General features: G+C 33.8%; 2 protein-coding genes and 1 long non-coding RNA gene across 3 annotated transcripts; 1 reads left to right on the plus strand and 2 right to left on the minus strand.

The window, feature by feature from the left end:
* Window positions 1-15506: 15506 nt before the first annotated feature.
* On the plus strand, window positions 15507-46944 carry scra (anillin, actin binding protein). Its single transcript, XM_074184514.1, has 17 exons — window positions 15507-15736; window positions 15791-16256; window positions 17019-17203; window positions 17255-17479; window positions 24012-24836; window positions 24894-25035; window positions 25089-25257; window positions 33374-33467; window positions 33549-33689; window positions 33742-33948; window positions 34014-34254; window positions 37529-37696; window positions 42570-42808; window positions 43368-43541; window positions 43593-43787; window positions 45406-45578; window positions 46712-46944. The coding sequence occupies exons 1-17, from the start codon at window positions 15719-15721 to the stop codon at window positions 46812-46814; spliced, it is 3765 nt and encodes a 1254-aa protein (XP_074040615.1). The 5' UTR covers window positions 15507-15718; the 3' UTR covers window positions 46815-46944.
* Window positions 18457-20470, minus strand: LOC141486472 (uncharacterized). Its single transcript, XR_012467863.1, has 2 exons — window positions 19043-20470; window positions 18457-18823 (listed from the first exon to the last, which is right to left on the minus strand). It is a non-coding gene; the product is annotated as an uncharacterized lncRNA (long non-coding RNA).
* On the minus strand, window positions 46881-55813 carry LOC111518277 (probable ATP-dependent RNA helicase DDX55 homolog). The gene is made up of 10 exons (XM_023174687.2): window positions 55306-55813; window positions 55073-55242; window positions 54047-54208; window positions 53746-53992; window positions 53433-53692; window positions 53178-53375; window positions 52990-53124; window positions 47321-47507; window positions 47104-47265; window positions 46881-47047 (listed from the first exon to the last, which is right to left on the minus strand). The coding sequence occupies exons 1-10, from the start codon at window positions 55457-55459 to the stop codon at window positions 46935-46937; spliced, it is 1788 nt and encodes a 595-aa protein (XP_023030455.1). The 5' UTR covers window positions 55460-55813; the 3' UTR covers window positions 46881-46934.
* Between the last annotated feature and the right edge of the window lie 1067 nt (window positions 55814-56880).

The raw sequence follows: 56880 nt of genomic DNA on the forward strand, positions 1-56880 counted from the left end.
TCCATACGTACGCCAAATGTTCCATCATATGCTGGATTTCTAGATTTTTTATATTATTCAAATGTTTCATCAAAACATCTTCACCACTTTCATTCATAACAGGTGAGATGTCAGGATCCGAGGAATCGATGTGGGACGATGATGGTGTTTCGAATAGAGTTGTTCTCATATCGTCTTGAAGTGTGCTCGTGTCACTATTCACAGATGATACACTACCAAAAGATTGTTTTCTTCCTATTGGAGTACTCATGGGATAATTTGAAGTAGATTGAACAGTTTCCATGATTTGGTGATAACACTGGTGATTTAGAAGTAGCGTTTGATGATAAAACATTCAATGGTTTCATTATGGGCTCATACAATCTTTCAAGTGTCGTACGATTTCAATATTATCATTCTTGATAGAGTTGAATTTCTGCCTGACAGCTTCTGTTGTCTCTACTAGTTGACGTTTCAAATTTATTTCATTGTTTTTATTTTCAGGATCTTTTTTTGTATTCATAATGCCCTTTTTTTTGAATTAAAGCTTAATTCGTTGGTGAAGTGACCACTACAATATTCAGTGATCGAATAAGTTCCAAAAACAAGATCATGGGTATATAAAACTATCGAATCCTTTGCGATATCTACCTTCATCTATTTTTCTATCCTTATCAATGACTAGAAATCCATATTGGTCCTCCCAGCATTTAACACACATCAATTGGAATTGTTTGAATGTTACATCGGGTGAAACATGATCTGAATAAATGTGATGTAAATTCGTCTCATCTTGTTTGAACATTATAATGAAATTGGTATTGTCACGCACTAACTGTTTGGGTACCCGTGAATATGTCTGTGCTAGATAAAAACAATCAACATCCTTATGACGTCCCATACAGAAATATGATCTAATAATATCTTGCTTTCACATATTACATCATCGAAAATGAAAACAGAATTAGGCTTAGCGTCGGAGGGTTCCACTATTTCTGCATTATTGCTGAATGTATAAAAACCTAATCCTTTTATAGGTTCCAAAACACTTCGCAAGTACTGATATTTAGGTTGATTGAGTGATTTCGAATAGAGATACACATTTCTAAATCTCAGTCCTTGTGGATGTGTTAATAGTGATATCATTGCATTCGTCTTTCCACAATTTGAAGGTCCTATAATGAGTCCTCGAACTGATGATGGAAGTAGTGGACCATGTCTGAATACCCTTTGTCCATTCAATCCACAACCAAATTTCTCATCTAGATTATCTACAGCAAACTTTCTTTCTGTTTTACAATGCGCATCGTGCCGTGGTTGGAGACTATATAAATGTTATTAGCTTATTCATTTCAATGTGTACCATCAAACGATATACGGACGTATTGAAAGTGATCGTAAAATTAAAAGAGGTTGTGGTTTTGTTAATGATTTAATAAACAAACTTCCTTTCGAATTACATCTACCGGAGGTTATCAATACTGTGGACCGGGTACAAAATTGAAACAACGTTTAGCTCGTAACGACCCTGGAATCAATAAATTAGATATTGAATGCAAAAAACACGATATTCAATATTCTAAGCATCCATCCGATCTTGCAGCAAGACATTTAGCCGACAAAGAACTTGAATACAGCGCTTGGGATAGGGTTAAATCGAAGGACGCGAGTATTGGGGAAAGAGCAGCTGCATTACTTGTCACCAACATTATGAAAGCGAAAAGACATATGGGCATGGGTTGTAGTACCAATAAGAAAAAATGTAAGAGGAAACAAACGAAGAAAAATAAAATTAAAAAAGTTGCATTTGGTGCTGGGATAGTCCATAAAGTGCGAAATGTATTGAAGAAAGCTGGTGGGAATCAATTTGTGACGAATAATAGCAAAAAAGCTATCACTGTGGCATTGCAGGCGGCACGTAAATACCTTAAAGCTGCCGGTGGAAAGAAGAAAATCCGCACACCACGCATAATTCCTGTTCCCAAGATCGGTGGACTTTTACCATTGATACCAATTTTTGCTGGACTATCCGCACTAGGAAGTTTGGCGGGAGCTGCTGCTGGTATTACCAAGGCCGTGAATTCGGCAAAAGCCAGCAGAGCGGCTTTAATGGAAGCCAATCGTCACAATAAAACCATGGAGGCTGTAGCATTAGGCAAACGCGGAAGTGGAATATATCTCAAACCATACCGTAAAGGTTTAGGACTATATTTAAAACCATACAAAGCCACAAACAAAACAAAAAACTAATTGAACCCCTACCTCAGAGGCCTCTTACTGATCTCGATCTCAGTTATTATGCACAAAAAATGAAAATTCCACATTTTCGTGGTGTTTTTATGCGTGATAGATTACCATCTTCAGGTCCAAAACAAAACGAGACAGCTATTGTTAATTAGATGGAATAAGTGGACCAGGAACACATTGGGTGGCATATAAAAAATGTGGGAAAGAAGTCACATATTTCGATAGTTTTGGAGATCTACCCCCACCATTGGAATTGACTCGATTCTTTCGAAAATGTTCGAATGTAAAAATCAAATATAACTATGATCGACAACAGAAATTTAATACAGTTCTCTGTGGTCACTTGTGCTTGCAGTTTCTCTCTAAATAATTTTCAAATAAAAATGGATTCAACACCAAAACTGGATCGGGAGGCTATCAAGGGAATGGGGTTTTCACTTAGAATGTTTTCAAAATATGGTACCTTGAAAAAAATGGATAAAGTGATGCTTGCAAATATGCCTAAGGAAGTGATACTTGCATGTGTTGCACATGAGATTGCATATGTTTGGGAAAAGTTGCCTAAGCATCTGCAAGATGACATCGATATAATGAAACATAGATATTGTTATGAGCACCACCACCACGATCAAAATTCAGAATCGGATGTTAATGACGGTCCTATACCTCGGAAATCTATGTGTTGTATTTGTAATAGAGGATGTGAATATTGGTATCAATAAAAATGATACTTATTACAATACAACACCTTCCAAAAAGTGTAAATTGTCTCAAATGTGCTGTTGCTGTGTACAATAATAAATTGAAATGTGTTTCAAAATATTCATCAGTCATGTCACGAAAGTTCGAGCTACAAGCTGTCGGGACAAGTGTCTTGAGTGCGGATTTTTTTCCACCAATTGAATTGGATAGGAACAGTCGTTATGGATTAGGACTTTTGGGATTCTATGGATGCAATACAATCAATAATATAACTGAAGCTAATAACTTAGTTAGTTTTAGAATCAGTAATGACAACTCATCGATACCCCAAAATTGACAATTGAAATTCCATGTGGTGCTTATGAAATAGAAGAGATCAATGCCGTCATACAGAAACATATCATGTTCAGATTGTTTCATGATAAAAAACCAAATGATGTCGTTGCAGATGATATTTTCTATCTACACGCCAATAATAATACATTCAAATGTGAAATGCGATCCAAATATGAAATTGATCTGACACATCCAAATTCAATAGCAGAAATGATGGGGTTCGCTCATGAAATATTTCCACCAAATCAGATACATGAATCATCATTACCAATAAACATTACAACTGTGAGACTTATCCGCTTAGATTGCAATATAATATCTGGTTCATATATAAATGGTGAAGAATCCCACATTCTTTCTCATTCGATATTGATGTTGAACCTGGCTACAATCTTACTAAAGAACCACACAGTATTATATATATGCCTGTCAGTCCAGAAGGTCGTCAATTGATTCACAACATTACAGTGCGTATTTTGGATGAAAAAAATAACCTTATCGATTTTGGAAGTGAAGAAGAGATTTTCATTATTTTGGAATTGAAGAAAATCGAATAACTGTTGTTATGGGTTTCATTTATAATAGACAAAATCGCATTGAACAATCCCAAACGAGTTGCACTATCAAAAAGAAAGGTGTGCATAAAAAGAAGCTCATTCCACAAGTGTATGCTAAACAGTTAGCACATAACGCTCTGTCTGTGAGTGATCTTAAATTTTTTGAAATCGATTGGATTGAAAGTGAGAAAATAACAATGGTGCTCGAAACAAACAATGAAAAGTTGAATATTTCAATGAACCAGTGCTCGATCATTCTCTCATAAGTTTACATGAGCACACATATAAGCCCTATGGATCACCGCTATTCAGGAATTCGGATGAAATCAGAATTGCAATCAATAATCAAGATGTTATACTAGATATTGCCGAGAGCTTCATTTACATAGAAGGTAAATCACCCCCAAAGATGTAGCGAAAACATGCTATCTCTCGAATAATGCAATTGCATTTCTCTTTGACGAAATTCGTTATGAAATGGGAGGTGAACAAGTGGCTGTTGTTAGAAAACCTGGGATAACATCTACAATGAAAACCATGATATCATTTGGACAATCTCATGCTAACACATTATTGACATCTGGTTGGGGACTTTCACAATTGAAGCAAGATATCTTGGATACAAACAGTCATGTTTTTAGTGGAAAACTACCACTGAAATATTTGATGGGTTTTGCTGAAGATTACAACAAAAGTATCTTGAATGCCAAACAGGAATTGATTTTGATTATCGCTCGATCATTCAAAAACTCATATATAGGTGAGGTTGATGCTGATTTGGAAATAAATAAAATCGAATGGAAAATAAGGCATATTGTACCAGATGATAAACACAAGCTCAAACTTTTGAGTAGAATAAACAAAAGCGGTCTGAATGCCAAAATCAAGTTGGCGTATCGTATGTGGGACCTCTATGAACTACCATCATTACGTGGGACTTCTTCAGACATATGGGCCATCAAAACAACTAACGCATTGGAAACTCCTCGTTTTGTCATCATCGCATTCCAAAGTACTACCACATCTGAAGATAGAACACAAGATATTACAAAATTCACAACTGCTGATATCAATAGTATTCGAGTATACTTGAATTCTGAAGTTTATCCATATGAGCGTTGGAATTTGAATTTCGATAAAAAACTTGATGCTCCTGCTTATTATGCTTTTGAGAGTTTCCAGCGAAGTTATTATGATAAAGATATGAGTGAACCTCTGATGGACATTGGACAATTTAGAGAGAATCCACTATTCGTCATCGATTGTTCCCATCAACCGAATGCAACAAAATCATCAACTATTGATATAAAGATTGAGTTTGAGACGAGGAAGACCAAGTTTCCAGACAACACTAAAGTATATGCATTAATTTTGCATGATACAGTTTTAACATACAATGCATTGGATGGTTCAGTTCATAGCAGATATTGACACTTTTTTTTCACTCTATCATGTACTGTTTTATGATCTTTTTTTTTTTTTATTTGTAACTGACTTATATCATGTATTGTATTTTATATCATATTTATTGTTTTGTAATCATTTTCTATTGTATTTCATCAGATTTAAATAAATAAAACATGAAAATAATACAAAGTTTTTTATTTGACATTATTTATGATTCACAGGAACATACAGACTATCTAAAATAACTTCTTCCTCATAATCATCATTTTCGCGACCATCTTCAATTTCCTCTCGATTTTCATCATTCAATTCAAAGTGATGAATAATCCATTCTGGCAAGTATGGTTGGAGGCTATACAGGAATCTTCTTAGGTTCAGTTCAATCATAACCTCACAAAGTTGCCACATTCCAATTCATTATCCAAAAATTTGTTGCAAACTTCTGCACCACTCCAATAGTTCTCAGCATCACGAAGGCATAATTCGATTTGTTTTTCATCATAGCATACACTCATATCATAAACGCTTGCATGTTCGGCTCCATCACCCAACACCTTCAATTTAGACGACAAATGTTGAACCGATGATTTGAGATCTACAATATCGACCCAATCTTGACTTGCGTACTGCATCCACATCTTTAAATGGTGGAACTGAAATCGAACAAAAAAAAAAAAACAATAAGCAACCTCCAATTTTTCAGTGATATAATACTCACATTCCCATTTTACTTGTAGTTACAAAGTGAGTGTATTCAACTAAGTTAGTAATGTTTATATTTCCATATAATTATCATCTAATATATGAATATTAATAAAACAATAAGAAATTCATTATAATTACTATTATTATTCAATCATATTGAATTTGACTAGAGTTATCGTTTTCACACCAAAAAAAACTTTGTAAGCTATGACCTAAAGAAATTCACTATAAATTATTACTATTATTCAATCATATTGAATTTGACTAGAGATCGCGTTTTCATGCCAGCAAAACTTTGTTGGCTCTGTCCTAAATACATCATCGTATATTTACCACCTGATGAGTTGATACAAGATATATCGTCATCACTGAATTGCAACGAAATACGTTTTGGTAGCCATGTTTTAAATAATTTATCATTGCTCACATCTTGCAAAGTTAATAAAATTGATTTACCAAATCGTGTAGAATAAGTTGACATATTTTTAATTATGTACACTTCATCAATTGGCAATGATGATAAGGCCTTTTGCTCTAGTATTTCAACCTCCTGTACAATCAAATTATTAATTTTATTCAAGTCTACTTTTGAAACGGACATGATGAAAATATATATGAAAATATAAACAATTTCCAACAGACAAATACACTCACCGTCTTCCTTCTATTACGAACTGAATAACACTCTACCAATTGCTAACTGCTGCAGATATATTCGTCTACTGATTTCATAGTGTGCCAGGCATTTCTTTTATATTAAACAGTGTGAGTCACCCCCACCATGAAACCGTGAAAGATTCACATTGCTAGTTGCTATCCACTAGAGATGCCTGACGTCACAGCCAAGCCCATCTCCCAACTTGATGCGATAACAGTTGCCGGTACGAGCAAGCAGTGGTCGTTGCGGTCTCGGAGAGGGTAGACGCTAGGCAAACAGTCCTCGGCTGCCGTTGTGTCACCATGGATAGCGGGGCTAGAGCGAACCTTCATCGCTTCAGGAGAGGTGAGGGCAGACCGATGAATACGCATTACTCTGCCACACGTCGTGGAGTGAACATGTCGCTCTCTAGCCGTTGAACGGTTATTGCTGTGACGTCACTCCACTACTAACTTGGTGCCCTAACACCGATGGAGCATTTATTACTTGGAGGATCTTCGAAGTATGCAGACGTATGTTTGTACATAGACAAACAAGCACATGATGAAACCCTGTACCGTGCATTCTCCTACACACACACATAAACACACAAAATCTCATATGAAAAAAAAATCTGAACGATCCATGCACCAGACACTTCAAGGTCACAACGCCTTGACTTCACTGCACAACAAAAAAACTTCACCAAACAACAACCAATAAAAAAAGCAATTAATACGTCATAGTGGTGGGGGGAGGCCGAGAATCAGCTGTAAACAACTACTGATATTCATGCGAGACATCCGGTATAACAAATAACGTCGTAACAAATAACGTCGTAAGCTCCTCGGAGCCATAAAGGAAAGGCTATTTGAATAATTTCTAGAAATAATTTTAAATGAATCTTTACTACGTAAGAAATCCCCTCACCGTTCAAAGTATGCACATCTCGTTACACTTCACCCTTTAAGATTCAACCATATGTTGAAACAACATTCGGTGATAACTCACAACACACTTTGTGTACTAGATCATGTCATTCTTATTACATGTGCTCTAATTAATTCACTGGATTCTATTATTAAATGATGTATCAAGTATCTGTTGAACAAGAGAATCCTGTAAATTTATCACAGCACATGCAATAATGATATAATCCTGCAGTATGTTATGATCTATGATCACTGAAGAAAAAATGAAATTTCCAGAAGACCTGCCTGTCTTATTTTTTGATTACAAAAAAAAGGTACAGTTTTTCTTGTCCTCTATTTATGTAATCGTTCTCTATTTATTACTATGCACAAAATAATGTTACTTATATATTAAATAAAACAAGAAATACACATTTAAGAGTGTATATTTTAACTGAAGAAACAATAAAATACTTTTGACAAACTGATACCCATAAATTCAATATTAAAAACAAGAATAAGATTGTCGTACCAAGATATAGGCTAGAAAAAATCAATGTCAATTCAATAGCACTTATTCTAAGTTTATATGAATAATGTATATTTGATTTTGAATTTAGTTTTTTATTTAATCTTTGTAGTTTCACAAGCTAGTACTATGCTTCAAAATAGGATATACTTATGTTATATTTCAAAAAAACTGCTAACTTTGTGTCACTTTTAGTCCTTTTTTAAATTGACAATCTAGAATAATCTTGGAATTATGCCGACGATATATATATATATATATATATATATATATATATATATATATATATATATATATATATATATATATATATATATATATATATATATATATATATATATATTATATATATACACAATGTAGGTTTTCACGGATGGTAGAATATGATGTGTTGTTTTTCCGGGTGTTCATCCGTTGTGTACTATTCGATAGTCGACGTTTCGCCATCATCTCAGATGGCATTATCAAGACGAGTTACTGCTTCGCTTCGAGAGGTGTATATATATATATATATATATATATATATATATTATAATATATATATATAAATATATATATATATATATATATATATATATATATATACAGTGTATCTCACTTCTCATGGAAACACCCCCGTCCCGTATCTTCCGTAATATTCGAGATAGAACGATGAAACTCTCAGGAATGATGGAAATGACCCACTACCTGAATGGGGTTGGCCAAAATAGGCTGAAAATTCCTTCAGATTCGTGATCAGGACTACCAACTTACTACGAATACATTTTTTTCCTGAAAATATTTCAGTCCTGAAAAATCCGAATTTGTCTCACTTCTTATGGAAACACCCCCGCCGAATCTCCGTAATATTCAAAGTGGAACGATGAAACTCTCAGTACTGATGGAAATGCTTAAAATGCACCTATCACCTGAATGGAGTTGGCCAAAGTGATATACTGTCCGCCACTCGCGATGGAACACCCCATTTTTACGGTAAAACATATTACGGCGCAAAATAGTTCGCTTCCAATACCTGAACCCCTTCATTCTATCTGGAGAGTACTCTCAGGTATGAAAGATACAGATGCTGTGAGATGCTATCATCCATTTTGAGCCTATCTGAGGAAAATGTCACAGCACCACATTCTCAGATTATCGAAATAGTGTGAAGCAGTGTATGAACAATTATCGATGGCGGCATCTATTATAACTGAAGATTATTCGTAAAACTAATTCTGGTTGCTGAACATCCAAATTCTATCCCAACCAGAAGTGAGAGCTCTCGATTGATGAGCAAAAACTGCTAAAAATGGAAAAAATCTATATTCAAAGGTTCACATCTCGAAAACTGTACAATTCTGAGCTTTGGCTGTGGACACTTTCAATCAGCACATCAAAAACTACAACATATCAAAATTTCGGCAAAATTCAAGGCAAGTCATTTCTCATAAGAAATGTGTGGGGTCCTTTATCAAAATATTGAGGAAACATTTTACCATCCGAAACAAAATTAATCTTCATACTCATTGCAACATCGAAACAACTGTTAATTTTTAAAGAAAAAATCGCACTCGGTGAACGGGTAGAATTTAGATTATTTTACCTACTTGCTGAATTGTTGTCTGAAATAATTTGAAGGGATTGAATTACATCAGTTTCATTGAATCATGCGGTGCCCTGAAATCACCATGGAAAACAGTTGCTCATTGATATTTACTGTCATTCTGACAATATTGTTGAAAGATTTTGTTGTATTAAACCCCAGACCAGTTTTCATTGCATTTGTTGTTTCTAGTATTGTTATTTGAATCACCGTTATTCCTGTTGTTTCTGCCGTGTTTTTGTTCCCATTGTGTTTATTGTTCCTGTATTTGTGTTGGATATTGTTCCTGTGTTCCAGTTGTTTTCTGTTCATATTTTAATATTTCTGAAGTTCCCATTTTAACTAATATCAGCTCATTTTGATTGACAAATTTCAACATGGCACGTCTGTCACTTCAAGCAAAAATTGAAATTGTTTTAATTGTTAGTGAAGGGGTGAGGTCTTATCGTGAAGCGGCCGCTGAATTTAATAGAAGACACCCGCTAGAGGTAGCTGTACACCCTGGAACTGTACATAAAATATATAATCTATTCGTGAGCACCGGCCAAGTAACAAAGAACAGAAAAATTGTAAAACATCATATTGATGATGATACGATATTGGCGGCTCATCAAGCTGATCCTAGAATTAGTTTGAGAAACTTATTGCTTCAACTCAATATGAGCCGCAGTAAAATATGGAGGTGTTTAAAGAGGCATAACATGCATGCGTTCAAACCCAAATTTTTACATACTTTGCACGAAGGAGATGAAATCCGCCGTATGGAGTATTGTTTATGGATGCAGGGAAATTATCTCAATGACAGGAATTTTTCAAAGTATATCTTATATAGTGATGACCTTTACCACGAATGGTGTTGTATCTTCTCAGAACATGAGGTTTTGGGCTGAACAAAATCCAAATTGGGTTGAGAATTGTAGAGACCAAATATTTCAGAAAGTTAATGTGTGGTGTAGTATCCTGAACGAAAATATTATCGGCCGTTTTTTTTCGATCAAAATTTAAACGGACGACTATTCGTTGATTTTCTCGAAAATGCATTTTCCGATGTGTTGGAAGAACTACCTTTGGATGTGAGACACAGCATGATTTTTCAGTTAGATGGTTCACCAGTTCACAATAGTGGCATAACAAGGGTTTGGTTGAATAGGAATCTAACTATGAAATGGATAGGACCCAATAGCCCTCTCGTAGTATGGCCACCCTGATCCCCAGATTTAACTCCACTGGATTTTTATTTATGGGGAAACTTGAAAAATAAATTTTATAAGGATAGGCCAACAAATAAGGAAGATCTCCGTTCAAGAATTATACAAGCGTGTAGAGAAATCACACCTAGAGAACTGAGAAGAGTTGGAGGAAAAAATAGAAGGCGCATAGAAAAATGTGTTCGATTGGAGGGAAATTTCATAGAAGGCACGAAAATATAAAATTGTCAACAGTTAAATAATTTGAAATTGATTGTTTTGTTTTTTAATTGAAAATGTGATTTTGAAAGTAGTACTTCGAAAGAATTTTGAACTACATAACATTTTTCGCTACAAAATATCCTTGTTTTTTTTTAAATAATAGGAAAATGAGAATATTAACTAACATTAACCATCCTTAAACCTCACTGATTACATGTTTCCGTTCCTCTTACAAAATTATCATTTTCTCTCTTATTGAGAAGGAATAACTTTCCTGACAACAAAATAAAAAATAAATTGTTTATGTGAAAACAAAAGTCGAGTTTCTCTTGAACAATTTTGTTTATGTTTTGATATCAAAACCAAAAAAAAATCTACTTCAATTATTACGGAAGATACGGGGTGTTTCCATGAGAAGTGAAACAAATTCGGATTTTTCAGGACTGAAATTTTTTCAGGAAAAAAGTGTAATCGTAGTAAGTTGGTAGTCCTGATCACGAATCTGAAGGAATTTTGAGCCTATTTTGCCCCCCTAATATGTTTTACCGTAAAAATGGGGTGTTCCATCGCGAGTGGCGGACAGTATATATCACTTTGGCCAAGCTCATTCACGTGGTAGGTGCATTTTGAGTATTTCCAACAGTCCTGAGAGTTTCATCGTTCCAACTCGAATATTACGGAAGATATGGAGGTGTTTCCATAAGAAGTGAGACAAATTCGCATTTTTCAGGACTGAATTTTTTTTTCAGGAAAAAAGTGTAAACGTGGTAAGTTGGTAGTCCTGATCATGAATCTGAAGGAATTTTGAGCCTATTTTGCCCCCTAATATGTTTTACCGTAAAAATGGGGTGTTCCATCGCGAGTGGCGGACAGTATATATCACTTTGGCTAACCCCATTCAGGTGGTAGGTGCATTTTGAGCATTTCCATCAGTCCTGAAAGTTTCATCGTTCCACCTCAAATATTACGGAAGATACGGGGGTGTTTCCATAAGAAGTGAGACAAATTCGGATTTTTCAGGACTGAAATTTTTTCAGGAAAAAAGTGTAATCGTAGTAAGTTGGTAGTCCTGATCACGAATCTGAACGAATTTTGAGCCTATTTTGCCCCCTAATATGTTTTACCGTAAAAATGGGGTGTTCCATCGCGAGTGGCGGACACTGTATATCACTTTGGCCAACCCTATTCAGGTGGTAGGTGCATTTTGAGCTTTTCCCCAAAGTATGCACCATATGGGAAACTTTTTTATTAAGGGTTTTTTCGACAAAAAGTCATTCTTGATATAAGTTTGTGCATCAACTAAAACTGAATATGCCCCAACGAAATACAGCAAAACACACGTAATTTACGAGGAGCCTTCAAATGTTTGATTTTGAGACAAGAGTAAAGTACTCTTATTTTGGAAAATCTCGGGAAATGTTATTTAGAAAAGTTGTTCAGCATTAAACAATACATCTAGATTTGAAGTCATGGCCATCTAAGTGAAGTTTTATTTTTTTACTCATTTTTTTTAATGGGGCTACGAAAAATGCAAATTTGCTAAAACGATAAATAGACATAATCCTGCTATACGACGATTTATTTTAAAAGCCTGTAATATTACGAATTACACAACTATGGTGTTGACTACGGTCAATTTTTTTGAAAAGTAAAATAATTTTCAAAGTTTTTGGTGCAATGTTATTTTTATTTTTCGTTAACACCGAAAATTATTCAGAATTGTGCAGTATTAACAAGAACTTAATATTCAATAATATCAAATCACAAAACATAAAAGTAAAATATATATTTTGGAAAAAACTTATTGATTTGCTGAAGATTATTTTGAAGATTATTATCTCCAGAAAATCAATGAGTTTGTTCCAAAATACCTATTTTATTTTGATGTTGTGTGATTTGATATTATTGAATAATAACTTCTTGTTACAATACAGTATAATTTTGAGTAATTTTCGGTGTTAATAAAAAATAAAAATAACTGCACCAAAAACTTTGAAAATTATTTTACTCTTCAAAACAATTGAGCGTGGTTAACACCATAGTTGTGTAATTCGTAATATCACAGGCTTTCAAAATAAACTTACGTATACAGGATATTGTCTATTTATCATTTTAGCTAATTTTCATTTTTCGTAGTTCCTATTTAAAAAAAATGGGCAAAAAAATAATACTTCGCTTAGATGACCATGACTTCAAATCTAGATGTATTTTTTAATGCTGAACAACTTTTTTGAATAACATTTCCCGAGATTTTTCAAAAAATGAGTACTTCACTCCTGACAAAACGGTTTAGACTTTCACGGCTGAGGTTTTCAGTGTCGTTGCTTTTCGAGTATGAAAGCCGTGGGTTTTTGGAATTTCTTCCTGACGTTTCGCTGGCATGAGTGGCTAGCTTCTTCAGAGGTTTAACCATCATGGCTTGCTGTCCGATGACTACCCTTTTAGGCTTCGTAAAGCGTATTTATGCCTTGTCAGGTAATCAGTTGTATTTGTACCTGTATTCGTACCTGCACTTGAACCTGGAACATTAACAATCTTGCTGTCTGTTGTCCTGTTCGTTATTCTCGAATTATTTAAAATGGGGTTCCATATTTGATTGAGGTTCACCGCTACTTCTTTTCTGTTAAAATTATCCGTGTGTTTGTGGATCTCTATTGCCTCCCGTACCAGTCGGCTATGGTATCCCTGGTTGGGGGCAATTAGTTCTGTGTTCTCAAACAAAATTCTGTGCTCTCCTTCACTCAGTGCGTGTTCTGCCACAGCTGACTACTTTGTTTGACATAATCTGCAGTTCCTTTTATACTCTTTTAGTCTTGTTCCCATGGATCGTTGGGTGGTTCCGATATATAACTTTCCACAAGTGCACGGAATGCGATAGACCCCTGCTGCTGATAATGAGTCTCTTTTGTCTTTGGCCGACCTGAGGCTTTGTTGTATCTTCCTCGTGGGTTTGAAGACTGTTTCGATATCGGAACCACCAAACGATCCATGGGAACAAGACTAAAAGAGCATAAAAGGAACTGCAGACTAGGCCAAACAGACAAGTCAGCCGTGGCAGAACACGCACTGAGTGAAGGAGAGCACAGAATTTTGTTTGAGAACACAGAACTAATTGCCCCCAACCAGGGATACCATAGCCGACTGGTACGGGAGGCAATAGAGATCCACAAACACACGGATAATTTTAACAGTAAATAAAAAAAAGAGGTGAACCTCAATCAAATATGAAACCCCATTTTAAAGAATTCGAGAATAACGAACAGGACAACAGGCAGCAAGATTGTTAATGTTCCAGGTTCAAGTACAGGTACGAATACAGGTACAAATTCAGGTACAAATACAACTGAAGAAGCTAGCCACTCGCGCCAGCGAAACGTCAGGAAGAAATTCTAAAAACCCATGGCTTTCAAACTCGAAAAGCAACGACACTTCACTCCTGTCCCAAAATCAAATATTTGAAGTATATTACGTGTATTTTACTTTATTTTGTTGGTGCATGTTCAGTTTTAGAGGATGCACAAACTTTTATCAAGAGTAAAATTTTGTCGAAAAACCCTTAATAAATAAGCTTCCCATATGGTGCATACTTTGGTGATGACATTGTATATTATAATACTCAAAACTCGAGTTGAAAGATATAGGGGTTCTCGATTGACGTTTGGTATCATTAGCGTTTGATGAAGAGCTTACAGTAATATGTGAAATGTTGTTTTTGGCACAGTTATTGCGATGTCCAACAGTACGATAGGGAACGCGTATGTCCCAGTTTTGAAATATTTAGATTTCACTCCCAATAAAGCTGTGAAAACTTCTTGGAATGACAAAAAAACAATACAAAATTGAAAATGTCGAATTTTCAAACCCTCCATAAAATGTGCTCCTAAAGGTGTCTGCTGGGCAAATGAATTATTACTTCCTTTAGTTCAAATTTTTCACAGAGAGGGCCTTTTGTTGTCAAAATTTAAATATTCGATACTATCGATCAATCATGCTTATCCGAATCTTCATATTATTGTTGAAAATCGCAAAATAACCAATAAACAAAAAATAAAAAATGAAAACTCCTTATTTTGACAATATTGCTCCTCACTGTGAAGCTTCATAAGGGTCTAAAATGTATTTAGTTTTGTTTTTATTTTCATTAAATAAAATTGCATTATTATATTTTCAGTAAAAATGAGTATGAAACTATAAATAATCATATAAATCAGTAAAAATGTGTGAAAATATGATATAGATTTTTTTTGACAAAAGTTGTGTATTTTTCAATGATATGATATAAGATGATGATTTGATAGGATAATCATTTAATATAATATTGTACAAAAATATTTGACTACATATCCTAAAACAGCCCAGCGATATATAGTGGCGTCTTTTCAGAAAAAAGAAAGGTTTTCGAAAAAGAGATCTTTGGTGCTGATTGAAAGTCTGTTCAGTTGTCCTGTGTTCTATGTAAAAAATTGTAAACCGTTCCACCACAGAATATTAAAACGTTTAACCGTCGCTCTGTGTTTGAATCCAAATATGTTTTGTTAGATTTCACTTAAAAAAAAACGGTTTTATTGAAGGTTACGCTTGCGAGGGTATCCGTTATTGTTATTATTTTACAAAAAGACTTGAAGTGAAAAGTTTCACTTTAGTAAATGAAAGTATAGGCAGTAGTGAAAAAAAGAAAGAAGTTTTCTGTTGTTCCATTCATTTGTGTTTTCTGAAAATGGATGCATTTACCGAGGTAAAAATTGTGATTTTAGATACTTTATATTTAGAATTATAAACTGTTTTTTAGAACATTCTCGTAAGAGCTAGGGAAAGGCAGAAAATGCTTGAAGGGTTTACAGGTGCTGAAAAAGTGCCATCAGTTGAAATTTCCTCAAACATATCACAAAGTAAGGTGTTAGAAATTCCCCAGGTTCACAAAGAATCTTTGTCAGAATCGAATCACCTTAGAAGTTATGATTCCTCACTAAGGGAAAGCCAATCTGAAAATAACTCTACAAGGTTTTCACGACAAAATTCGAAAACTAGAGTATCATCTGACATGCCGGGTTCCCCTAGGAGCCAACTAAAGACATTAAATATACAACAGGATAACTTCAATATGGAAATAAAAGTTTCCTCAACAGAAAATGTTAGAGTGGAAGTTGAAATAGCTGAAGCGGGAGATACAATAGATAATGTTGACCATAAAAGTGAAAGTGGATTGAGAGATGAATCAAAAAGTAAACTGAAGCGTTTAGGAAAGCTGTATTCAGGTATTAACTGTGTAGAACACTTTCCATTCATTTTTGTAGGAGAATAAATATATTTTCTTTTCAAACCTAAACATGTATTAATTTTTATATTTTTAGTTGCTGTACCTTATTTGTTTTGTAATATTTTTTCAGAGGATCCTACGTTCTAAATATTTTTTTCAGTTTCTAGCCCTTGACGGTATTAAGCGGCATTCAAGTTGATGCCTTGAAAACTCTCGATGTGCACCGAATGTAGAATTTCTGTTGAAACTTAGTCTGAGATCTTTCGAATTCATTTCAATATTAGTTTGCTTTCTAGACTAACCCAGTTACTCTTTTTTTTTATTTGACTACTGTGTTGAAAACATGGCATGTTATATTGAAGTTCTATTGTGATTTTTCTCCAAATTATTTCACTTTATATAGGTCTTCTTTCAAATAACATAACCTTACAACACACCAACTTATAAATATTAAATTGACAAGCTTATATCCAATTTTATAATGACATTTTGCTTCATTACTTCAACGTTTTAAGATAGTTTATCTTGTAAACTCTAAAGACTATTGATCTACTCACATACCATCTAGGTCTAGAAATGGAGCCTGTTTGCTATATTTTATCTCTCGGACCAGGATGCCATTCTGGTAGTGCTTGTCATTTATATGGGTCAGCTTTATTTGCTTTAAAGATGTTAATAGCACCAACAAGTGTTTATTATAGACTTGCATTCTACATCAGTCGAATTTTTGAAAATTTAAGAATGTGTATGTGCATTATAGGTGGAGATGAAATAGATATATCTTCCCCTATTCATAAAACAGAAGCTAAGTTCAGTGTTACTGAAGACTCAAATCTTGGGGAAGACGAAGAGAGTAAAAACAACCCCCGAAAATTCAGAAAGGGACTGAGTAAGTTGGCCAGTTTAGCAGAGACAATAAATCAGTGGGAGGACGAGATCAGTCCTGTAAGTTACAGTGAAATTATTTCACAGAAAACTATATATTACTTTTTTAAGGTTCATAAAGTTAAAAATAAAAGTGCATCTCCCAAAAAAACTTGGAAACCTCCTGCTCCACAACCTCCCCCACCTATCAAAACAGATAATTGTTTAATTATAAATAAATCAGAGGAAACAAAAAAAATAAATTCAAGACAAAATATTGACAACAATGGTACCATTCATGTAGCTGAAGCTATTCCCAAAAAACTGAAGTGGGATCCAAAAGTCCTGGATACATTGGTAAGTGGGTTATGGATGAATTGGACATTCGTGTATTTATATTTTGGCGCAAAAAAATTCAACTTGACTGTACAAGCTGAGCTCTGGTTAGAGTTGGATGTACTTTTATAAGCGAGTAGGGGAAAATTTGGGGTTTCGTTTTTGTAACGTTTCAAGATGAGTGGAACACTTTTTGAAATAGTAAAAAATTCAAAACCCAATAAAAATTTTGTATTCTAAAATTTAAATGTACTTTTTTAGTTTCATGAATCAAGTCTTTTTAAAAAAGATGTTCACATCATTCCATAATAACAAATTGAAATAATGTACTTCAGGATACATAAATTGAGACGATTCTGTTACAACATATTATTATGTAAAATGAGTTTTCATCACTTAGTTTAGAGATACCTGTTTGAAATGACTTGCACTAGTTAACTCGGAAAAAATATTTACATGAAAGTTGATATTAAAAATAATCATTTGAATAAAGTGATTATTTTTTAATTAATTCTTTATATCATTTTACTCTACAAATATTCTAAATTGAAGTTGAAAGCTCAAAAGTTGAAAATGTCATAATAGTTGTAAAGACAGATACTGCAGAATTTTTTCCGTGCTTCCTAATGATCCAGCACTGTATTTCACAATAAATTTTGTATACATTAGCCTAAAACAAATGAAAATGTTTTAAATTTCTATTACTTCTCTATAAATATATAGAGAATCCAAAGAAAGGAGAAAACAATTAAAAAATATCAGAAAAATCTTTATCTAAAATTGTTCAGGTCATACTCAATTGTTTTCTTAAAATCAAAATTGGTGGTATAAACTCATCTGAATCCATTCCTTTCTTTCACGCTTTGTACACTGATAATAAAAGTCATAGATATCGAAACAAATCTCTGGAAATGCTTTTCAACATTATAAATGAAAGAGTATTGATATTGTAATTGCTTCTATAGCTTTCTTTCAATAAAAATCGAGTAACTTCCCTCTTTGTCAACATTTAATCAATTGTCAAAATCTGATATCATACCATTTCAACTATTTTCTATAGCTTAACATTGAAAAATATTAAAACTCATATCCCCCCCTTGAAGTGGATTTTTTTAATTTATTCTTAACAACTGCTTCAACCAGTATTTGCCTACTGATAGTCTTCTCAACTAAATACAGTCTTTTTAAATTCCTTGCTTGAAGTCTTTTCTTTGGACTCTTCAGCCACATTTTTTCTGCTTGTTGCATTTTGGCTACTGACAAACTTGCGGGTTGAAGAACAGTTTCTTTTTTCACCTTTTCTGGGTTTTCCATAAATCTTGTCATCCTTCAGTCCTTCTCATTAGTCACAGCCACTCAGAATATCTGGGAAATGATTAATTTTTTCAGAAATATTTCAATTAACATTTTATTTGTTGATAATTAGAATTTGGAGCCTATGACGTGAAATGAATCTATTGAAAACACTTTTCCTTCACCAGAAAAAAATGCTGCCTCTCAACGCGCTTTCTGTTACCATCATAAGGAGATGATGGTAACAGCTATGCTCTTTTTCATACCTATCTATATGAATCATTGCCTTACATAATGAGTGTTGGTTTTGAAAAGTCCTTCAATGTTCTTGAAACTTTTTTTTCGAAAACTACCTCTCACTGCCTCAATCGCAATGAATCTGGTAATTTGTTTGTTCGGTCACACTGCAATTTAGGATTCGACATGTGTCCAATGTTCCAAATTATGTCATTATCATTTTAAGTTAGTTTGTCTTATCATAATTCTGGAAACTGCTCGTTATGCGTCACCTTCCACAGATTTTCACAATTTCACTATGTTTTCTTCATTGTAACCAGACTATTCTATTTATTTAAATTGCTCACGGAAGAGGGTCCGAAAGCGTCTAATTTTGAACTTCATTTTACTTTAGTTATTTCTGTAATCATTTCGGAAACTGCATTCATATTTTGCTTAATTTTTTTTTGACATTTTCTCAATTTTACTATAATTTTTTCTTCATTGTTACCAAACAGTTTGTCTCGTTAGAAATTTCTCATACTGTAATTCATTTATATGACCACTTCACATTTGAAATGATATCACATAACAGTTGGTCATTTTTCTCTTCTAATTGAGCAGTTTTCATATTGGAATAACCAACATTATCAAGGTTATCAAATCAGTTATTATTTTCAGTATTTTCGTTCTGTATTTGTGTATTATTTTAGGTGTCGCAATTTTTTGGAGCTAGTATTTTTGCTTTTTGTAATTCATGCTCAATATTCAGAAGTTTTCTGGTCCATGTTGCTGTTATTCAAGTTTATGTCTTATCTTCTCAATTGAAAATTTTCAATTTTCTTCTTTGCGCATTGATATTCACCTGAGTCTGCTTCAAACTTATTTGTGAAGCAGTATCTTCACAGGTTTTTTCCAGTAGAGTTAGTTGCACAAACTCTGCTCTGGTTTATAGGTGTTTTTAATGTTCTTCCCAATCCTTGGGGCCATATGTAGCCTGCCGATAAACTTCTTAATATTAGCTCGAGTTCTGCCACTTGTCCCAGTCATATTTTGGTTCACATTTGCTAGTCAGAATTACATGTTATTGCTACTACAGCTTTCCTTTAATAAAAATCGTTTTGTCAACTTCAATAAACTCAATATCTGACATGAAACAAATTCTACTATTTTCTATGGCATTTAAAAATGAAATATAATAAATAAAACTCAACAGATATTGAATTTCAGGTCTCAATCTCAAGAAAAGATAGTTTTCAATTTTATCTCCTCATCAACACTGTTTTGGATATATTGATTTTCCAAAAACTAATCTTTTCCAAAAATATTTTTTTATCAAAGCATTTCCTATTGCTGGGATTGAAGTTACTAGATTCAAAAATATTGTTGAATGTTTTTTCATATTGTCATTTTGACGGAAATGATTTCTTTCCACCAGTGTCAAAAATTCAAAAAGTATTCAAGATTTTAAACAGATTGAAGTGTATCTATAAAACTATCCGAAATAGTGCTGGTAGGAAGTTGAAAATAAGTGTTTTTTTTTTCTGAAGATAAATACTGATCTTATACTCGTAAGTATAGCCGACGGTTTTTTGTTCCAGTCCACGTACATAAGGAAGGCAAGAGACTGATGTTAAAGAAATATCCATGCATTTTTTCATTGCTATGTAGCTGCAGAAGTAGTGATTTCTGCAGCTGCGGATTCCATCTCCATAAAAGAGTTCTGGGTATCTCGTTGAGTTCATTGGATACTAAAGTAGTTTAAAAAAAATGGTACAAAATCTTTGAATCTACTTGTTTGAAGATAGCATACTAACTATCTCGGAAATGCCAGAACGTGCTGACTGTTAAAATAGAAAGATGAAATAATAATTTCTGAATCATATTGTCGTTATCTACTGATTGTAGTTTAGTTTTGTGTTGAATGGTTGGTAAAAAGTCAGTTGTTTGACAAAAAATAAAAAGTAGTAATTTTGATGATTGCTTCGGAGTATCATTTTATATTATTCAAAACAGTAAAAATAGAATAGAGGCAATATAGTAAAATCTATCACTGACCAGTGACCTTCGAAATATAATTTCGATTCAGATATCTATTAAATGCAGAACCTGAATTTAACAATGCCAAACTCTAATAATTACTTGATTTGGTGATAATTGCCTAGAGGATTATTATCAAATCAAATTGATGAAGACCCGTTTCCATCCATATATATTTCCAAATGAAATTTATAAAACGAACCTTTTTCTAATTTTTGGATTAGGTACTTCAATGAAATAATTTTTCTAGCAACATGAAATTATGAAGGTGATGTCTAAAGTATTTCTAGTTCTCCTAGCTTTGAAAATTTGACTAATGAAAAAAATTTAGCATTAACATATTTTCACAGAATACCAGTACCTGCCCATGGTTGATTTTTCAATGAAAAATTTCAACTGTCTGAAGGGATAAATAGTGGTGAAAAGTCCTGCAGCGCTGAATCAAATGTTTTGACAGGAAATTGATGGATGTAACCGTTACTACGTGGTAGGAGATCATCATGAAAAATGTGAAATAAAACAATAATTGTGTTAGTTTGAGAATGTCTTTATGGGACGAAACTGCAGTATTAGTTATAAATACAAGTGGTAAAAAAACATAGAAAGTTTTATTTCTCATTTTTTATGTATCGACAGGAATAGCTGTCGCACAAATGCCCTCATATGGCAAGGTGGAAATTTTGCATCTTGAACATCCGACAACCTCAATAAGATTCGATTTCAGAACTGCAAATTCCAGACTACCAGAGAGGATCAAAAGAGCGTTGTACAGCTGATAGCTGCAGCCATGGGGGTTCGTCTCCCTGAAATGCTTCGCACGAGACCTACTTCCCAAGTCACACATTTATCTTGCTTATCTATCTGACTAAGAGCGTCGACTGACCGCCAATCAGGTTCTCACTAGGTTAAGGAAAATTTCTGACAACCTGTCACTAGGAAATTCAGCCCCTGGTAGTACTACCATGCACCGCCCGCCGCTGATCAAATCAGATTTTCAGAGTTTGGCATAGACATTCTCTCGCAAGTGGACCTGAAAAATTACTTGCGGGTTGCAGTGGACCTACCTGTGGACTTATATTTTGAAATGTATCAGTATGGAAGTGGATCACTTGAATTTCATTTACTACTTCTATAAAATGCATTGTAAAATAGTTCAATGTACCAGTTTGACTGAGGAAGTTACTGTGTAGCGAAACGCGTCCTCAGTTAATTTAGACGTTTGAGAACATATTTTGAAGTAGGTAAATTATCAAGGCAGGCTTACTTGCGTTTGAAAATAATTAAATAATTGAAACACAATAATGAATTATGAATCTGGTTAGCTGTGAGTTATGAGATCAACAACAAGAGTAGGTCACATAATTGACGCTTTTTATTTCTCAAGGACAAATTATTATCATTCAACATGAACCTTTGATGTAAAATCAATCTATTGAAAACACAAGTTTCACATTATAAATAATAATAATAATATTTATTCATCCTCAAAGACGTTGACAAACGTATAGGATAGGTCAGTATTAAGCAGATAAAAATCACATCAAACGATAAAATTGTAGATCAGTAGATAAAAATAATACAATAAAAATTTATACAAATAAGTCAGAATTACAAAAATTAAAACAATTGTAGTTATAAAAATTGAATATGTCATGCCAAAGCCGCATGAACCCATTCAGTCGAGATGGTCCGAGAGAAATTCGCCAATACTATAGTAGGCCTTAGAAAGAAGCAATGTTTTAACTGCTTTTTTAAATGCTACAGTGTTCATCTGTTTGAAATGGTCTGGTAACCGATTGAATAATTTTATTCCCATATATTTGGGAGAATGTTCGAATTTTATAGTTTTATGTTTAGGAATGCTCAACTCCTCTGCATATCGAGTTGGGTAGCTATGATAGAATGAGTTCTTAGTACAGTCTGTTATACAATCGCGAACATATAAAAGTATTTTAAAGATATAGATGCAGGGAAAGGTTAAAATTTGATGACTAATGAAAAATGTCTTGCATGATTCCCTCCAAGGGATGCCTAGTCATTTCCTAACAACTTTTTTTTGAGCAATGAAAACTCTATCTTTGTCAAAACTGTTTCCCCATAGGATCACATTATAACTTAGATGGCTATAGACCAGACTGTAATATACATCTAAAATGGCGCGTAAAGGCATACAATTCTTAATTCTTGAGATTGCATAATACCCTTGATTGATTTTTTTACAAACAACTGTGATATGGTCAGACTACTTCAAACAGTTGTCTACATGAACGCCAAGGAATTTTGTACAACTTGTGCATGCCAGTGTCATTCCATTGATTAGTAAGGCAAGCGATTGCTTTTTCGGAAAATTTGCTAATGATGAAACGAGTTCTCAAAAACGAAGTTATGACAAATTCATTGGGATAATTAATCGAGGAAAAATATATCACATTCAAGAACAATACAGGGATTAATATTATTTCAGTACCGACTTGTTTCTTCTGAACTTTGGGTATTCTGTCATCTCAGATTTCAACAGTTTTAACTGATCTATAAAATTAAACATTTTGTGTAATGATAACATATATTTTTTAAAGTTTCACACAGCCTCATAATCAAGTGACTTTGCATGTTTGGGTTTTATTGTGTGAACATGGTATAAATACACGGTAAAAAATGTATTCAAAAAACATTTTATTGTGAGATTTTCACTAAGCAGTTTTACAAAAACACAACATGTGTTTCGCTATGTAAAGACACGTCCGAAGAAGTCGTTGTATAGTGAAACACGTGTTGCGTTTTCGTAAAACTCTAGTGAAAATCTCACAATAAAGTGTTTTTTGAATTTAAATTGACGATGAGGAAGTAGAAATCCAAAACGCTTTTTTTCCAAAAAAATGTTTTAATGATGTATGTGCATTGTGGTGAAGTTTTTTGCATCTTTGTGAACTCTGTGAAATATCTTCCGCTATTTCATAGAAGTTAGCTGTTTTTCTGAAAATTCAACTAATTATTTCTGTTGCAGGAATCACAAGGTTTTTCTAGAACTGATTCCTGTTCTCGGTTAGTTTATGCCTATAATTCACCAGACCAAAATATTGAAGTTAAGACGGCACAGAAAATGTCCGTTGAAAAGGAACATTCGAATTTGATCCACGAAGAAGATGAGGTAACTGAGAATGACACAAATTCAGTACAGAGTGCATCAGTAAAAAATACTGATAAAAACAATATTGAAAATTCCGAAAATTTGTGTCCATCAAAAATAAGTAAAGTCAATAAAGTAACAAACAATGGTAAAGACAGTGCAGATGATAAACCAATGAAATTTTCACCAAAAATCAACTTGAGATCTGGTAAAATTGCTAATAGAGCAGCAGCCTTTGAATCTAGTCCTACAAAAAGTGTAAAAGATCCTGCTCTACTATCTGTATCGGAACGAAAAGCCTTATTTGAAAAGAACAGGGGAGAGGCATTGTTACCAAAAGCAGCATTTGGCATGTCTCATCCCTGGAAGATTGAAGCAAAGACAAATCCTACAAATTCAAAGATTACTTCAGATAACAATGGGCTACCCTCTCTTGAAGAATCATGTATTAAGACAGAATCACCAAAACGTATTGAACAGAGTCCACCAAAAACTGTTAGAAAGCCATCACCAAAAGCGCCTACTAAAAGGAATTCTCCCACCATTGCAGTTGTTCACCAAGCAGGAGGAATAGCCAGTAAAATGGCAGCTTTACTGGAAAATAAGTCCACTATTTCCCAGGAGCAGATCGAAAAGAGTATTAGGTCAGAACGCCAAAAAGAGATGAATATGCTTCTCAACCGTTTTGATGCCAGGAAAGAGGTTAATTTTGGAAATTGAATTAAAGTCGCTCTGTTTCATTGTATGATTTGATTTCAGGTAGCAAATGAAATCAGAGAAGAACCAGATGAAGAAATAACAGAAACAACTGCTATGATTATTGAAAAGCCTTCAGTAGTTGTCAATTCCAATAATGGCAGAAGATCAGGAGATAAAAGGAAAAGTAGTGGAAAGCCTTACAGTAATCAAATTGAAAAATATTAATACCTCGTTTTCACTTTTCAATCATTTCAGGTAAGGAAGATAGTCCTAAAGTAGTTGCTGTTTTGGATGATTATAAAAGAATCAGGATATCACCTCCAAAACCAGCAAGATTATATCCCAATTTATCTGACATTGAGGCAAGCACTGAAACTGAAACAGATGCCAACTTTAGAAGTAATTCACCCGACGATAATACCAGGTGCGATACAGTTACTAACTGGATATTATTTTTTCTTTGCTTAGCATGACCATATATTTCCCCAGCAATAGCCAGTGAAATAAACAATACATTTCTTCTAATGAAACTTCATGATTCTCAAATTGAATATTCTCCAGGCATAGCTATTTTTAATTATATTGTCTGAGAATATGAGTTCGACAAATGGTATCATCTTGAAATAAGAAATGTGCTGTCTCGCTTACAATAAGCCTTCCTTATATTATCATTTACTTTTGCTTTATACAGTGTTCTCATTCATTACATGAGGAGTCCTAAAGTTCCTTCCTATGTGATTTTTTAAATATAGATATATTATTTAAAGGTTTAGAAAGTTTTCATCTCAGTGAGAAAATAATACCTTCAACTATATAACCTATAATTTTAATAAAAAAGTAGCCTAGACTGATTCATAGTAGAAGTATTTTGGTAATTTTGCTTAATCTAGTTTCAAATATTATTCCTCACCATAACACAAGTTACTTCATAAGTTTTGAAACTAGAGAAAGCATTAAATAGGTGTAGACTAAGTTCCTTTACAATTGTTAAAGATTTTTAATTTATATTCGTTCTCAATCATCTTTTTACCATTGATAAACTATCAAATAAAAAAGTCAACAGTTCTCCTATTTCATTTCATTTCATCACACCTGCATGCTTTACGCAATTTCATTCATCAAATCCAAATCACTTTTTATACAAGGTAATGGTAGAACTGAGTAATTAGATGGCATTTGTAGCTAATAAAACTGACATAAATTTAAATGAATGTATGTATGTTTAATGATTTCTATTTTAAAGATGTTTTTGGCATCAACTTGCATTTAACAACATAGGACAAGAAACTTCCAAAAAGAGAGAAAGGGAAGATATTCAAATCTCCTCTGAAAAATTGTAGGTCATTTACAGATAAATCTCTTTACAAAAACAAAAATGTAAAAAATGTTCAAATAAAACCATTACTTCATTGACTATACATGTGCCAACAAATATACATTCTTGAAAATAATTTGAAAGCATACTCATGGAAATATTATTCTAAAAATGTTCAATGGTGACTGAGTAATTCTAACCTTTTTTCAAAACACACGACTGAGTGTTTTTGGTGCACATACAATTTTCAGCCCCAGCCATTCAATGATCTGCACTAGACACATACACATTCCACATATACTCCTAAATATCGCCAAACAAGTCACTCATCAAATATTAAAACTTACCGATGAAGTATCCAAAAAACACTTCAATGTGAGATTTCCACTTGAAAGTTCACAAAACTGCGATACGTGTTTTGCTATTCGTTAGTATCTTCTAGCCTAGCGTATTGACAGTGTCTAGTAGTCAGGCTAATTTTGAAACAGCTCAATTCCAACAAGGCGTCTGGTCCTGATGAAGTGCCAGTCATCGTACTTAAAAAGTGCGCAAATGAACTCGCACCAGTATTTTGCAGACTTTTCAACCTGTCTTACAAGAGAGGGGTTTTATTTGGAATAATGCAATCGAGAAACATAGTGAGTCAAGAGCTGTTGCGCTTGATATTTCCAAGGCATTTACCGTGTGTGGCATGAGGGTTTGCTAGCCAAACTTTGATGATATGGCTCGTCGGATCATTTTTGTGTATGACTCTTAATCTTCCTGAAAGAACGTTCCCTGTAAGTGGCCGTCGATGGATATCTCTCGAATATTTTCACCATCAACGCTGGTGTTCCCCAGGGATCCATATTGTCTCCATTCCTATTTTTTTTGTATATCAACGACTTATTGGAAAAAAACAATCCAGTATATTGCTTTGCTGACGACAGCACACTTATCTCGTCAGTACATTTGGATTCCAGGACATCGGCTACGGAGGCACCTCTTCACTGGCAGCGAGAGGTTGAACATCTTAATGAGGATCTAGAAGTAATTTCGAATTGGGGTGAAAGTAACCAGGTTCAATTCAATGCCACAAAAACCCAGGCATCGGTTTTCTCCAAAACGATAAATGTCTCTGAACTGGATATAATAATGTCAGGTCAGACAATTCCACTTTCTGCTTCGATAAGTTTGTTGGAGATTAAAATGGACAACAATATGTCTTGGCACAATCATGTCGCTGGAATTGCAAAGGCTGTTTCTCAAAAGCTTGAATCACTGTTCTGAACCAGAAAACTGTACGCACCTTAGCAACTTTTGATGCTTTATAAAACTCAGATCAGACCTTCTTTGGAGTATTGTTCTCGTGTATGGAGCTTTGCTCCCAAACATACCCTACAACTGCTGGATTCCATCCAGAAAAGAGCCATCCGCCTGATTGGAGACGCAAACAATACTTGCAACCTTGATAGTTTGGAATATCGAAGAAAGGTTGGAGATTTGTCTGTATTCTATAGTTACTTTCATGGAAAGTTCGACTCAAATACACTTCGAACTTCACTGTTTAAGAACTTAAATTTGGAGAACAGCATTTGTGTGGAATAAACTTCCTGAGAACGTTTTTTCAAAAGAGTTTAATCTCCAGCGATTTAAATCCAACGTGAATCACTACTTTTGTACAGGCACCGCTCTAAGAGCGTCCTAAGGATTTTCCTCTAGTGTTGTGTTTTGACCTTAAAATAAAAAGGAGTCAGAAGATGCGACACGTCGCGGTTTTGTAAACTTACAAGTGGAAATATCACAATAAAGTGTGTTTTTTGAATACGTTATAATGGATTTTTATTATTTACTGGTTAGTTCTGTCATATTCTTACTGATGAGATCTATTTTGATTTTCACTTTAATAGGTGTTCCGATATAGCTTCCCTGATTAAATCAATCCTGCTTGAGGAAGCTATTGTATGACGAAACATGTGTCATGGTTTTGAAAATCTCATAGTGAAAATCAAAATAAATCCTAGTAAGTTTTGATACGGATTTTCATCAAGTCTGCCAGTTCCACTCAATTATTAAGTATCTGCGAATGGTCTACACATTTTTATGTTTTTATTTTGATATTTATTAGAAAAGCAAAAAAGTTCTTCACTGATATGTTGAATATTTTTCAAAAATCAAATAAAAATTAGGTTAGAAAATATTAATGACATATAAAAAGTATTAGAAACTGAATAAGACAGACACTTCAATAGTATAAACATTAGAAACGGGTAGTTAAGGTATTATGGTTAATAAAGCATGAGTGTTGTAGCATATATGAAGTAGTACTATTACCCTAAACAACTCTTCTGTATGCTATGAATATTGGTAATAAATACTTTTGTGATGCAACTCAAACCAGTTTTGCTATTATCCTTTCAAATGGTTGCTTACAGTCGAAAACCAGCAGTAAAAACGATAGTTTATGCAAATTAGATCACAAATTTAAATTTTTCTATAAATTTTTTCTCAGATTATAAGTACCCGGTATCGTGCAGACAATAAAAATGAATAATGAATTATTTTAATCGAAAGGGTAGGGTGAAAATAATACTTCACAATTTACACAACACTGAGCGAGTTTATAACTCGCTCAGAAGATGACAGTGTTATTGTTGTGTAAATTGTGAAGTATTATTTTCACCCTACCCTTTCAATTAAAATGAATTTATACATATTAGAAGCCGAAACTGTAAAACATTTAATAAAATGTTTGAAAGTGGGTGACAATGTTTCATGATGAATTTCATTAGTTCGGACTTCCATTGTCTAATATAATATAATAATATGATTTGAAATCCACGAAAGGCCAAATAAAATTGAAAATCAAGGGTGTTCTGCTCATGCCGATTATTAGCTATTTAGCTATTCAAAACTGGTCCAGATTTTCACTTCCAATAATACCACCACTACAAGAAAAAATTTCATCTTTTGTGAAAAATTCAAGGAATTTTGTCGAATTACTAGGGGCAATCGAAGTCACAGAGCAAGATCAATTAATCAGTTTCGACGTAGAAAGCCTTTACACCAACGTTCCTGTCAAAGAAGCACTTCAAATCAAACAGAGGAAGCTATTCGAAGACGAGGATCCATAGGAGTAATCATGGAATTACTAGGATGCTGTGTCCGGAACTGCTACATCCAACTGAAGGACGAATTCTTTACGCGAGATGCCAATGGGATCGCCACTTTCACCAGTTATAGCAAACATATATATGGAGTGCTTTGAGACACTGGCCATTGAAGAAGCCCCGAGGAATACAGAACTAGACACCTTTCTGAAGCACATCAACAGCTTAAGACCTCCCATCACCTTCACAATGGAGAAGGGAGTCCACAACGAACTGCCATTCTTAGACGTATTGGTGAAGAGGGCCGACAATAAGTGGGAAACATCTGTATACTGAAAACCCACTCACACAGGACAGTATCTGAATCACTAATCCAATCTACCAAAAGAGAAATCATTAAGACTATTAGACCGTGCTCTATAATACAAAGGAAGGTCTCAAAAAGGAACTAGGTATCAGCCACCAAACGCGGACTGCAATTCCAAGAATTGCATTTACCGGATACCCTGTGAGTGCGGAAAATCCTATATCGGTGAAACTAAGAGGCCATTGATAGTCCGCATTGCCGAGCACAAGAGAAGCACACAGCGAGGAGAAACCAGCATAACGGGAATAGCAGAGCATGTTTGGACTCATCAACATAACATCAAGTGGTCCCAAGCTGAGATCATCCACAGGGAGGAACACTGGTTTAATAGGAAGTTCAAAGAAGCTGCATATATGTTGTCCAACGACACTCGAATGACCTATAAATAGTCTACGATACGAGAAAGAAAAATGACTTTCACTTACATCCCATACTCAGATCACATCACAAAAAATCACCTCTCTATGCAGGGGCATATTTATTCAACTTATTGCCTGAAAGCATGGAATCGGAAACAAAAATAAAAACTTTTGAACATACACTGAAAAAGTTCTTAATCCAAGGAGCATTTTATACTTTAGACGATTTTATTCAAAAGTGTGGCTGATTCATTTTCATCTATGTGGTATGCATTATATGTACTGTTTTTAATATGTATCCATCCAATATGTTTTAATTTTTGTGTGAAATTGACTATTGTTAATGTGTTTGTACTTGTTGTTTATTTTTCATTTTTTTTGACATATCGCATGTTGTAAGAACAACCTAAAGAGACAAATATATCATCTATCTATCTACCTATCTAGTCATCTCTCGGACGAATAGTCCCGTCATTACTCGAAGACAATTGTGGATACTCACCTTCAAAACGTGAAGTAACTTGGCTTGAAATCTTTTAATTTTTATTTCATTTTAACTTTTCAACTTTTTGCTTATTTCTTCACTTTATTACCAATTCATTTCATGGTTTTTTTTGGTTAATTTAATTGTTATTTTCAACTTTTCATTTTAATTTTCGATTTAATTTGTTTCTTCCATGGATTTCAAATCATATTATATCTTATTAGGCAATGCAAGTCCAAACTTGCATTGCCTAATAAGATATTTCATTGCAATATTTCATTGCAAGTCCAAACTTGCAATGAAATATTGCTTACTTTTAATTATTCAGATATACCATTTGAGTGAATCTGAAGCTTTTACCCCCTATATTTTTTGATTTGAATCATTAATTTGCAGTTACCATCTAATATGATGGGTTAGCAACAAGTAGAAATTTTTAAACGCCAGTGTCAGTGAGAGGTTCCTTCACTTAAGATGTTTCTGTAAAAAAGTACTAAATATTTTCAAATCAAATTGTAAAGGTATCAGAATAAATTTAATCCTATTCTCTGGTATTTTGAAAAGTTGTAAGGTTTTGTTACTGTCTATTATCCTTTGACATAAATTTCAACATTGATTTCTTCTCCTAATGTAGGAGGTTATTACAAAGCCAAGGATATGGAAAACATCCCAGAATTTGAAATTCTTGTATTTACAAAAAAATATTCTGAGGAGACTGAAAAAATCTTAATTATAATTATGTATTTATCTTCATTGATCGAATAATGTATGAATTGTTTAAGCACATATCTTTTTTATTTACAAAGTGAATTAGCTGAAAAATAAATTATTGAAGATTTGGATTTAAACTCCAACATATAGATGACATACTAATTGGAACATGACTTTCGCAACAGTAGAAACACAAAGTGGCCATTAACTGAAATGTGACAAGTTACTCTTCACAAGATGAATGTAACCAATATAAACTCAATCTCTAAATTAACCACTATATTTTCAGTTCAAATTCTGTGCACCGCTCAATTAAATCTTGCCAATATATTTGATTTGTTTCCCTCTTTTCAATAGTTGTACATTATTAAATATATTTTTCTTTGGAATAAAGCAAGGGTTTGGTTAATTTTGCGGTCGAGTTAAGACTTTTCATTCCTGAAAACCAATAATTTGACAACAAACATCCACTAAACCTATCGACCCTCTTAAGTAAAGATGATGATATCTCTTTTTACAAAGATGCCATCTATGAAATCGACAGAAGACTCAATCCGCAAAAATCAAAGATGAACAAGGATCCCTAAGGCAGTCCATTGCAAAGCCAAGCTTCAGTAGTCACCGCTGAAAGATATTCATCCTCTCTCTTTTACTGCAGCTTTCATACAAGATAACTAGAACTAGATGAAACCACAGCTGAAAAACGAAGCATTCGTGACCCAAACCCACACAGTGCTGTTTCGGCCTGCCAAGGTCTCATCAGTGATGCTAGGCTAAACCACAAATGCGTTGCTGGACTCAACTGTCCTTAACGGACAAGCCTGAATGAGTATAGATAGTAGCATTTCCTCTTGAAAAGACACCATTTATGAGATCTACAGAAGACAATCCTCGAATATCAAAGATAAATAGGGGCAACCTTCGAAATCAATCGCTGAACGACATTTGACCTCTGTGTTTCACTGCAACTTTCAATGCACGGTTACTGAATGAAACCAGAGCCCAACACCACACAGCAGTGTTTCGACACACCAAGGTATTATCTGTGGTTCTAGACCATGGCTGCATTTTTGGATTCAGCTGTCCTCAAAGGACAAGCCTGAGTGAATGAAAGTTTCTTTCTGGTCGAAATGAATGTTTTCGTAAATCAATTCAATAATTTGGAAAACATTCAACTTTCCCAGAAATTTTTCCAGACTTTCTAAAATTGCTTGATAAATTTGACTTACATTTTTGGGCAAGACTAACCGACGAGAAAGAGTAAACTTAAGCAACACTGACGTACAAGTGTGTCGATTTATTTGGTTAATAATTTTGTAACAAAATATTCTCAGAATTTACTGATATAATAAGTATGCCATCAACTTATCCCATGTTTGTCACAAAATCTTTGACTATTGAAAGTTTAAATGTACAGAAGTTGTAAAAAACCTTAATGTTCAGTATCAATAATGAAAATGTATAAATTATGCTCTGCAAAATTTATTAATATTTTTAGGTGCAACAAGCTATTTGCACTGAGAAGTACTCTTATGATAGTTGTCTTCAAAACAAATCACGTTCAATAAAATCATTACATAACTGTATGAGCTGTGAATTAAATAATAGGGATACTTTTTAGGATCAGAGGGTTGGTCAGAGGTAAAATATTTTTTTAAACAAAAATTTGTGATTCAGTTAGGCCAAGAATTGAGCTATTGTTAATAAAAATGTCAACAGTGTGGCAACCCACGCGCAGAGAAAGGTATTCCAAATTTGAATACATTAAACAAACAACAACAAAACAAACAACAACAAAATTGTCCCTGTTAATGTAATGAATGAACAGAACAGTAGGTGGAATGTGACTACAAAATCACAATGTTTCAATTCATCCTACTGAACTACTTAATTTTTTCAATGGAACAGTTAGGATACCAATTTAAAAATCTTACACTAAGTGCAAGCATTAAAAATAGGTGGTTCTTTTAGTACTTGAAATGATTTTGAAAATACTTTCGTTTTGAGATCATTGCTATAAATTGGTTGGATAGGTAAAAAGTATACCTCCGAAATTATTTTCATGTGTTGAAAACAGAGTAGCTAATTTTCAATTGAGAATTGTTGTCAGACTGTAAGCATTCCATATCATTGGCGACATCATGCTTTTGAAGAGAAAAAATATTCCTGGTGGTGGTGATGGTGAAGTTTTTAACATCTTTTCTCTGTTGAACAGCTGTGAGGAAAATACTGAATCAGATGATCCTAATACAAGTTTTGGTCGTGACATATTAGAAGCAGTATGTAAGAATCAAACACCCCAAAAAAGGGTAAGTACATTTTTTTAATTAACTTTAGTTGTCATCTAGTTATCTCTGTGACAATACTTGGGTATATCCTTTTTATTTCAGCCGATTTACGATGAAAGTACTGCCAGTGATGTTTCTAGTATTTTGGATGACATGGACAACTACCTTGAAGAATTTAACAATGAGGAAGATACCAGTGCAGGTCCTACTCCTCCAAAGCAAGTAAAGCAGGTGTCACCTAAAGTAATTCCTCACAATTCAACAAAAGAAGTTGAAACTGATAATTTAATTTTAGTTACAGAAAGCAACTCAACCTTCAAACTCCTTCAACTACAAGAATTTCTCTCCAAGTGTTAAGGAGATGCCAAAAAACCAGTTCCAATCTCCAATAATTAAAATTTCTCCTCAGCCCACTTCGGATTTACCAGAATATGTTTTAGAAGGAAATAATGTTCTACCATTGACTCACACAGTTAGTATTTATAGAAGACAACAGACCCAGGTACGAAATGAAACATGCCTATTTCTTTGCATTTTCATTCATGTACATTTATTCGTCATTTTCAGGTTCAGTCCCCTATGCGACAGGTATCCAGACAGCCTATATTAGAAGAAAGTGAGTCTGGAAAATTTGATAAAAATGAAAGTGAAGTGGTGAATAAAAAAATTGAAGAACTCCAAGAAGAAGTTAACAAACAACAAAATATTATATCACAAACAAGCCAGGCTTTGAATCTGTGTAGTTGTACTCCTGAATTTTCTGGTTCAACTGAACAAGTGGAGGCTGAAAGAGTACTTTTGGTAGCAAGTAAGATTTTTTTCATTTTGTCCTGTCTCATATTTTAAAATTATCAACGGTTGCATTAATAGTGACTTGTTAAAGATAAATTTTGAAAAAAAATTACTAACTTCAACTAAATATTACTGGAGTTTTTTCCCAACACCAAACCGTTGTTTTAACATCTCGACACGTGTTTCGATCACTAAGTGATCATCTTCAAGAGGAAGATCAAACTGATATACTTACAAGGCTATACCTATTTATACCATAGATACCTGTTTCAGGTACCTGCGTCTTGTGTGTCCTTATATAATAGTTAGGTAAATTATAATTTTTATAAATTATAAGCTATATAAAATTCAATTTCACAATATTGCCCTTTCTAGATAAGATAAGATAAATTTATTCAGGTAATTACATATTTTGATAATGGTATAACAATGAATGAAAAATAAACAATTTTGAAGACTGATCTACCTAAGCAGAGCTTGAGTTGTAGTATCAACCTATAAACAACTCAAATGTTGATTATATATACACATATACATGCATATACACATATATACGCATCCTCACTCTCACTTCTGGCACTGACACTTCTCACACTGGCAGTGAGAACTGTAAAAAATGTATCACCCAGGAATCCCTGTAAACCATTGTTTGCCGAATTGAATATTCTTCCTCTGGCCTGTCTTTATATTATGGAGGTTGCCTGCTACATCCATAAAATAAAAAACACTCTTCCCAGGCATTCGGACATACATGTCTACCAAATCAGAAATAATCAGCTAATCTATCCAAATCATAGCAATCTCCAAATAACATCAAATGGACCACTTTCAACAGGTGTGAGAATTTACAATAAATTATCCACTAGCATTAAAACTCAGCATACACACTTCAAATTTCGAAACTCCATTAAACGCTTTCTGCAAGAAAATTTATTTTATAGCATTGATGAATTTTTATTGTAACTTTTTAAGCAAATAACTTATATCGCTGTTCCTTTTGTTGTCTTGTAGTTATGTATGTAGTCTTTACTATATTTATATACATGCACTAAGACATTATATCCTGACATGTTCTATACCCTAATGGGTCCTTTGAATGAATAAACTGATTTGATTTGATTTGCTTTGATTTGCTTTGATTTGATATACTATTCTGATCACTCCCATATTGATTTCAATCTAAGAGCTACCGGTAGACAGGCAATAGACACTTGAATAATAGTTGAAGTTTCAGTTTAAGTCATTGGTTGTATTAACAGTGAAATAAAGTTGAATTTGATTATTATACAGTGTAGTCAATTACTAGTAAACCTACGCGGGAAAACGTAATGTTTGGTGTCGGAAGTGAAATAATTTACTGAAAATTGTCTGTTTTATGGTGAAAACAAGGAGGTTCGATTACGACGAGATAGAAGAGCTTAAGAAAATGTGTATAAAAAATAAATCAAACCAAGTGGTTTACATTGAGCCTTCAGCTTGAGTAATAATCATTTATGATAGTGGTAGAAAACTAAAAAAAATATTCATCGTCTGACTGAAGCTTGAAATATGTCGAGTTTCTCTTATATAGATTCTCATCATAGCATAGCATTCCAGTTTAAACGAGCCACCCTGAATAAGTCAGTTTTCTGGGGGGAACATTTCTAGGTAAAAATCATCCCCTTGACGTCCTATTTAAAATATCCATCAACAATGATATTACAACAATAAGCAATGAAATGAAATACTCTTTCAAGCTTGTATTCACTTCAAAACCAGAAGATCAACTTGAACCCACAAATTCGCTATTTGAAATGTTTGATCATCAATATGATTGAATGATACTAATGAACAATAACAAAAATAATAATTAATGGTAGAAAATTCATTGTTTACACAATATCCTAAATTTCATCACCTAGTTACTGCTGAAGTTTTCAACGAGTATCGTCCAGTTAGAAATACGAGTGTAAGACATAATTATGTATTGGAATAGTTACATAAATTGATGAAAACTGGTAACGTTATTAATAGACAGCATTAACCGTTAAGGAATAGTCAGTAATGAAGGCGTTAATGTTGCAGTTCTAGGCCAAGTTATCTTAAAAGAACACACAATTTAACACATGTTTGGGACAACTAAGTTGTCCCAAATATCAGGAGTAAGTCATACACGTTTTCAGAATTTTTCGTCCACCCTAACAGAAAGAAAATGGTTCGTGAATTGAATGAAGATGATTTCGACAGCAGAAATGAATTTGGTAAGATCCCCTAGGAATGTGTCAACCATAATCCAACTTTGTTATAAAACTACATTTTTCGAATGCATGTACCTTTTATCTGAATTTACAAGTGAAAATTTTCGATACCCAATTGATTCAAACCCCAATATAGCACGCCAAATTACTACCCAATAACCCCAAAATCTAAATGTTTCGGCAGGAATTTTGGGTAATTATAGAATCTTTCTATTTGGAAGCAAACCTAAATGGTGAAGGATATTTCAATTTGCTGAATAATTGAGTAATGGCAAGCATTAACAGCTGAATCAAGTTGGATGAACTATTGGGAAATGGGTTAAGTACTTTTACAACAAGATGAGGCTCCTCATTGCAGTGTGACAGATCATTGATAATAACTTTCCGGGTCGATGGATTGGAAGGAGAGGTACCACAGAATAGACACCCAGATCTCCCGATTTGTCTTTAGTGGGCTATTTTCTCAAGGGTATGGTTGAAATCAAAAGTCTATGAGATGTAGCCAACTACTATATATAATTTACAGGAAGAAATTTGCAAGTGCTGTAGACTGCTAACACCTGATATTCTCCATAATAACATTGTATGCAAGTTAATGGTGCTCACTATGAACATTTGTTAATGTAAATTTTTTGTTAAGTTTTACTTTCTGGTTCTTAATTAAATACACACTTGAATATTTTTTATGACATCACTTATTGTTTTAACTTCGAAAATGTTACAGTGATACATACAGAAATGAAAAGCTTTTCAAATGAGGTGTCAATTGACTATTATTTTCATTTGAAAATTTTGACATGTGAGAAGGGGTGGCTGACAAGATGTTGATTTTTACATAGAAATGTGCCTTCCTGAAAACTAAGGTTGATGTTTAAGATTTTTTACAGTCTCGATATCAAAATGACTTATTTAGGTTGGTCTGTTTTAACTAGGATGCACTCTATATCATAACATGGTTTTATTTTGCTGTCTACAAAGTAAAAATGATATCAACTAAGTTTCCTACCAAAAATGACAAGGATACAGTTTCTTATATTTCTTTTTTTTATTCAGCTCACAGAAGACAAGCTGCAATCCATGAACTTCAGAGATTAAAAGTTGAGAGAACCATTAGGCCTCAAGGACAGCATGCCAATAATGTTCCTTTGGAGAAAGGAACTCTAACCATTTCTGACATTATTCTTCCCTTGAAACACAAATATGTTAAAGCTCTGGCAGCTGGTAAGTGTACTGGATTGGGTGGAAGAACAAGCAGATGTGTTCAATGAATTTTATTCTGCTTGCAAATTTTTCAGTGTATATTTGTAGACCTTTATAATAAATACCGTTATCATTATGAAAGAAAATTTTTGGCTTTCTTCTACTTTTTTCTCTAAAAAATGTGGGAAACTTCCTAAGGAAGGAAGAAAGCTATTGATTTCAAAATAAATTATTTACAAAGATGTGTAAATCAAGCATAAAAGTTACTTTCTGGCACAAACTGGAAGCCCTCTCGAAATATCTGATTTATATGAACATTGAATTATACAAAAAATATTTTTTCCTATTCAGTTTGTACTCTAAAAATTCGTTATGGTATTAAGATAGATAGATAGATAGATTTTATTTAAGCTGCATTCCAAACAGGTTTACACACGATACTATGTATACAGTAAATGTCATGGTACATAAAATATATGATTTTACAATACACAAGAGTAAATAAAGACCTAAAATTACTTACAAGAGAAACATTAATACAAACAGGTATATATAGCGAATTTTTTTAAATGACTGTCTTATTTCTAATTCATCACAGCAAAAAAAATCGAGACTTTGATGACCTACGACTAGATCATTCACTTGCCTAAGGCAACGATTGAGTGGAGACTCTGATCGGGTGTCTGCATAGAAAACCTTATTGCGATTTCTTAGACTAGCACTAGGAACATGAAGATTGATCACACTGTGTTCAGGTACATTTATTATCTGATTGAATATGTTGAATATAAATAATACATCATTCAAGCTTCAATGATCCGACAGGGTTGGCATGTCAAAATGTTCTAGTTGAGTCCTATAGGAGATCATAGAGTGAGACTCTTTATTTTTTTTGAAGTATGTGTACCTAAGAAATTTCTTCTGTATTTTTTCTATCATATCTGCATGAAATGCTGTTTACGGATTCCAAATTGAATAGAAGAATTCCTAGTTCCAATTTGAAATCCCTGGCGTTTCTTAACACAAAACCAAGCTTTCTGTTTACATCATGTACAATATATTGTATGTGATTTCTGAAGTTGTAGTTACTATTACATATGACTCCTAGATCTTTGATTTGAACAAGTTTTTCCAGTTTAGTGCTATTTATTGAATATTCCGTTGGAGTAATAACATTTTTCCGTGAAAAAGATATAACTTTGCATTTACCCTCATTCAGCATCAAGTTGTTTGTCTCACAAAAGATAGTGATAGAATCTTTAGTCTTTCTGAAGGTTTTCACTGTCTCTTTCATCGTTGATGGTTTGGTATATATATAGTTTGAGATCATCTGCATAGAGTAGGAATTTGGAATGTCTTATATAATCACCTATATTGTTAATGAACATTATAAATAAAAGTGGGCCTAGAATTGATCCCTGAGGAACGCCAGAGGTTGGTCTGAATAGTGTCGACCTTTTTCTATTGAAAGCAATCGATCTCTATCTGATGGATATGACTTCACTAATGTTATCATTGATTAATTCATTGAGAATTTTCTTAATTTGGCGATGAGAACTCCATGGTTCACTTCGTCTAATGCTTTTGCTATGTCTGTGTTGATTACATCAACTTGTTTTCCAGTATTTATCGAGACTGCTAAGTTATTGCTGAACACCATGAGATTTTTTACAGTTGATTTTTTACTAACAAAACCGTGCTGTTCTCTGCAGATAATGTCTTCAACATGGGCATATAGTCTGTTAATAAGACTCTCTCTAAGATTTTTCATAATGAGGGGAGTATTTTTGGGAAAGAAAGTTTTTGACTTTCTACTACTCCATCTCTATACGAAAAAAGATGAGGGAATCTTCCAAAAAATTAATCACTATTAAAAATATAACCCCTTCAATTCAGGGGAGTATTGTTATCGACCTATAGTTTGTTATGATATTTTGATTGCCAGATTTATGGATAGGAATTATACGTCCCATTTTGAGTTGTTTTGGAAACACACTACTTTCAACAACGCTATTGAAGATTATATTCAGAGGTCTTATTAGGTTTTCCATATAACCTTTGTGAAAGTAAGATGGAATACCGTCAACTCCAGTTGATGTTTTGGGTTTCAGGGATCTAACTGCTTTACAGATATCTTGTTTGGAAATTGATGATATACATAATTTTTGAAGGTTGATCTCTAGAGAAGATTGGTGCCACCTGGAGAATCATTACTATAAACTGATTGAAAATATTCAGCAAAAGCATTAGCAATATCTTGGTCATCAGAAATGACTTCATCTTTATATCTGAAATTATTAGATATTTTGTAATAATTTTTTTTATTGTTTATGTAATTCTAAAATTCTTTTAGAGTTTTTACTGATTTTCTTTTCAATAGTTTGTATGTGAGAGAGCTTACATTAGTTTTTTCACTTTTACTCTTGAGTTCATAAAAGTTATTTCTGTATTCACCATGTTTTGGAGTTGCACGTTTGTATTTTTTAAAGTATTTTTCCTTTTCCTCTATTGTCTGCCTAAGTTCAGCGCTATACCAGTGGGGGAATTTATTATTGTACTTTATTTCCTTTTTTTGCAAGCATTCGTCAAAGATACCATAGAGTCTTTTGTAAAAAACATTAACCAACTCATCCGGATCTTTTGATACTAACACATTTTCCCATTGAGTTTGGCTTACTAGGTGATAGAGTTTGACGTAAACACCGCTCCGGTATCTGGAATATTTTCTTTGTATGTCACAGATTCTGAGCCGATCAAAGTAATATCAATTTCTAGTGGGGGTGATACTCGTCTATGCCATCATATAGGCTTGAAGTTGCCTTTGTAACACTTGTGCTGGCTAAATTTGTTAGGACGGGGTCAACAGATACCTGTTTTGAATTAGTTATATCATTTACAGAAAAGAGATCATAGTTGCTCATGAGGTCACCTTTATCTGTGCAGGTCTCAAAACCGAACGATGCACTATTTATTTACGGAATATTAAAGTCGCCTATAATGTAGACAAAATCCGAGTTATTCAATTCATCAACACTTTCTAAAGATAAAATGAGCTCATTGTATACTTCTTGTCTTGAATTTGGGGGAATGTATACACAACATATTGAGATTTTGATTTCTCGAAACTTAACAAAGGTGATTATCCGTCATAGTCTACACTATTACTTTTGATGATCAGCCGTGGAGAATGCTTCTTTTTGGCTAGAATCATGACCCCTCCGCCTCTTATGGCTTGCATTTCTTTATACTTTCTGTCATTGCGGATAACCCAGTACCTGGAGTCTCCTATTTCACCATCGTAGAAGGAATCATTCAGCCAGGTTTCAAAGACAGCTAGGACATCTGAGTTCTGGCAAGATACATTTTTATTAAATGGTTCTAATTTGGTACGCAGGCCCCTCACGTTTTGATACACAATTTGAAAATGCCGTTAAATCATGTATCATTCACAGGATTACTACACAATGTAGTATATAAAAAAGACGAAATATCACTCACGTGGAACACTGTCATCCTCAGTGGCTGACATTGATGTTTCAAAATAAATATCTTACCTTATTGCCTCTTCAGCACCAGTTTTAATAACATTACAAGATGAAACACTCAATTCATGACGACTTTATGTCACGGATGAGTTGAATCTGCTAAAGTCACGATGACAGGACGTAATGGCATTCATTTGCTCATTTTATTTAATTATATTCATAGGAATCATGTTTAAATTGATAGGGGTATATTTTTTTAATTCGTCATATTTATTTAAAAAATTAGGAAACGTCCAAAGGAAGGAAGAAAGCGATTAATTCCGTTCAATTTTGAAATTAATTGATCTTTCTTCCTTTGGAAATTTCATACATTTTTTGTATAAATATGGAGCAGTAGAAAGCCAAAAGTTTTCTTTTCCAAAAATGAACCACTTTCAAAATATACCCCTTTCAATTCAAACAAGATTCCTATGGATGGGATTAAATCAAATAAAAGAGTGAATGTCATTACATACTGTTATCGACAAATGAGTAGATTTAACTCATTAGAGATAAAAAGTCGTAACTTTATGAATGAATGAGGTGCTTCATTTTGTAATGTTATCCAAATTGGTGCTGAAGAAGCAATAAGATCAGTGTCTTATTGAAATATCGATGTCCACTATTGAGGATAACAGTGTTACATGTAAGTGAAATTTTATCTCTCCCATATACTATATTGTGTAGTATTCCTATGAATGATATATGATTCAACTACGCAACGAATTTTTGGAGTACAAACTGAATAGGATAAATGTTTTTGTATAATTCAATGTTCATATAAATCAGTTTATTTCGAGAGGGCTTCCAGTTTGTCTGAAAGTAACTTCTGTGGATGATCAACACATTTCTGTGAAGAGTTTATTTTGAAATGAATTGCTTTTTTCCTTCCTTCGGAAGTTTCCCACATTGTCTATATCTCTTTTAATCTCTCCCAAAAATATATATATATCCCTTTCAATAGTTTCAATTTACACCAATATTACTATTATTTAAACGAACGTTTATTTGCCAGTTTTTTCGAGAGGGTTTCCAGTTTGTCTGAAAGTAACTTCTGTGGATGATTAACACATTTCTGTGAAGAGTTTATTTTGAAATGAATTTCTTTTTTCCTTCCTTTGGAAGTTTCCCATATTGTCTATATCTCTCTTTTAATCACTCCCAAAAATATATATATATCCCTTTCAATAGTTTCAATTTACACCAATATTACTATTATTTAAACGAACGTTTATTTGCCGAATTTGTTCAGTTATAATTTCTCAAATTAAAAAAATATTTTTATATACAGGCGAAAATGTTAAAAACAAATAAAACTATTATAAATTTGAAAAATGTGTTATTATATAATAATTATATTTTATTTCCAGCTGGCGGCAAAGGTCATCATGTTGTGTGCTTAATCAAATGCGGGGAACAAGTTGTTCCCACAAAATTAGTATCCACTGTAGTTCACAACACAAAAAATCCTGATACAGATCTGAGAATACCCGGAGATGTTGTTTTGAACAACATTTACAGTGATTTCACTGTAACTTTTGAAGTATACTGTCTCCAGGCCCAAGAAGAGTTTCTCCCTCATGAAGTGAAATACCACATAAACAAAAAGGTGTGAATTTCAAGATATTTATTGGGAATATTAATGTTTGTACCTTATATATTTATGTTATCATTGAGTAGATATAAGGGAGACTCAGTAGTAATGTCTTCAATATCCAACCAGTTCATAGGTGAAATATTTTATCTCTTATATTATTTTTCAGCAGCAAACCTGATCACCTGGATTTTCCGTAGGTTGTTAGTCATAAGAATTACAATGTATTTTTTTAAATTTTGTGGTATTAGGTGACCATTCCCATGAAACATTTTTAAATTGATAGCTGCAAGTTGGGATTTGATGTCAATAACGACAAATATTTTTTTTCACATAATTCACCACTCGAAAGGGGATTTTATTGATGTGATCATTTACATTGTATTTGAATTTTCTTTTTGTATAGGATGAAATACCGATTTTCTATGAATTTATCTTATCACAAGACAGATATTATATTTTAAAAGTGTTTCATTCAAACTTGCCATAAATGTATTTGCATATAATATCATATATATACTTCTACTGAATAATTGAATATCCAATATTGTACAAAATTTTATTATTTTTCTAGTCTGGTAACAAATTAGTAACCCCAAAAAAATCAAAACAAGAATCCCGAATGATAATGCCCATTAGAGAGTCTCCTGCTGGTCCACATGCTGTAAGAACATCTTCGTTTGCTGTTATGGGATACATAGTATTCTCAGTTCAAGCTGTGAATAAGAAAATTTGGAGTTTAAATAATGTAAGTGTTTCATAATTTTTCATGCAAAGATATGGAATGTATATCTTTTAGACCCCGTCTATGAGTCCTCTAGATGGCACTGTACAAATGCGTATTTGCTGTGAGTTAGCTGTTTCTGTAGAACATCGTGGATTTTTAACGATGTTTGAAGATGTAGCAGGATTTGGAGCTTGGCATAGAAGGTGGGTTGTATTGAAAGGAGACACTTTCAGTTATTGGAAGTATCCAGATGATGAAAAGAAGATGGTGAGTAATAAAACACAAGTATTTTTATATGTCGGTACATGATTTACTTAAACACAAAAATAAAACAATATTGAGAAGATAGTTTTTGGTATAACTTATATAAAACGTAACTTTGTAGCGTAAACCTTTCTGACAATAAGAGTAAAGTTGTGTGTTTTGCGGTTTTTGTTAAACCAAATTATCCAAAAGAACAATTTGTTCAGACCAGTCTCAAATTACCTACACTGTAGGTAGATGGACTGACGCCTATCAGAAAACAACTACTCCTATGATGGCTAATACTACGAAGGACGTTGCTTTATATCCGACAGCTGTCAGTGCAGGATTCTTTGCTGAAGTTATTCCTGCAAATGCTGTTGGCAATACAACTGCCGCAGTTGATTTTCAATTATTGGAACACACTTGCAGACCGGTTTTGGGCTGTTTGGCCACTCGTCAGTGCAAGGTAGTGTCTATCATCAACATAAAGTCGATAATTGAAACTCGAGCGGTGAATTGGCGCAGTGGTAATTCGCCCGACTCACGATTGGAAGGTGGTAAGTTCGATCCCAACCTCGAACAGATATTTTTCTCAAGAGAATTTATCTAGTTGGATTTGGGATGATTCTGCAATGTTACATGGCTGATGGACTGCAAATAGTCATGATGCTCCTTAGGTGGCTCGGGGAGTTATTAACATTGCCTACCCAGAACACGAGGCTAATAACCAACGTAGTCGATGCGATGACACAAAAAAAAAAAAAAAGAAAATTGAATTCCTTCAGAGTATCATTCCTCGAACTAGGATGAAGCGGACAACAAACAACAGGTTTGTCATCGCCCCATCTGCCTGTGAAGGAGGTAACCAACCGCATATCCGAAATTTGCCCAATTCCTCGTATAAGTAAGAAAACTTCACAAATTGAGTGGGCATACTTGGAGACTGGTTGTAAATCAAATTATCTCAAAGAACAATTTGTTCAAGTGAGTCTCAAATTACCTATAATGTAGGTTAATGGACTGACACCTATCAGAAACCAACTGCTCCCCTGGCTAATACCACGAAGGGCGAATCCGACGAATCCTTTTCAAGTCATTATTATACAGTATAATAAACATACCACATTCACGAAGTCAGTATAGCACCCCATAATCGATTGGAAATCCACATAACAAGTTCAATTGAAACTTAGGTTGTTTAGTGATAAAGGTCACATTTCATTTGTCACACTCTTGATAAATGAAATATTGATCTCCGTTTTCTTCAAAATATTCAGAAATACCAGATTTGATGTGATTGTATAAAATCTTACACCACTTTATGAACGACGATGTAGCTAATTTGTGACGTTATAAACCTCTGACAAAGCGTATCAGCCTCAAGTGTATGCTTGAGGAAGCTATTGTAAGGGAAGACACGTCTTGCAGCTTTGTAAACCTTTTATAATAGTTATCAAAATAAATCTTATAGTATGTTTCAATATGGATTTTCATCAAGTATTGGCCAGTTCCATTCAAGTTAGGTAATCATTTTGACACTTCATCTATTATCTATATTCACACTTTCAATCTAAATTTTTCATTGTATTATACTAATCATGTAAATGATTTTTCTTAAAGTATGTCATTTTCATTCCAGGCACCCATAGATACAATTGACTTGAAAAATTGTATAACACAAAAAGTAGGCCCAGTCAGTAGAGACATATGTGCCAGGCTACATACTTTCCTTATAGAAAGAGAAAGGGTAGCTAGACCAAAGGATAAGGATAGCCTGGTTACAATATGCAAAGGAGATAAAACTATTATCAGGTAAGCATATGGTCAATTATTTTTAAACATTTGTCTATTTACTTCCTTTATTATCTGTGATGGTGATGAAATTTGATTTGAGGATAAACTATGAGGCTGTTGCGGAGAATTAGTTTCACATAAACAGGGTGTATGAAAAATAACTCATGTTGCATTCGTTTCTGTAGGGGAATACCCCATCGTTTTTCACTTTTAATGAAGGTCCTCTATTCAGTGATCTTTCAATATTTCTTATTTCGTGAAAATAGCTTGAGCAATACATTATATATGTACTTATTCAATTTGATGGGAATAAGCACCATCAGTGCACTTTTGCCAACGTGACACAAGTCGATTAATTCCGTCAGTATAAAAATGATGTGCAAGATCGTATCTCTTCTGTTGACCAGTGCCGGCTGTTGCTGCTGTGATGGTTTGGCCCGGTTGCAGAAAGTTGTTGTGAATCACCATACAGCAACCATGGTCATTTTTGGTGGTTTTCGCCTTTGGGAAGTGCCTGGGTGGCTCATCGAGGATCCACTTTCCATCATACATGAATGACAATCTGATCAAAAAAAAGGATAATTTAGGTTGCGCAAAAGTAAAGACAGACCTCAACGTGACAATTTCTGTTAATCGTTCAAATCATAGGGGACCAATTTTCGAACTTTTTGACCTTTCCAGTACGTTTTTAACCATCAAAAACCGTATGGGAGCTGACGCCCAGTTCTTTCGCCATCTCACTTCCCGTTTGAGATAGGTTAGTCTCCACCAGGGTCCTCAAATGCTCGTCCTGGATTATTGTAGGTTGACCTCTTCAGAGCTCATCTTGTGGGCTAAAATCTCCGGAACGAAATTTTGCAAACCAATGTCAAACAGTGTGTTCATTCACGCTATTATTGCCAAATGCCTGGTTAATTTTTATAGAGTACAAAATTCTCTATTGATCATCAGTATATAAGCACAGTACAAAAAATATTTATTGAGATATGGAGCTACAAAAACAAACGACATTTTAACGGACAAAACAAATTTGAAAATTTTAAGATTCAACATTAATTTAGAACCTCCTAAAACCTATCGATATTATTATTATTTGAAATACAGTTCTTGAATTGAATAACCTCATAATTGTTCATCTTATTTTTTTTTAGACATCTGTTGTCAGCTGATACCAAAGATGACAGAATACAGTGGTGCGATAAGTTCAACGCCGCCTTAACAGCCTTAAGGATGTGGGGAAGCTCTCGGCAATAATTATTTTATGTTTCATATTCAGTATAGTTAAAATATTAACTAACTTATAGTTTTATATTAAAAACATTTATACTTTTACAATTTTATATTAGATTCATTAAGTAATATATTTACATGAGTTTACAGTAAACCGATTTCTTTTTCATAGTCTTCATTGGAAATTTTCTTTTTCTTCAATTTCTTCAATAACATTATATCACGTTTCAGTTCCTCCAGATCTTCTTCGCTTATTCCTATTAAATAATAACAAGTTAGAAAATAATGAATGTTGTAACTTTATTGGCCTTACCTTTCCGTTTTTTCTTTAACGGTTCGTTGTTGGCCAATTTTGTTTGTTTTATTTGTTTTCTTTTCTGTTTCCTTTCTTTTCTCTCATCTTTTTTCTGTTTTGCTACAGACCACGGTTCAGAAGACTTTTTTATAAATTTCTGTTTATATCCTGGCCATGAGCCTTAACAAAGATAAAAAATTATTAATGAACTTAACCTATTTCTCAAATCGTTTACCTGTTTCCTTATACTGTTCCATTTTTTGTAGTCTAACCTTCTCCCTGATTCTGTCTTTATAAGGCACAGTGTCAATGTTTAAGTTAGATATTTCAGGAAAGTCACTTAGATCTCTATTTTTCATTTCCGGCATTTTAGGTAATTGTAATAACCCATACGTAGCTGCCACTGCACCCAAAGGTAGCTCCTTGAAAATTATGAATTAGAAGAGATTAGATGAGTTTATTCATAAGTGGGTAATCTTAGTGATTGGAGAAATGTACAATAAAATGGATTAACAGGGTCTCTCAGTCAAAAAATCAAACTCTGCTCTACTTTGCCAAGCTTTCGCTTCTATTGAGAAGCTTCTTCAGGGCCTATAATTTAATGAGTTGTGAATTTTTTAGCCATTGAATAACATTACAATTCATACTTACAGTAAAAATGAGTGAAAAAAATTATTGAACATATAAATTGACGAAAAAGTTAAACATGTATAGGATTTTTTGTCGGTTTGACAAATGTCATACCTTCACATAAATGTCATTTCTCAATGGGTATGATGATTTTATAATTTTTGACTCTAAAGAAAGAGTTATTGATTGATACAATTTTTATTATTATTATGTTTCTGATGTAGTTCCAGTAAGTTACTGTATATGCTGGTGAGATTGATTATCAATGTCAGTTTTCTTATTCATACAATCAGAAGACTTATTAATTTCAACCATTTCAAGAAAGAGGCGTTTGGAAATAGTAATGAACATGCTCTCACTCTTTTCGCAGATGACACGTCTTTAGCTGAATCAATAGAGAGTCAGGAGGAATTAAAATCAAAAACAGAGGAATTAATATCACTGTTCTTAAATTGGTGTGAAAGGAACAATCTGATTGTAAACTTGACCAAAACAAAATATATCTATTTTAATTTAAAAAACGATCTGAAAAAGCAATCGCTTGCCTTACTAATCAATGGAATGACACTGGCATGCACAAGTTGTACAAAATTCCTTGGCATTCGTGTAGACAACTGAAGTGGTCTGACCATATCACAGTTGTTTGTAAAAAAATCAATCAAGGTTATTATGCAATCTCAAGAATTAAGAATTGTATGCCTTTACGCGCCATTTTAGATGTATATTACAGTCTGGTCTATAGCCATCTAAGTTATAATGTGATCCTATGGGGAAACAGTGTTGACAAAGATAGGGTTTTCATTACTCAAAAAAAAGTTGTTAGGAAATTACTAGACATCCCTTGGAGGAAATCATGCAAGACATTTTTCATTAGTCATCAAATTTTAACCTTTCCCTGCATCTACATCTTTAAAATACTTTTATATGTTCGCGAATGTATAACAGACTGTACTAAGAACTCATTCTATCATAGCTACCCAACTCGATATGCAGAGGAGTTGAGCATTCCTAAACATAAAACTATAAAATTCGAACATTCTCCCAAATATATGGGAATAAAATTATTCAATCGGTTACCAGACCATTTCAAACAGAGGAACACTGTAGCATTTAAAAAAGCAGTTAAAACATTGCTTCTTTCTAAGGCCTACTATAGTATTGGCGAATTTCTCTCGGACCATCTCGACTGAATGGGTTCATGCGGCTGGCATGACATATTCAATTTTTATAACTACAATTGTTTTAATTTTTGTAATTCTGACTTTGTTGTATAAATTTTTATTGTATTATTTTTATCTACTGATCTACAATTTTATCTTGATGTGATTTTTATGTGCTTAATACTGACCTATCCTATACGTTTGTCAACGTCTTTGAGGATGAATAAATATTATTATTGTTATTATAAAATCATCATACCCATTGAGAAATGACATTTATGTGAAGATATGACATTTGCAAAACCCACAAAAAATCCTATACATGTTTAACTTTTTCGTCAATTTATAATATGTTCAATAATGTTTTTCACTAATTTTTACTGTAAGTATGAATTGTAATGTTATTCAATGGCGAAAAAATTCAGAACTCATTGAATTATAGGCCCTGAAGAAGTTTCCCAATAGAAGCCAAAGCTTGGCAAAGTAGAGCAGGGTTTGATTTTTTTGACTGAGCGCCAAACAAAATCAATAAAGAAATAAATTATAAACATTGCAATTCCGGTTTGAAAGAATTCTGGATCTTTAGCTCTCTGCAGGCTCGATTGAACTACAGTTAGTACTCTCTGGTATACACTTCTCCAATGAATAATTTCATCACTTTTTGTTGGTGTTAATAAAAATAAATTCCTAGTATAATGTTATATTTTATAAGCCCCCTGTATGTCAGTGTCACTATTTCTCGGGTTTGGGGGCCGTGGATTTTTGAAATTTCTTCCTGATGTTTCACTGGTGCGAGTGGCTAGCTTCCTCAGAGGTTTATACATCCTGAGTTAATATCTTCGATGACTGGATATTATGGCTGCGTAACGGGTATTTATGTTGACTCCTCAGTTTGGTGTGCTTATACCTATACCTGGCTTGTAGTAGTAATGTTTATTACAGGATATAATATCCTAATCTTACAAGATATAATAACAATTTAAATTTCCACACAGTGCCAAAAATATTATTAACACTCCGGGGATATTGAATCCGCTGTGGGGAACGAGAAGTGCCGAATTTACTGGAACTATTCGTTCCCCACCCTCATACAAGCTAATAAGCTTGATGTAGTCCGTCTCAACCACCAGAGCAAAACGACGTTTTTCGTGGAGTTTTCAGCTCCTGGCGAGACAAATATCGTTAGAAAAGAGGAGGAAAAACGGATAAAATATCGAGATTTCTCTTCGAACTCCGCAGATTCTATCCAGATCACTCTGTCAAGATGGTTGTTCTGATTATTGGAGTCCTTGGTTGAATAATGCTCTCTCTACTCTCGAATCTTAAAATCATATCGGCTTGCCGCACTAAGGCAGAAATCTTAGCCGCACCATTGCAGAAGGCTGTCATTTTTGGCTCACTGCGCTTGCTCAGAGCACAAGATTCTCGGACCCAATGAGCACTTACCCCAAGGTGTGGGGAGTGGTTGATAATGCTGGCGCGCCCTCCCGAATGTATCGGGGCTTCGGGGGATAGGGCCTGACCAGCGCACACTACAGTGATAATAAAAAAGATACACAATTTGGGTAAATTACGTAAAGCGTTTATATGTTGATTCAGGTAGATTGGTGTGATAATACCTGGATTTGGAATATTGTCAATAACATTCGTTATTGACAATATTGACAACCTTTTTCTACCTGCCGTCATGCTGTTTGCTGTTCTTTAACCTCTCAGAATGGGACTCCATATTCGATTGAGGTTCACAGCTTCTTATTTTCTGTTAAAATTATCCGTGTGTTTGTGGATTTCTATTGCCTCCCGTACCAGTCGGCTATGGTATCCCTAGTAGGGGGCAATGAGTTCTGTGTTTCCAATCACAATCCTGTCGTCTCCTTCATTGTGTGCGTGTTGTCGTGCGTGCGTCTTCTGACTCGTATATTTGGCCTAGTCTGTAGTTTCTTTCATGCTCCTTCAGCCTTGTTCCCATGGATCTTTTGGTGACTCCAAACCCCCAAAGTGGATACTGGGTCCCTATTGTCTTTAGCTGACCTAAGGATTTGTTGTATGTTGTGTTTCCCTATTAGCACACCAAACTACCTGAGGAGTCAACATAATTACGCGTTACGAAGCCGTGATATACAGTCATGAGAGATATTAACTCGGTATGTATAAACCTTCGCGTCAGCGAAACGTCAGGAAGGAATTCCAAAAATCTACGGCCTTCAAACCCAAAAAATAGTGACACTAAAAACCTCGGCCCGAAAGCCTCAACCCCTTGTATTGCTTTTTGTATTGTCAACTCGATATTTACTGACTATGTTTCAATACTATAATTTTTATTTACAACAATTCAAAAGGAAGCAAAAAACATACCATTTGGATTTCCAAATCTGAACGAGTTTGAGAAATGTGATAATTCAGTTACTGTTAAGTTCTTGACAATTTTCATTTGTGTTCATTAAGGAGCGTCAATCACATAATTTAACCTGCGATGAATGTGTCTAAGCAGTAAAACTAGAATTCCAAAATAATTAAATGTCAATTCAAGATACTTCACACATCCAACTCACAGATATTACAAAAATTCCTCAAAACAGGATCATGCTCGCAGACCACAGCAAGGACGAAAAAGACTAACTACCTACAATTCAGAATCGATTCAGCTCGATAACATTTTGCAACATATAATTTGAGCCCATCCTGCTCTCTATCGCACAATGTGTTCACAAATTTGCCGGTCTGCAAGATAACTAAGTCATCTGCATATTCAACTGTGTAAAATCCATTATTGTTGAGGTGATTAATCAGGGTATCCAGTACTATGTTCCAAAGAAGGGGTGATAATACACCTCCCTGTGTACATCCCCTCATGACCATTCCTCACACTGTGATGTCTTCTACATTGATACTTATTGCTCTACTAGAGAGCTTCATGAGTATCCATTCTCCTACTACCAGGGGTACATTCGTGAAGTTTCGTTGCTGGGTAATTGTTGGAAAGGCTGTTTTATCAAAAGCTCCATCGATATCAATGAATATACCCAGGGTGGATTCTTTGTTGTCCAATGATCTTTCGTTTCTGCCAATCACATGGTGAAGGGCCGAATCAGTAGAATTTCCCAGAGTATATACATGTTGATTTGGATGAAGTGGGTTGTGAACTAGTACTTCATCTCTTATGTACCGCTTACATAGCCTCTCCAAAGTTTTTAAAAAGAAGGATGTGAATTGATCGGAATGCTTTTGGTAAGGTGTAGTCCATCCTACCTAGTTTGGGTATAAGTACCACTCGTACTTCTCTCCACTTACTGGGAATATACCTCAGAGCTAAGGAGGCTCTGAATATTCCAACCAGGTGCTGCATAAAAATATCCATTCCCCATTGAAGTAGGGCTGGTCTTATACCGTCAGGTCCTGGTGACTTGAAGGGGGAAAAGTCCGATATGGCCCATCTTATCTTGTCCTCATCAATTACTGCACTAGCAGATTGCCAGTCGTATTGTGAAGGTGTTGTTGATACTTCCGTCCAGTTCGTCGTTCCAGGAAAGACAACCTGGAAAGTAAGTTTCCATAAGAATCTCAGCGCTCTTTCGTCAGGAAGCAATACCCTTATGGTGGTAATTTAAGAGTGCCTTCTGTAGCATAGAAGCTAGTGGGAAGTCTTCGACTGCCTCACAATAGGCTCTCCAGGCTTCTCTTTGCTTTTGTCTGCAGACTTTTTTTAATTCTTCGAGTTTTATACTTTTCTGAATGTGCCCCTGTATCAAAAGATGGTTTGCAAATGTTAACGGAGCATTCCATTCATTAAATAAAATGTTTTTATTCTTTGTTTTCCCCATTTTACTTATATTAGATGCTGTTGTCTGTAACATTTTGTGACTCAAGGGACTTCATATAAAGCTATTTATGTTAAACAAAGCATTTTATCAAACAATATTTAAAGGCCTATAAAAAAGCCCCACTGAGAACAATATTTCATTATATTTATATATCCATTAACACCCTTACTAGTCTATTCCCTGCCAGCTGTAACTTATTACAGAAACTGATGAAAATTTCAAAGGCTGATATGGTTGCTAAATTTTGAAATATTAATTTCAAGTAAATATTACATATCAAAATTTCCAAATACCTTTACTTTGAGTAATAAGGAACATTCATGTTTTGAATATGCTCTGATATGTGACACAAAGGCTTGTGTACCCTTTTCCATTATAGCTCTATCTTTTCTCTGAAGATTTCTAATTTTATCCCTCAGCTCTTCAATCTGGAAATCAGTTTTTAAGTGAATCTTTTTTAAAATTTAAACAATATTTAAACCTCTTCAGTTGTGGCAAGGTCTTCAATTGGTTCGAGTTTAACACGCTGATTGGTTTCAATAAAAGGTACATAGGCTTCCTCATTTTCAAGTAAGAGAACTAGTGCCGATCCTTGCTGACCTTGACGAGCAGTTCTACCAACCCTATGTACAAAAGAACTAGCACTAACCGGTGGGTCCCACTGTAGCACCCAATCCACCTGAAAAAAAAATCAATTTTAACTGAAATAAAATATGTTCGATGGTTGATTGCTCACTTCTGGAATGTCTATTCCTCTAGCCATTATATCAGTACACAGTAATAGGGCTTTATCTGCGGTTCTGTAAGTTTCCATTATACTTTTACGTTTAGCTTTCATTTTACCGTGTATGGCTAGAACAGGTAAATCCAAGTTGCTGGGCATAATGCGAGGGAAGACATTAGACCAGTAATCAACAGCGGCACAAGTCGGTAGAAATAACATAGCTTTTTGCACTTTATTTTTCTTCAAGAATGATATTATCGTGCACAATTTGCCTGAAATAAAAATAATTTAAACCTTGTCATCCATCATATTAAATGAAATTTACCATCATTTTTTGTCACAATATAATAATTGTTCAACAAATCAGGTGTACTTTGGGTAGCTTTCGCAGAAACACTGACCAAAACTGGATTACGTAAACCAGCCCTTATCAGATCTTCCACTTCTTTTGTTTGTGTAGCAGAAAATAATCCTGTACGTCTTTGCCTCGGTAAATAACTTAGTATTATATTTATAGTCTTTTGGAAACCTAAATCAAGAAGTCTATCAGCTTCATCTAATATTAGGATTTCCTAAAAATTAAAACAGGTTCAAACAAATAATGGCTTACATTCTGAAAGACTTACCAAACTTTTCAAGGAACTTGCTAAGTTGATATCATATTTGTGTGTGAGTAAATCCTCAAATCTGCCTGGAGTACAAATTATAATATTTCCGCCATTGGTTTTGAAGTTATTTACATCATCTTCTACACTGTTGCCACCTACCAGCAGAATTTGAGTCAAATTCTGAGGAAAATAAAGCATAATTTGAAACAGCAATAGAATGACATTAATAAACTCCTATGTATATAAATTTACTTATACAAAACTTCGCTATTTCTGATTTACAAATGAACTAATATGCATTGTTATTGAATAAAATTTGTTATCATTTCATATGACAATTCCAAGTATTGGAATTAATCAACTTCAAACTCATATTACCTATGCGAACGGTAATGTAGTAAATTGGACTATACTATTTGTTTAGAATGCTGACTGCAATCCCTATAATTCCAATTCTGTTTTTCATATCTGATGTTCAAACCCATTATCAGAAGTTGTTATAGGGATTTTGGTACTGGTTGGCAGTCTAAGCAATATTTTTATGAAAGTTCACAAGCACTACAGAAACATTTTTAAAGTGCTCAAAGAGAAGTGCATTTATGAAAATGTAAAAATTTACATTTGATTAGAATTGCTGGAGACTACATTCATATGGAGAAACATTCTCAGGAAGTTTATTCCATAAGGACGGCTTTCTCCAAATGATAGCGTTAAAATGTATAGTCCAATGTGTGTTGAGTTAAACTTCGAATATATGAAAGTAAATTGTCTTTTTTTCTCCCTTTATAAATGAAATATAAGTGAAATAGAAAAATAACTTTCCACTTATAACTTTTAATGGTTTCATCGCTGCCACTTTAAACATGTATAATTTTGAAGTAATTAGTAATTATAAGCAAAATTTGAAGAAGTTTTCCAATTCAGAAACTAAATATACTTGTGAAAGTATTATTAAGTAATTGTGCTACTAAATTGAGTTGGCGTGCATAGCAAATCATTTAGCTTTTACAAAAACAAAACTATCAATTTTTCAACGAAACTTACTTTAACGTGTTTCAACAATGCATCCAAAACAAATTTTGTTTGCAAGGCCAATTCTCTTGTTGGAGATATTACGAGAGCTCCTACTTGATGTTTTTTCCATATTTCTTCAACTTCTCTTCGCTTCAGAATTTCTACAATGGGTATTAAAAACGCCAGAGTCTTTCCAGAACCTAAGGATGTGACGATCGTTATGAATGTAATTAAGTAAAATATAAGTGAAATGTGTAACTGACCTGTCACAGCTTCTGCAGCAACATCTTTTTTGTTAAGCAGTTGTGGTATGGTGAATGTCTGAATTGGAGTAGCTTTTGGAAAATTCAATGATTTGATACCATTTTCTACTTCTTCGTGAAAACAAATATTCAATTCTTTCCACGACTTAGACATTTTGAATTTTCATCTCATTACCACCGCAAACATAAACATTTACTATAACCATATAATTCTTCTTCTTGCTTATTTTCCCAGCTTCCAAATTTGGTGCTATCTCGACCAGTACTCTTTTTATTAGTTTTCATTAGCGCGGAGGCAGCTATTGTCAAAAGCCCGAAACACGTGTCTTTGGTTTGCCACTTTCTTGAGTGCTATGTCAGATTAATAACTTCTGTATCTATATCAAGACACCCCATAACCTTCGTATTTGTATTATTATTCGGATTTTCGCGAATTTTTCTGTGATGATACTACGTGATGGTAGGAATTCAGAACACTTTTTATTTTTTGTTGGACTCAATTCGTTTTTAAGATATAGCCTGTCAAAGTTTGTATGACGTCATATTTTACCTTTTTTTAAGCAATAAACGAATGCAATTTACATATTTTTCTATTTAACACAACTTTATTCATATCATCGCACCTTTTTCTATCAGTTTTCAATCACTAATTGCCGAGTTTCCTGCAATTAGAATGAAATTCCATAATTTGTCAGGTGCACACAAATCACTTTTTATAAATTGCATTAAGTTTCACTATTCGAAAATACGTTCCTCTTAGAGTTTGGACGTCAGGTTAGATGTTGAGGATACATAGTTTTTTAAAATTGTAAAGTAAGGTTACACTGAGATAGGTTAGGTCGGGTTAGGTTAGGTTAAGTTAGCATGTGACAAATTATGGAATTTTAATCTAATTTAAAAAAACTTGGCTATAGGGGAATGGAAAAGGATAGAAAAAAGTGCGATGATATGGAAAAAGATGTGTTGAATAAAAAATATGTGAATTGCAGTCGTTTATTGCTTGAAAAAATGGTAAAATATGACATCATACAAACTTTACAGGCTATATTTCGAAAACTAATTGAGTCCGACAGAAAATAAGAAGTGTTCCTGAAAATAGTACAGTAAACGTGTCACTCGAGGCAGCACTAGTAGTAGGGACAAACATAAACTATTCACATGTAAAACAGTGTTATTTACGTAATATTAATTTATTATTTAAAAATATAAATCTGATATGAAAAATTATTTTGTGCTAGTATAATGCCAAAAAAGCATTGTTGTTTTGCGAATTGTACATCAGATAATCGATATCCGGAAGAAAACGTGTTTTTATACCATTTATGAAACCTCATATTAATGAGGTTAGATGTAAGAAATGGATACATGCTTCGAGGAGAGTGGATTTAACAGTACCAAAAATAAATATTCATATATATGTAAACATGAAATGAATAGTAAATTTTTCATCGTTAATTACCATTGATTAGAATGAGATATAACCTCAATCATTTATTGAATCATATTCATTTTTTATATTTAATTAAATTTATTTCATCACCATCTATATTTGATTCATATTTCACTCGGAAATAA

The sequence above is a fragment of the Leptinotarsa decemlineata genome, unplaced genomic scaffold (genome assembly GCF_025532065.1).
Source record: "Leptinotarsa decemlineata unplaced genomic scaffold, Ldec_3_MD MMD2_tig00026354_RagTag_RagTag, whole genome shotgun sequence".
NCBI lineage: Eukaryota > Metazoa > Arthropoda > Insecta > Coleoptera > Chrysomelidae > Leptinotarsa > Leptinotarsa decemlineata.

Excerpts from the sequence above, each read along its gene's own strand:
- LOC111518277 (XM_023174687.2), bottom strand. The coding sequence starts at position 55,459 with ATGTCTAAGTCGTGGAAAGAATTGAATATTTGTTTTCACGAAGAAGTA. Across the intron at positions 53,993-54,046 it reads CAAGTTCCTTGAAAAGTTTG|GAAATCCTAATATTAGATGA; the intron begins GTAAGTCTTTCA and ends TTTAATTTTTAG. Across the intron at positions 47,508-52,989 it reads CCTTATTACTCAAAGTAAAG|GAGCTACCTTTGGGTGCAGT; the intron begins GTATTTGGAAAT and ends ATAATTTTCAAG.
- scra (XM_074184514.1), top strand. Across the intron at positions 25,036-25,088 it reads AAGTAGTGGAAAGCCTTACA|GTAAGGAAGATAGTCCTAAA; the intron begins GTAATCAAATTG and ends CAATCATTTCAG. Across the intron at positions 43,788-45,405 it reads CAGATGATGAAAAGAAGATG|GCACCCATAGATACAATTGA; the intron begins GTGAGTAATAAA and ends TTTTCATTCCAG.